The sequence below is a fragment of the Centroberyx gerrardi genome, chromosome 3, assembly GCF_048128805.1.
Source record: "Centroberyx gerrardi isolate f3 chromosome 3, fCenGer3.hap1.cur.20231027, whole genome shotgun sequence".
NCBI classification, from domain to species: Eukaryota; Metazoa; Chordata; class Actinopteri; order Beryciformes; family Berycidae; genus Centroberyx; species Centroberyx gerrardi.
The window spans coordinates 155,585-227,673 of NC_135999.1; the positions used below are offsets into that span (position 1 = coordinate 155,585).

At 40.5% G+C, this 72,089-nt stretch overlaps 3 protein-coding genes across 3 annotated transcripts in view; 2 read left to right on the top strand and 1 right to left on the bottom strand.

The window, feature by feature from the left end:
• psen2 (presenilin 2) overlaps positions 1–16,987 on the bottom strand; it is a 39,594-nt gene extending 22,607 nt beyond the window's left edge. The window contains exons 1-2 of the mRNA XM_071923757.2: positions 16,925–16,987; positions 14,750–14,906 (exon numbers count right to left, since the gene is read on the bottom strand). Of these exons, the coding sequence (XP_071779858.1) occupies positions 14,750–14,881 (132 nt within the window). The 5' untranslated portion in view covers positions 14,882–14,906; positions 16,925–16,987. The remainder of the gene's footprint in view (positions 1–14,749; positions 14,907–16,924) is intronic.
• A 12,246-nt stretch (positions 16,988–29,233) lies between these two features.
• On the top strand, positions 29,234–55,313 carry srd5a2a (steroid-5-alpha-reductase, alpha polypeptide 2a). The gene is made up of 5 exons (XM_078282602.1): positions 29,234–29,529; positions 38,509–38,672; positions 45,016–45,117; positions 53,849–53,999; positions 54,672–55,313. Exons 1-5 carry the CDS (start codon positions 29,252–29,254, stop codon positions 54,736–54,738), a joined length of 762 nt encoding a protein of 253 aa, XP_078138728.1. The 5' UTR covers positions 29,234–29,251; the 3' UTR covers positions 54,739–55,313.
• Positions 55,314–69,340: 14,027 nt separating this feature from the next.
• The window catches only part of LOC139911182 (uncharacterized), a 39,725-nt gene continuing 36,976 nt past the window's right edge, over positions 69,341–72,089 (top strand). The window contains exon 1 of the mRNA XM_078282559.1: positions 69,341–69,906. Coding sequence (XP_078138685.1) covers positions 69,553–69,906 — 354 coding nt within the window. The 5' untranslated portion in view covers positions 69,341–69,552. The remainder of the gene's footprint in view (positions 69,907–72,089) is intronic.

Here is a 72,089-nt window from a genome sequence, read left to right on the forward strand (position 1 = left end):
AGAAATAAATGGTCTTGGGTTATTGCACTTGAATGTTAGAAGTATAGTTCCGAAAATAGATTTAGTCCGTGCCTGGGTTCATACTTCAGATCCTGATGTTCTGGTTTTATCGGAAACATGGTTGAAAAAAACCTGTCTGATATTTCTATTGGTATAGATGATTATAATTTGTTTCGCGCAGATTGCCCAAGCAAGGGAGGTGGAGTCGCTATCTATTTAAAATCCAAATACAATGTCAATATGATTAAATCCTTCTCTAAACCTAAACTTTTCGAATTCCTGGCAGTACGGCTTGCCCTGTCCAGTGATTCTTATATTACAATTATAGGTTCTTACAAAGCTCCCTCCGCCTCAAAAGAATCTGTGTCTTGTATTTCAAGTGTATTGGCTGAATTTAATGATTCGGAGTTGGTATTGTTGGGAGATTTAAACTGGGATTGGCTCACCTCTGCCTCAGACAGTTTAAAAGGTGTCTGTTGTGAGCTGAACATATCCCAGCTCGTTAATTTACCAACTCGCCCGAATTCTAAATATCCAAGTAAATCCACGCTCTTGGACTTAATTCTGACAAACAACCCTCATAAATTCTCTGCCGTCTGAGTTTTTGCAAATGATCTTAGTGACCACTGCGCTGTTGCGTGTGTCAGAAAACAATCCCTCGACCTATTATAAACATAAATTATAAAAGGTTTATAGAACAGGCGTTTCTGCACGATATTCACTGTGGTGACCTGGGAAGAATTAGTCTGATCCCAAATGTGGACACTACGTGGAATTATTTTCATTCAGTTTTTGTTATCTACCACAAATAAACACACACCGCTTACAGAATCAAGGGAAGAGATAACCCCTGGTTTTCCTCGGAGCTCTCTGATTTAATTCACAAACGTAATGTTGCTTCTCTGGCTTTAGCCAGAGATTCTCTCCTTCTCTCTGGTCCAGATTTCGATATCTCTGTAATAAATGCACTACTTCCATAAGGAATTCTAAATCAGAATTTTATCTTAACTCGATCTCTGATAACTTAAATAACCCCTCCAAATTTTGGAAAACTATTAAGCCGCTTAATCCTACTGCCTCTGCTTCTCTCCCCCAACAAATCAATCATTATTCTCAGCCAATAACGGATAATCAATGCACTGTTGAGCTATTTCATGAACATTTCGTTTCTGCAGGGTTTTTGTTCTACTGTATATATCCTGGTTCAAAATCTAGTGTCTTGGTAAGCCCTCCTAATGGTGATGGCACTTGAGATTTTGGAGTTGCTTTTGAGTATATTTCTATAGCTGATGTCCTCAGGGCTCTTAAAGCTATACACCCCAAAAAGCCTTCGGGCCCAGACGGCTTTGACCCTTATTTATTGAGACTTTCAGCAGAACTGATAGCTGAGCACATTTTTAACATTTCCTTCTCTACAAATACCATCCCTAAAATCTGGAAAGAGGCCTATGTTTTGGCCCTTTTTATAGGGGGGGGGAATCCCACTGACCTTGGCAACTACCGTCCTATTTCAAAGCTTTCGGTAGTTGCTAAGATCATAGAATTTCTGTTAAGTGCCCAGTTAAAGGATTTTTTTAAGTGCCCAGTTAAAGGATTACAGAAAAGTGGTTTGCTGAGCTCTGTCCAATCAGGTTTTAGATCAGGCCATAGCACTACAACTGCTGCCTCCCAGGTGCTAAATGACATAGTACAAGCTCTTGATAACAAAAAACATTGTGCAGCAATATTTATTGACTTATCCAAAGAGGTGGACACTGTCGACCACACAATTTTAATTAACAGGCTCCACAACATTGGATTGAGCTTCAAAGCAGTCAGCTGGTTTGAAAACTATCCATCACACTAATTCTCAACCTTTTTCATATCAAGGACCCCTAATTTAGTACACATTAGGGCCATGCACCCCCATTTGATGATATATTTTCTCTCTGATCCAAATCTGAGAATATTTTTATTGTCAGATATGATTTTGTCCAGAATTCCACGACTATCTCGATTGTAGGTAGAGAGATAACAGTGAAATTATGATCGAAATAATCATTCTTCCACATTCTCTATTGTGTTCACTTCTTGTAAATTAAATAATGGTGAAGTTTAACAAGTCATCAATTTGCTGGGGACCCCCCGCAACCCCCCTCAAGGACCCGTGGTGGTCCCCGGACCCCACGTTGGGAACCACTGATCTATCAGACAGGTCGCAGAGAGTTCTTGCTGATGGTCAGAGATCATCCCCCAGGTTAATTGCCCGGGGCGTACCCCAAGGGTCTATTTTGGGTCCACTCTTGTTCAGTATTTACATAAAGAGCATTGGCTCAGCTGTGAAAAACTCAAAAATCCATCTGTATGCAGATGACACAATTGTTTACTCTTGTGCCACCTCTCTGTCTAGAGCTGTCCAGGACCTCCAAGAATTTTTTAATTCCATTCAGGCTGATTTTAACAATCTCAAATTGGATCTAAATTCTGATAAAACAAAACTTATGTATTTTTCTAGATCACACTCCCAGCTTGTTGTTCCCAACATCTCAACCCTTGATGGGAGGTATATTGACCAAGTGACATCTTATAAATACCTTGGAGTCTGGCTTGATGTAAAGCTTACATTTAAAAAAACACATCGACAATCTTGTTAAAAAACTCAAGATCAAATTGGGTTTCCATTTTAGAAGCAAGACATGTTTTAAATTTTGCCGCAAGGAAGACTTGTCATAGCTACATTTCTCCCTATGATTGATTATGGTGATATTCTTTATATGCATGCCTCTGCTATCTCACTTCAGGCTATAGACACAGAATTTGCTATTTTCTACTGTCCCTCGCCCTTCCACAGAATTTGGGAAGATGGCTTTTAGTTATTATGCTCCGTGGTCCTGGAATCGGCTCCAGAAAGATGTAAATCTAGATCACTTCATCCCTCTGGGTGCTTTTAAAAGTCTGTTGCCGTCTTTAAAAGCTGAAGTTTGTAACTGTCTGTAACTGTTTGTAACATCTGATCCATGGCCATGCGGCTGCAGTGACAACTGTCAGATTGGAATTAATGTGTTTTTTTTTTTACATCAGACTTCACTGCGCAGGCGCAGATCACTGTCATCATCACTGATGTGTTGGACATTGTCAACAACTTCGAGTGTACCACTAGGAGTATGCTGAAATTCCAGCAGCCACAGGGCATCTGAGGACAGACCAGGTGACAGCCAGGTCGGAGGGGCAGCGACCGGGGCCACCGAGGGGCGAGGGGCAGACAGCAGCAGAGGACTTCGGACCACCAGAAGGGGCAGGCCAAGCCGTGCTACTGCTGCCTGGGGACCAGGCACCCGCCACAGACCTGCTGCTACAAGGAATTCCAGTGCCAGGGATGCCAGCGAACGGGCCACTTGGAGTGGGCCTGCCGTGGGAGAGCGAGACCCATTCATTCAACGGTGGGAAGCATTCTCAAACAGCGCATCCTGCATAATGCAGTCCCAGAAATATCTAACTGTTAACACACCAAGAGGCCTTTACCAGATGAACAGATTGCCTACAGAAAGAGAAACAGATAGACAAATAAATAAAGATAAATAATGTAATGTTGTTCTTATTGATATACCGTGAGATTACATCTGTCCTACTATGGATGTCAGCAGTGACAGTCATCTCAAAGAAAATACAGAATTGGTCAGAGAGAGCAACATCAGTAACCACAACCTTAGAGATATTAAGACCTTTTGACATAATTAGGTCCAGTGGCCCTTACAGTGGGTGGGCCCTGACACATGCTGAATCAGTCCAAAATTGTCCAGAATATAATGCAGTTCTTCGGCACTACTGTCCTTAGTGTTATCAACATGAATGTTAAAATCACCCATAGCCAGACAATCAAAGTCAATACATATGATAGACAGCAGCTGCGTCATCAAAGTCATCAAAAAAAGTTGACCAAGTATTTCGGTGGCCTGTAAGCAGTTAAAAGTAAAACTCGAGGATGATTTCAATATAAGAGCAAGATATTCAAAGGTTGCAAACTTTCCAAATGATATCTGCCTGCACTGGAAAACATTATTATAAAGGGCTGCCACTCCACCTCCTTTCACGTCTACTCTAACCTCGTTCATAAAACTAAAATTAGGAGGGGTTGATTCAACAAGAACGGCACTGTAATTATTTTGGTCTAACCAAGTTTCAGTTAAAAACATAAAATCTAATTGCCATTCTGTGATAAAATTATTAATTAAAGGTGACTTGCCTGCTAAAGACCTGACATTCAATAAGGCCAAGTTTAGTGTGTTAACAACATTCTCCGGACTGAGATGTCCCTGAGCAGACTGCAGCTTATGAGAGATTGTGATAAGATTTCTGAGATAGGACCCAGGTGGTCTGTGTACATTTCTCAAAGTGCTATAGTGACTGTAGGAACTATGGTGTATTTGGCCATGCCACCGGCTATTCAAAATTACTGGTATGGTATGTGAAGCAGCATGGTTTCCTACATGTCGAATGGAGATCCACTATGCTGTCTGCGGTGGTCATTTCTGGGGGCTGCTATTAATCCCTCAAGTTCTTTTAGTTTTAGCTTGCAACTGGTGATAGCCTCTTTCAGTGGCGTATAAGGGGGAAGCTGAGGGGGCTGTAGAGGTACTGGGCTGTCTCTCAGAGGCCTGGGTTGTCTTAGTGGGCCTTCGTTCAAGGACAGCTTTTCCATGCCCTCAGTCAGACACAGAAAGGGATCAGAGGAGGGCGAGGAGGAGCGGGAGGAGGAGGAAGAGGGCGAGGCTACATGTCTGCTACTGTTACTGTTCTTGTCCTCCTTTTCTCTTCTGGCCTCGGCATTCCAGAGAAATTGGCAGTGGCCTGACGAAGGTTTGATTGGTTGGAGTGTCGCTTGGTGGCAGCCAGTAATTCGTCCATTTCTCCTAGTTTTGACCTTAGGCTGTTGGCGACCTGCTTGAAGGGGGAGGTGGGGGGAGACTGGGGAGGAGGAGCAGGCTGTGGGTTCATGTGTCTGATAGCCATGTTGAGTTTCTTCTCCATGCCTTCAGTCAGGCCCAGAAACATATCAGAGTAGAGGGAGGAGAAGGGGGAGGACGGGGCAGAGGGAGTGGAGGGGGATGACGCATGCTCCTTATCAATGTTTTTGTCCTTCACATTTGTCCTTATTTCCTTCTCTGGCTTTCTTTGCATTTTTTAAAGCAATGCAAAGGAGGGATTTTGAAGTCCATGTATCATGTTGGCCCTAACTACACGAGTCCCAATCCAGTTTGGATGAACACCATCTAGTTTAAAATGGCTTTTTCGCTCCCAGAAAATGTTAAAATTGTCAATAAAGTTCACCCTGTGCGCAACACAAGCTGATGCCAGCCATGTGTTAAGACTGAGGAGCCTGCTGAAAGTTCCAGCTCCCCTGTTGAGTGTTGGGATGGGGCCTGAGATAAATGCCTGTACAGGCAGCTTGCCTAGCAACTCCATCAAGTGGGTGAAGTCCTCTTTCAGTAGTTCAGATCCATATGGTTTCCTGGGAAGAATGTCATATGATCCTGCGTGAACAACAATCTTCTTCACGTTCTGTTGGCTGGAGAGGATCTCCGGTAGCAACTTGGTTACTCTACTAGGTACTCGGTTACTAGAAAGCAGTTGACCACTGTCGAGCTCCGGATATCTCTAGTTATTGAATCCCCGACAAGTAAAGTTTCACGAGTTGTAGCTTGGGTAGTGGCTTGATTGTGAGATTTTTCCTGAGGATAGGTATTTGCCAAGCTAGCATGGTTAGCATTTGCATTAGCAGGCCGCATTTTCTGTCTGGAAGTAGCCGGATGTATTGAGCGCCTGGGGGTAGCAGCATTAACGCTAGCACCGGAACCAGCGCTAGTCGGCAGCATCATCTCTTGGGAAGGGTTTGTGTTGGTATTAGCATTAGCTCTGCGGCTAGTACTAGCAAGCTGCATCTCTTGCCGTCATTAGCATTAGCAGTCACTAGATCCGGTTCACTGAGCATTTTGTACCTCTTTTCCAGCTGCAGTCCTGTCGGGGAGTGTATTGGGGAGAGTATTGGGATTTCCTCTTGTTTTTGTTGTTTCCTCTGCCTCTACGGCGGACAACGTCCGACCACAGCTCACCAGGAGTGGAGACTTTTGGCCTAGCACCCTTGCTGTGCCAGTAGGCCATATCTGTGGTGAGTAGCAGACGGGATGCCTCCGCGGCCGGTCCATTTGTGGTTGGGTCAAGCCAGGGGAGAGTCGGCCAGGTCTGTAGTATGGGTCGCAGTCTCTGAGTCTGCAATTTTGACTGGTGCTTCTGATTCTGATGTTTTGCAGGAATGTGGGCTGAAGATTCAAAACAGCGTGTCAATAAGCTGCTCATCTTGGTTTATTTGGTAAAGTGTGGAAATCCTTCCTTCCAGTTAAGCAATTTGCTGTGATAGCCGAAGGCAGCCAGCACAGTCAGAAGAGAAGGATGACGACTCTCTAACTTTAACCATCAGCATTTTTTCCAGTCACAAGAAAAAAAAAAAAGATAAAAAAGAACAGCAACAAAACCAAGATTCAAATTACTTCTTAGAACCAGTTGGTCAGCAGGAAAAACAGGAAAATATTGCTGAAAACAGATAAGCAGGAAGGGAGCGAGGCAGAGAATGTCTAGTCAGGCAGAAAGCACGAAGCAGAAATGGGTTAGCGGAGTAATAAATAGAACACTAAGTCCTGTAACTTACCTGGTACAGATAAGGGAAAATCTTTGTAAGAAGCATGTGAAGCAGATGATTGAAAACTGCCTGATATGTCAGAGTAGAACATCTCTGAATGGGACTTGGACTCGACACAGGTGTCACAACCAGAGCATGTGCCAAATACACACTCTGAGGACCATGGACTGACAACGGAGAACTTTGCGTAAGAGCAAGACCCGGGAGGCTCAGAAAGCCTCCAGACATATTTCTTCCATAGTGATGAAAACCAATGGGGGGGTATGCATGGACTGTAAATGGTCAATTTTGTTAAAACTGACAGAGATACACACAGAACATGTTTGCTGTTTTTGTAGCATCCATATTCTATGGTGAATGAGGTTTTGTGTTACTGGGAGGAGTGTGGTGTATTGACCCTGCCAGTCTCACTTTGACAGATCTTTCTCCCGCTGAAGGTTACATGTTCCATAATGACAAGTGAAGAGGCAGGTAGCAAGTTTACTAGTTTAACAAGTATACTAGTTTAACAAGTGTGGTGTATTGACCAGTTTAGTTATGCTTTAAAATTGTTATGCAATTGTTATGTTTTGAAAATAGTACTCCTATAATTCAAAAGGCCGTTTAAGTTCAGGTGTCTATGGTACGATGTATAGCAACTAATGGAGGATGAGTTGTGTTGGGATGGGCACCTGTGATTGGTGAGTCATGTGAGGAGGTCAAGAGTGCAGTAAGCGCTTGGTGAAGAGATGAGTTGACCAGTATAGAAAATGCCTTTACCATGTTAAATAAAACGGCTTTGCCACAGATTGATTGAAATCCACTGTCTCTGATATTTGGTCAACAAAGAATCCAGCATCTAGGATGCAACAAATTGGACGATGAGGATGGGATTTATTTTTGTGAGGTAGTCCCTCACTTGACCGATAACTAACCAGGCTACAAGTAGCTAGCATAGCAGTGGATTTTTTTTTGTGCAACTAGCCATGGCATTGTTCAGCACAGAGACCGGCTTGTGTTTAGATGAAGCTACCAAGAGCTTCAGCACATATGAGGAGCGCTTCTCACAGTTTTTGGAGTTTCTGTTTGTCGTGGGTTCAAAGACTTTTATTTTACTGAAAGACTTGGTAGTACCGTGGAAGCCAGGCGAAGCTAGCTTTATGGAGCTAATGACAGCTCTGAGAGACTGAAATTTACTGAGTGAGAGATATGCTTTTCGGAACAGAAAACAGTTAGCAGGAGAGTTGCTAGCCGAGTATAAAGCCGCCTTTAAAGGACTAGCAGCTACATGCAAATTTGGAGTCAGAATGGAGGAGCAGCTATGAGACCAACTTGTTAATGGAGTAGCTAACAAGGACTACGTTCACATTACAGGTGGAAGTGGCCCAAATAAATTTTTTTTACTCACATGTGTCAACACCAAAAAACACCTGGAATCTGATCTTTTCTAATCAGATTTGGGCCATTTTCGTATGTGGTCCTAGATCTGATACATATCTGATCCGTGGCCATGCGGCTGCAGTGACAACTGTCAGATTGGAATTAATGTGGGTTTTTTTTTACATCAGACTTCACTGCGCAGGCGCAGATCACTGTCATCATCACTGATGTGTTGGACATTGTCAACAACTTCGAGTGTACCACTAGGAGTATGCTGAAATTCCAGCAGCCACAGGGCATCTGAGGACAGACCAGGTGACAGCCAGGTCGGAGGGGCAGCGACCGGGGCCACCGAGGGGCGAGGGGCAGACAGCAGCAGAGGACTTCGGACCACCAGAAGGGGCAGGCCAAGCCGTGCTACTGCTGCCTGGGGACCAGGCACCCGCCACAGACCTGCTGCTACAAGGAATTCCAGTGCCAGGGATGCCAGCGAACGGGCCACTTGGAGTGGGCCTGCCGTGGGAGAGCGAGACCCATTCATTCAACGGTGGGAAGCATTCTCAAACAGCGCATCCTGCATAATGCAGTCCCGGAAATATCTAACTGTTAACACACCAAGAGGCCTTTACCAGATGAACAGATTGCCTACAGAAAGAGAAACTGATAGACAAAGCCTGGATAAATAATGTAATGTTGCTCTTATTGATATACCGTGAGATTACATCTGTCCTACTATGGATGTCAGCAGTGACAGTCATCTCAAAGAAAATACAGAATTGGTCAGAGAGAGCAACATCAGTAACCACAACCTTAGAGATATTAAGACCTTTTGACATAATTAGGTCCAGTGGCCCTTACAGTGGGTGGGCCCTGACACATGCTGAATCAGTCCAAAATTGTCCAGAATATAATGCAGTTCTTCGGCACTACTGTCCTTAGTGTTATCAACATGAATGTTAAAATCACCCATAGCCAGACAATCAAAGTCAATACATATGATAGACAGCAGCTGCGTCATCAAAGTCATCAAAAAAAGTTGACCAAGTATTTCGGTGGCCTGTAAGCAGTTAAAAGTAAAACTCGAGGATGATTTCAATATAAGAGCAAGATATTCAAAGGTTGCAAACTTTCCAAATGATATCTGCCTGCACTGGAAAACATTATTATAAAGGGCTGCCACTCCACCTCCTTTCACGTCTACTCTAACCTCGTTCATAAAACTAAAATTAGGAGGGGTTGATTCAACAAGAACGGTGTTAAATAAAAAGGCTTTAAAGTTTCTAGTTTAACAAGTTCACTAGTTTAACAAGTTTCTAGTTTAACAAGTTGACTATGTTAACAAGTTGACTAGTTTAACAACTTTCTAGTTTAAGAAGCTGACTAGTTTAACAACTTTCTAGTTTAACACGTTTACTAGTTTAACAAGTTTCTAGTTTAACAAGTTCACTATTTTAACAAGTTCACTAGTTTAACAACTTTCTAGTTTAACAAGTTTACTAGTTTAACAAGTTCACTAGTTAACAACTTCCTAGTTTAACAACTTTCTAGTTTAGCAAGTTCACTAGTTGACAAGTTTCTAGTTTAACAACTTTCTAGTTTAACAACTTTCTATTTTAACAAGTTCACTAGTTAACAACTTTCTAGTTTAACAAGTTCACTAGTTTAGCAAGTTCACTAGTTAACAAGTTTCTAGTTTAACAAGTTTACTAGTTTAGCAAGTTCACTAGTTAACAACTTTCTAGTTTAACAACTTTCTATTTTAACAAGTTCACTAGTTAACAACTTTCTAGTTTAACAAGTTCACTAGTTTAGCAAGTTCACTAGTTTAGCAAGTTCACTAGTTAACAAGTTTCTAGTTTAACAAGTTCACTAGTTTAGCAAGTTCACTAGTTAACAACTTTCTACTTTAATAACTTCCTAGTTTAACAACTTTCTAGTTTAACAAATTCACTAGTTTAGCAAGTTCACTAGTTAATAAGTTTCTAGTTTAACAAGTTCACTATTTTAACAAGTTCACTAGTTTAACAAGTTCACTAGTTTAACAACTTTCTAGTTTAACAAGTTTACTAGTTTAACAAGTTCACTAGTTAACAACTTCCTAGTTTAACAACTTTGTAGTTTAGCAAGTTCACTAGTTAACAAGTTTCTAGTTTAACAAGTTTCTAGTTTAACAACTTTCTAGTTTAACAACGTTCTATTTTAACAAGTTCACTACTTAACAAGTTTCTAGTTTAACAAGTTTACTAGTTTAACAAGTTCACTAGTTTAACAAGTTCACTAGTTAACAACTTTCTAGTTTAACAACTTTCTATTTTAACAAGTTCACTAGTTAACAACTTTCTAGTTTAACAAGTTCACTAGTTTAGCAAGTTCACTAGTTAACAACTTTCTAGTTTAACAAGTTCACTAGTTTAGCAAGTTCACTAGTTAACAACTTTCTAGTTTAACAAGTTCACTAGTTTAACAAGTTCACTAGTTAACAACTTTCTAGTTTAACAAGTTCACTAGTTTAACAAGTTCACTAGTTTAACAACTTTCTAGTTTAATAAGTTCACTAGTTTAACACGTTTCTAGTTTAACAAGTTCATTAGTTTAACAAGTTCACTAGTTAACAAGTTTCTAGTTCAACAACTTTCTAGTTTAACAACTTTCTAGTTTAACAAGTTCACTAGTTAACAACTTTCTAGTTCAACAAGTTCACAGGTTTAACAAGTTCACTAGTTAACAAGTATACAGTTTAACAAGTTCACTAGTTTAACAAGTTTCTAGTTTAACGAGTTTACTAATTTAACAAGTTCACTAGTTTAACAAGTTTATTCGCTGGCTTCATCGATTCCACGTTCAGGAATGGGAGGGGAAAGCGACGCTTAACAGTGAGGGAGGAGACAAGCTAGTTTTAAACAAATTGAAAGCTGCTGAATGGAGGGGGAGGAGCTTCGTTAAGGAGCGGGATTTGACAACAAGCTTTAGAAAAGAGGAGAAAACAGCAGTTGACTAGATTAACAAGTTTCTAGTTTAAGAACTTTTTAGTTCAACACGTTTACTAGTTTAACAAGTTTCTAGTTTAACAAGTTCACTAGTTTAACAAGTTCACTAGTTTAACAAGTTCACTAGTTAACAACTTCCTAGTTTAACAACTTCCTAGTTTAACAACTTTCTAGTTTAGCAAGTTCACTAGTTAACAAGTTTATAGTTTAATAAGTTCACTAGTTTAGCAAGTTCACTAGTTAACAAGTTTATAGTTTAACAAGTTCACTAGTTTAACAAGTTCACTAGTTAACTTTCTAGTTTAACAACTTCCTAGTTTAACAAGTTTATAGTTTAACAAGTTTCTAGTTTAACAAGTTCACTAGTTTAACAAGTTCACTAGTTAACAAGTTTCTAGTTTAACAAGTTCACTAGTTTAACAAGTTCACTAGTTGAACAACTTTCTAGTTTAACAAGTTCACTAGTTAACACGTTTCTAGTTCAACAAGTTCACTAGTTAACAAGTTTCTAGTTTAACAAGTTCACTAGTTTAACAAGTTTCTAGTTTAACGAGTTTACTAATTTAACAAGTTCACTAGTTTAACAAGTTTATTCACTCGCTTCATCGATTCCAAGTTCAGGAATGGGAGGGGAAAGCAACGCTTAACAGCGAGGGAGGAGACAAGCTAGTTTTAAACAAATTGAAAGCTGCTGAATGGAGGGGGAGGAGCTTCGTTAAGGAGCGGGATTTGACAACAAGCTTTAGAAAAGAGGAGAAAACAGCAACACAGCTGGATGTTGGTTTATATCATTATGTCTCAATGAAATCTCCACATAGCACACATGAGCTTCAGGATTGGTTAGAAGGGCTGATGTAGGTTATTGCAGGTTTAACTTAACTTTTTTTGTAAAAATTAAGCAACTCAGGTGAGAGAAAGGCGTGACGGCTGAATGACCCATCTGTTGGGTTGGGTATCGTTTCGATTTTTTTCTGATACCGGTGCTAAAACGATACCTTTAAATGTACCAATGCCTAAACGCTGCCTGAACCGATACCTTCTTTAATATAAAGTGCAAAAAAGGACATTAAAGAACGCCTTTTTTATTGCAAAGGCAAAGAAATTGAACAATATATTAATAAATAGTAAATAAAACATCAACTACAACAATTTAACAGTAAATAACAGATACAATACTAATAATAAATAACAGCAAAAGAAATACCAAGTGCAAACTTCTAGATTTCTGTTCTACAAATTCTTCTACTCTTCAACTTCAACAATTCTTTTGCAGAAATAAAACCATGTCTGCTTTCTCTGGCAAAATATGACTCCTCTCCTGACATTAGGGCTGACCCGAATGCTTCGAAGCTTCGAAGCTTCTACCATTGCCATGGTAATCGACGTCCAAATCAGTATTCAAATGCTGCATTTTGTTTTTGTTTTTTTTTGTTCATTGGACGAAAAGTTACGTTTCCGGGCCGCCACACGTCCGTAATTCCCCGAGAACGCACAACTTTTGTGTACCGGAGATTTCTGTCACTGTACACGCCTCGTTAAATGTCAGCTCACTCCCGTATACTGTCGCAAATTACCAGATATCACTGTACACTCACCGGGAATCTCTGTGCACCTGCACACATGGTCCAAATACATCCGGAAAAGTCCGTTTTCCACCTTAACACACGTCCAAACACGTCCGGAAAAGGCCGATTATCTCGGCCCACATCAATGTATATTTGCCAGAAAAGTCCGTGGAACACAGGGCTTTCCTATGCTGCTATCACACCTTTTTTCCTGTTTTCCTTTTTGTTTTGTTATCGCCAATAGAGGTGTGTGAGGAGTGAAATTATAGATAATCTCCGAGTGTCCCAGTTCACCCCCACCCGCCAATCAAGTGACCATCCAATAAGAACTGCGAACATTTTTGGTGATTGTGGTGCTGCTGATGCTAATGTTGATAATACTAATAATACTACTGCTAATAATAATAATACTAATAATCATAATAATAATACGACTGCTAATAATAATAATTATTGCAATGCACACAGCACACTCCAGATACCCATCTGTCACCCATACAACACTTCTGGCTTGAAATTACTTGCAAAATGTTGTTAATCTTGGGCTTCTCCATTCCACCATCCCTGTCTCTGTTCATCAGGAGACTTAATTAAACTCAATTTACCCAGCAGAACAATTCTTATTGCTTTAACTGTCGCCAAGAAAACCATAACTGGAAATCAAGAAATATGATGAACAGTGCACAGTGGAAAAATCTATTCATGGATCACATATCAATGGAAAAAATGACTAAAAACCAACCAACAGAATTTGAACAAATCTGGACCACATTCACCAACCGCCTACCAACCACAAACACCCAGGACCCCAACCATACATGCAGTTAGCTTCACAACACACACACAGACACACACGCTCACACACACACACACACACACAAACACACACGCTCACACACGCTCACACACACATCCCAAAGTCAGAATAATTTCTCTCTTTCTTTCACTCCTCTCCATACAAACAAATCCTAAATTCCTCATTAATATTGATGTTATTATTACTATTATTGTTATATATTATTGTTGTTGTTGTTGATACTATTATTGCTGTTATTGTTGTTGTCACTATTATATTATTATGATTATTAGTATTATTATTATTCACTGAAACATTTTCTGATATCAAACTTGTATCTGCTGGAAATATCTGGAGGTGACATCACCTCGTCTCTGCTGGGCGATTAATCCGATTTTATTTTCAATTACGATTTTGGCTTCCCACGATTATGAAAACAAGAAAATCGAGACAAAACGTTTTTTGTGCCGCATTCCGTTTAGCAATGTTGCTCTCATTTTGTCTTGTGTTGTAAATCCAGCGCACCCCTTTCCTTGGCAGCGGTGCGCTCCGCCCCTCATCCAAAGCCCAAACACGCTGCGGTGCGTGTAGTTTCAGCTCGAGTCGAGAACAGAGAGCCGGCCGGCGCATTTCTCCGTTTATTTTTAAACCTTCCTTGGAAGAAGATGACAAAGAGAAAACAAAGGTAAAACAAATTCAGCGTGGAAACACTTTGGTGTCGAGGAGTCAGACCTGGAACAAGATTTGTTACACGGCCGTGGCACCGAGGCAACGCGACCAATTTGTTCAGTCACTTGAAATCCAGTCAAAGTGGTTTATGACCAAACAATAAAGGAACAAAAAACAAAAAGGTAAAAGCCCCGCGACTGACTCCAATGTGTTGAATAGAGTTTACCGATATGTTGAATATGTTTAGTAGTTTGCAGTAGTTGTGGCAGTGCACTACAACATAGTTGGTGTTATTTATTTTTATTTATTATTTTTATTTATTTTATGTATTTATTTATCTCATTGTTTACTTTGATTTATTTATTTTCATTTATTTCTTTGTTTTTCAGTTTTTTAAAAAGTTCAATAAATACATGATGTTCCCAAAGTCAATGAGTAATCGTGTTAAATAATCATGATCTCAATATCAATCAAAATAATTGTGATTATGATTTTTGCCATAATCGAGCAGCACTACTCTACGATTGGCCAGTTATCCACCAAGAAAAAAACACAACAAAGTCCTGAATGGAGCCAGAGATGAAAAGAACATCAACAGCTGATTTTACAGAGTTAAAGTGTTTTGGGGGAGATTTCCTTTAATACTCAGAGTCAGTATCTGCAGTGAGGAGTGAAGTCAAGAGCAACTGATGACCTTTACCCTTTTGGATTCGGAGTCTGTGGGCGGGGCTTGGTCAGCTTCTGGTCTGTACGACGGCACGACCGGATTTTCCGACGGGACCAACGCTGTCCTCTCGTTGTAAGAGTCGTCTTCGCTGTCTGAGGTGTTCATGGTTACACAGTTCACACAAGGAAACCTGCAAGGAAGGGTCGCATTCCTTATTAATACGTTAATATTACTGCAACTAACTGGTTTGGTTCACCTACTGGTCTGTTAACTGGTTTGGTTCACCTACTGGTCTGTTAACTGGTTTGGTTCACCTACTGGTCTGTTAACTGGTTTGGTTCACCTACTAGTCTGTTAACTGGTTTTAATTCACCTACTGGTCTGTTAACTGGTTTTAATTCACCTACTGGTCTGTTAACTGGTTTTAATTCACCTACTGGTCTGTTAACTGGTTTTGGTATAATTCCCTACAGTTGCAGTAACTTTAATGTTCGGACCTTCTGTTTGTCCAACTAGACATTTTGCATTACAAGTAAAGTCTTTTATATTTCAAGTTAAGAATATAAATATATAAAGCACTGACTGCTGGACAGCACATTCACTAACACTAACCCTACATGTTAGCTTTGTTCTGCTAAAAGGCGATAATAATAATAATAATAATAATAATAATAATAATAGTCTTTATTTATAAAGACAAAACTGAAGTAATTGTTTTTGGAGCCAAGGAAGAACGATTAAAAGTCAGTGCTCAGCTTCAATCGGTAATGTTAAAAACCACAAACCAAGCCAGAAATCTTGGAGTAGTCCTGGACTCAGACCTGAATTTCAACAGCCACATTAAGACAATTACTAAGTCAGCCTACTATCACCTTAAGAATATATCGAGGATTAAAGGACTTATGTCTCAGCAGGATTTGGAAGAACTTGTCCATGCATTTATCTTCAGTAGACTCGACCACTGTAACGGCGTCTTTACAGCTCTCCCTGAACAATCGATCAGACAGCCGCAGCTGATTCAGACCGCTGCTGCTCGAATCCTCACTAAGACTGAGGAAGTGGATCACATCACTCCAGCTCTGAGGTCTTAACACTGGCTTCCTGTCTGTCAAAGACTTGATTTCAAAATACTACTGTTGGTTTATAAAGCACTCAATGGTTTAGGGCCAAAATACATTTCTGATCTTCTGCTACGTTATGAACCATCCAGACCTCTCAGGTGGTCTGGGACAGGTCTGCTTTCTGTCCCCAGAGTCGAAACTAAACATGGAGAAGCAGCGTTCAGTTTTTATGCTCCACACATCTGGAACAAACTCCCAGAAACCTGCAGGTCTGCTGCAACTCTCAGTTCTTTTAAATCAAGGCTGAAGACTTTTCTGTTTGCCGCTGCCTTTTATTAAATCAAATAATTATTCATTTCTTACACTGCACTGTAACTTTTATTCTTGTATTTTATACCCGTCTTATTCTCATTTGAACTGTTTCTGTTCAGGATCCCAACAGAGCTGACACGGGTCCGGGTAATGCTTACTGCACGAGTGAACACTATATGTGGGGACAGAGTTTACCCTGTAAGATCCTCATCCATCTGTGGATGAGGAGGTTTTTGACCAAGAGGAGAATCTATGATTCTCGTCTGCCTTGGGCAGTGAGATCTGTAAATTAAAGAAAAACATATGGGTTCACTCACAATGTGCATCTAAAAGTGGGAGTATTTGTTGTGTTTGTTGTGTTCTTTTATCTTTCTATTTTACTTGATTTGATTCTTTTAATGCAATATCTGAATTTGATCTTTTTCACTTTGTCTTGATGCTTTTAATGTTTTATGTAAAGCACTTTGAATTGCCTTGTTGCTGAAATGTGCTATATAAATAAACTTGCCTTGCCTTGCCTTTATTCATATAGGCCTAGCATTTTTCAAAAAAAAGTTAGAAAGTGCTTCACAATCAAGACAAAAGACTGACAGAGGACAGATCAATAAAACAGAACGATAGCCTAGATGAAGTAAAACAGTAAAAAAATAACAATAACAATAAAATAAAACTAGACCCAGCCATAGTGATAAAAACAAATGACATAAATAAATAGTAGATAACGCAACAGGGACAAAAATGAATAAAAGCCAAAGGTTATGAAACGACCCGAGGACAAAAGTGAGTTTTCTAAAGTCTAACAAAGTGTTTTAAAGTGAGAAAATGAAGTTGTTACCTTTATTTATCCCGTCTGAACATGAAGCAGCAGAGCTGAGCTGCTGAAGCAAACATAAACCCGGAAGTCCGCAGTCAGCTGACCCGCGCACCACGTGATCACTATGGCAACGTCATCCGCGAGCTCGTGCCCTCCTTGTTGTTCCCCTCGTGATCGCCGTGGTTTGCAATGTGAGACTATGGAAAGGAAGCGAGAGAGAGAGAGAGAGTGTGTGTGTGTGTGTGTGTGTGTGTGTGTGTGTGTGTGTGTGTGTGTGTGTGTGTGCGCGTGTGCGCGTGTGTGCGTGTGTGTGCGTGTGTGTGTGTGTGTGTGTGTGTGAAATTAACAGTGAAGTAGTGAGGCTTCCTGTTCAGTCTCTACTTTCTGTTGGAGCCTGAAAATGCAAAAACGCACTTTAAAAAACAATTTTTTATTTTTTTTATTATTTTTTTTTAATTGAAGTTAGTAAAATTAATTGTAAAGTTAAGTACAATTAATTGTCTTTAAAGTGAAAATGGACATATCGAGTGGCTATTAAAAGTATTTATTAGTATTATTATTAGTAGTATTTGTAGTATTTTACCCGTTTTGCACATTTTGTTGTATCAGGTTATTTCAAAATGTTAAATTTATTCAGGATTTTTTGTCTGAGTTCTGTGTAAAGTATAAAAGAAAACAAAACTGAAGAAATGTATGTAAAGGTCTAAAATTCAAATAACTATTTTGGATATTTTACATTAGTATTCAACCCTTTTGCTTCTTGGGCTAAACTGCCACAGTAGCAAAAATCAACATTTCTTATGTTGCCTCCCTAACTTGGAGGGTCAGGGTGGGCAATGTAATGTCCTGTGGTTTGAAATAAAGAGGCAGAGAAGATCAGCTTCTTTTCACTGTCACCTCAGGCTTTATTGTTCTGCCTTTACTTTAAAACATATCAGGCTATACAGCTTCAATTCAAATTATTATTATTATTATTATTATTAACAAATTACCAATAACCAAGAGACCCATGTACTGTGAAATTGTTTCTCCTCTGCAATGTATAAACCACTGAAATACATCTTCACTGACAGTAAACTCAAAATATTCATAACATGCAATGGCAGAATTTACCGTTAAGAAATGTAGGCTTGGTGCTTAACTCTATACCAGTTATTTTAAAAAAAAAAACACATTTAGAAAACATTAACTCAATGGCCTTTCCAATGGCTGGGTCCCCTCTCTGTGCCTTGGCCAAATCATCATGGCTAATTTTCTTCAAAGGTCCACTGTGGTGTTGATCATGTTCCTGGGAAACTATATTCAATGCAGCAACCCACGCCACATCCTCCTTTTGAGCCACTTGACTTCCTTCCCACGTTGTACGCATCGCCTCCTCAGATAACCTCTCTGAGCACTCAGGTAGTTTGTGACGACAGCGGGAGAGGGTGTCCGCGTCAATGTTAGCTTTCCCCGGCCTGTATCTTATATCGAACTGGAAGTCAGAGAGCTGCCCCACCCAGCGATGGGCCACAGCATTGAGTTTGGCAGTGCTCATGATGTAAATTAAGGGATTTTTGTCTGTGTAGATCATGAAATGTGGGGCATAAAAAACAGATAATCCCGAAACTTGTCACATACTGCCCACTTTAATGCCAAAAACTCAAGCTTTCGGCTATGAAGATGGCAGCTTTGTTCAGCTGGTGTTAGCGTGCGTGAGCCGTAGCCGATCACTCTCATCTTCCCATCCTGGTTCTGATAGAGGACCGCCCCCAGGCCCTGCTGTGAAGCATCTGTATGCAGTACAAAAGGGTGGCTGAAGTTGGGGTAGGCCAAGACTGGGGGGTTCATGAGTATTGCAATGACCCGGTCAAGGATCTGCTGATGGTCATTTGTCCACAACACTGGAGTTCGTGAGGACAGTTGTGGGCCCTTAATTTCTTCCCCGGAGTGACTTGGGTTGGGGTGGGCCAGATTTTGTTTGAAGGAGTTTGTATAGAGGCTTGGCTAAACGTGAGAAATCTTGGACGTAAGTTCGGAAATAACTCAGGAATCCCAGCAACCTTCTCTGTCTGTGTCTGTGGAGCCTTATCTTTCAGCCTCCAGGTCCTTAGGGTCCACCTTTACTCCCTCTGCAGACACCAGATGACCCACATATCTGACCTCTCCCCAGAACAACTCACACTTTTCTGACCTGAGCTTTACCCCCTGTCGTTGTAAGGCCTGGAGGACCTTACGTAGTACTTCCACATGCGCCTTGAAGGATTTTGAGAAGCAAAGCATGTGATCCAAGTAAGGGATACAACATTCATCCCTCAGAGTGTCAACACTGCAAAAACTCAAAATCTTACCAAGTATATTTGTCTAATTTCTAGTCAAAATATCTCATTACATTTAATATAAGACACAATCACCTAACAAGTAACATTTCAGTGAGATATAGGGACTTTTTTTTAGACAATGCATCTTGAATATCTTGTTAAGTGAGAGTCTTGAAAACATCTTGTTTTGAGTCATATCTCAGATGAAACAAGCTTTTTTGACATGTCATAAGGTTTTTAAGCTGCTGTGTTATTTGTAAAAGATGGATCATCTTGTTTCAAGAAATAGACTTACTTGATTTAAGAAAATAAATCTGCTTTATTGAAAACCTCAAGGTCAACAGCATGCCCAACTCATACATTGCATTAGTGACTTTCTGGAGTCTCTGCTGGTTGCCTGGCAACCTCACAGTGATGACGAGACTCTAGGGATTCCCAAAATGTTGAACTATTCCTTTAACCAAAATAGAATTCCACTAAGATGGAATAAAATCAAAAATACAATAATGGTGCCTATGTTACCAGAGGCTAAAAGCCAAAACAGCCAAAAGCTCAACAAGGTATTCAATGTTCAGTTAAATAAAAACCAATCCCCACATTTGAAAGGCTAAATAAGCAACTGTTATATATGTTATATATGACTTAAACAGTAAAAAGTGAATGTCATTGATTGAATGTCATTTAACGGACACTCTATTTGAACATTATTCAAAATGCAATAGCTTGGATGCAATAGCAGCTGCTCCAAACTTTTCACCAACGGTATATAATGACAACAATGGTCCTTAATGGTAAGGACTCTGGAGTCTCCACGTTTCACATAACATACCGTATGTTTTGAGGTAACAATCTCTGGTTCAACTGGTTGTAACAGTTCTTTGATTGTCTTATCCTACAAATGGGTTGTAGCAATTTGACTGAAAGGGTCAATAAACTGGTCAAATATCCCCATTGCATCACTCTTCAGTTGATCCAGGTCCCCAGAATGTCTCTCAATCATGTTATTCATTTGATGTTTTAGGTGCTCCAATAATGCCGCCTGATATTGGACTCCATTCACCATCTGGTTAACAGCTCTCTGGGGAGGGGGAAAAACAACAAAAAAACAAATAAACAAACAAAAAAAATACTACATTATGAACCTCATACAAAAATGCTGTGGACATGCACACTCACAGACACACATTTTTTTAAAGGAACCCTTCAATTAAATATTGTTAATGACATGCAATGGTCAAAATTTGTTATTTCAGCCAAAATTATAATGAAATAATATTGCCTACTGAGTCATTCTTTACATTATTCTAACCCTACATTTTAAGCTTGCTACTAACAATGAAATACCATTCATTGGAAAACAATGATAATGGCATATAACAAAAAGGTCTATCTCTGTAGGGATCCTTTCCATAATGTTGTCAGACGCTTAAAATAACAACCTGAACCTGCCAGTGGCAAAAACAAGCACTTTCAGTGGACGTACTTTGATCAGGCGCAGTTGCCCTCAAGGATTAACGTTACGTTGCAGCCATTGCAGCCCGTTTCGCGGGCTTGTCTAAAAATAATGACTTACCGTTCGAGTGACGATGCTTGAACCCTCTTCAATCTCTGAAGAATGTTCCTGCATTGCACCGACCTCAGCCGCAGGGCTATTCACATTAGTTTGGCTGTTTGTGGCTGTCCTTTCACATGTTCCTGGTGAGCCATGGCGAGTCGATCCTTCCTCCTTGGCCCCTTCGACTTGGAGAAGATGATGCACGTGCGCTCGCTTTATGTGATAGTAATAGGAATTATACACCCTGTACTTATTTGGACAGCCATCAATGCCACACACCATGCACAAGTCAGGGCTGCGACTGTGCATAGAGTTAATGTGACTCAATAGTTTTTTCAGAGTCAATGTCACAAAAATGTAGCATATGAAACAACGCCAAATCATCTTGGAAGAGCAAGGTTCCTACCAGGTAAGGTTTTGACCGACTGCAGCAAGCAACACGTTACACCCAGCTAAGCTACTGTAAATGAGTTCATAACTTTTAAATGTGGGGGTAAACGGTGTAAGTTCTCTTTTAGTTATCTTGTATTTACAGAATAATTCAACTGCAATGCACATAATGTAGTGAACAAAACACGATTGTTGCATACATATATATTATAAATCCCTCATAAATTAAGAAACTACCCATACGAAAATCTGATATATGGCCATATATGAACATATATATTAAATACTGGGACATATAACTTTACATATATGGACATATTTGAGATTCAGATATTTGTTTCACACATATATTTAAAGTTATATGTTCAAACATGCAGCAAAATATTTGAAGTCTCTCATATAAGGTGACATATACTAGATTCCATTATTTATTTTCCACATATATGGAGAACTTTAAGTGTGAATATGTGACATATTTGTTTTGCACATATATAATGTAATGTATGTAAACATACATGCATTTTAGATCTATGTTTAAAATAAGCTGTGCAATATATAACCAATTATTTAATTCAAAAATATGTAGTTAACATATTAATATGTTGATGCATTATATTTTTTATGCAAAAACTGTTTTTTTTGTTTTTTTTACATAAGCACACTATAAACAGTTTCCACAGGTTGTGTAATAATTTTGAGAATGAAATTAAAATTTTTGGTCTAACATACAGATTTATTTATGTCTTTATTGTATATTTTAATAATGGTAAGGCACTTCTTTGTTAGGATATTGTGGCATTTAAACGAAAAAGTGTGCAAAAGAAATCACCTCGTTTTATCTGCAAACTTTTTTAATTTCATCCAAATCAAGGGTTGGGTTAGCCTAACCCTAACCCAATGTAAATACAGTTATAATTTCATGCATACAGGAGAATCATATATACACACATACACCTCAAAAACATTGACATTCTGTTATAGTGGTACTGTAATGTCTCATTTTGCAGTCTCACTTTAAGTCAATGGACCGTTCACAATGTATTTCATTTTGCAAAACAATTATTTCAATAATGACTTGTATGTTTACATTTCACATTTTTACATTTCACTTTCTCAATATATTTTTGACATTAAAACTCAAGCTGGGAGTGCTTATTATTCCATTGTGGGTATACGGACATTTCCAGGTCAGTTTACTCCCGTGCCCCAGCTCTCAGTTTAGATACCTGGGAATTTCAGGAACCAGAAATGTCCACACACTGACCGGATTTGGAATGGAATGTAGCCGATCCGAGGCAAAGCCCCCGAAAAATGTGTTTGAATCAGGCCCCGTGACATTTCAAACAGGCCACGCCCACAACGTGCAGTACAACGTCGACATTTTCTGTGGCTACTTTTTCTGTATTCTGCTAATTTATGTGAAATGTATACAGTGTAAATAATGTGTCGTTACCTTTTTATGGTTATCAAAGACCTGCATCATCATTAAAATGTTTATTTTCTGGAAGTCACAAAATGCTAACAAGCTAGCAAACTTCCGTGCAAAACGTTCAAGAGTGGGTTCATGCTAGCATTTTGAGACTTCAAGAAAAACATTTTAATGATCTTGCTGTTGTTTGACAGTCATGAAAAGGTAACGTCAACTTATTTACACCATATACGCTACATTTCACAAAAATTATTACAACACAGAAAAATCAACCACTGAAAATGTTGATTTATTGGCCTTCTTACCGCGTCGTCGCCATTCTGATAAGCAGTGCAACGCAGACGGTGGGACTGTTTTGAAGGGAGCACCTGCTGGGGGGGCAGAACATCCGAGAAGGCCGCTGAAGCTGCCCGATCGGTTGCCGAAAGTTGCGGCAAGTCACCGGTAAGTCAGTAGGCCAAGGTTACCTTGTTTGTACAGCTACCTTATCAACTTTATTCATTTAAAAATCTGTTAATTTAGTTCCTCGGTGCGCTAGCCAAACTCCTACTACTAAAAGGCTAGCTTAACGGTAGCACCAGCCAAGCTTATGCAGAACTAACCCCAACTTGCTTGTCCATATACAGTATATTTTTTTTAATGATTTAATGATTTGTTTAAATGATTTAAGTCGACCAGGGAGCTTTTTATGTGTAATAATGCATTGATAGCGGCGTCTGTCAATTTATCGATAATATCAATCTGTTTACAAGCAACTAAAGCAGATTAATTAATTAGTTGATAGAATGTTATTTACTACAAATCTTTCGGGTCGAGTTGTGAATAATCAGATTTATGTATGGGTAACAACGACAAAGGAAGCCGTTTCAATGGAGTTCAGCGTAACGTTACAGTTTTCCGCTATACAACGTGTGTGCTATTTGGCTTGCAGGAAGCCGTTTGCTCTGGCGAGCCGCAACCGTTTTTGATGGCATTATTTAAACAGATAAAGCTTATTTAAAAAGGGAAAGCTAAGGTATGTTTTGCATCGGCCATCTACAGCTACTCTGGCATGTAAAACATGACACTAACAATTGTAAAACACGGACGGTGTTTATGGAATATGATTTGGCCGTATTATAGTGATTTGACCGTGGGCCGTTAGAGAAGGTAGAGACTGCTATTGGAACCTCATGGCTATGATTTCACCACTGGACACATGGCCTCAAGTGTAAATTTGTTTTTGTACAACAGTGTATAGAATAGCTATGACTTATGATTTTATAATTTAATCATATCTTGAATGTTACAGGACATGGTGAGGCACCTCCATAATTCAGAGTTAAATCAAAGACATTTTAATCCATCCCAGAGGTATGAAATATTATAGGAAGTCAAGAAGCTGGTTCCTGTACATTTTTATTGTACATGAGGGGCATCCCCAGATAATTTATTTCCATGTCAATGTCCTTTTCAGCTTCAGATCCCCACACAATGTGGCAGTTACAGCATCATTGGAGAAGTCAAAAAGAGCCTGGATGTTCCTGAGGTGTTCATAAAATGTAAGCTGGGTTCATAATTTGGGAATAGAAGTACATTTTGATGTTATTGTAATTGTCCACTCTGGATGATAATGCACTACTTAAATTTAATGAAAGCAGATGGAGTTGTAAGGTTTGGAGTGGTGAATCAATAGGTGTTATGCCCAACTTACTTCTGCATTCTGTTAAAACAGATCTACTAGTTTCCAGTTCAGTTTTACCGAAAGCTTGTTGTTGTAGCAGCTACATGTGGATATGGCGTTGTTTTATTCACGCCGTCTTCGGGAGCTGCCAAAGATGAGCGTTTCTGATGTACATCATAAATGCAGTTTGACCTCCAAGATTCCAAAACTGGATAAAGAGTTTAAGCTTGTGAATTGGCCATACATTTTCTACAGTAATCCATTCCAGCAGGGCTGGGTGGGCTTTAGTTCCCCTTGTAGGGTAATGATATTGTAGTGAACCTGGTCAGACCAACTGTAGTGAAAATATCCAAATTTGTAGGCTGTGCCTCTGGCTCACAAATCATATTCTCCAGACAGAAGAATGACAGAATGTTTGTTGGTACAGACCTGAGCACATCAGCATGATTTTTTTTCAGTGAAATGAAAAGTATGATCCAAAAATTATTCCCACTAAAATCTTCTGTCAAAATAATTGCATTATGATTCTTTTTTTTACCATATTGTTCAGCCTTACACATCATGGACCTTTAAGTCTTTTCTCAATTTTGTAATGTGATTAAAGTGCATTAAAATGTCTTTCACTAAATGGTAGTAAATGTAAAAATGTAATAATACATGGATTACTTTCGTTTGATTGAATATCAAATATTGTGTTTGTGTGTTCCAGTAACAGAAATCACAAGGAAATACATGTGTAATTCTTTTTTCCCCTCTTTGCAGAGCTCCCAAAAATAAAACAAATGCTGCAGAGCTTGGAAGGAGGAAATGCCAGTGCTGCGGTTCTACCGAACAGCCTCTCATCTGTGCAATCTGTGAACTCTATTTTATTTATTAGACCACTGACTAGGGTAGAACACTTGACAATAAATTACTGTTTTACTGTGGCTCCTTTTCACCTGAAGGTGGTGCTGTTTTTTTTTTTTGCAAAAAAGAAACCTACGGAGCCTCTCTGGGGTCACATGGTAGAAAAAAAAACTCGATGTGTAAATCCGTGCGAACGGATTTGTAAACTGTGTGCACAGATTTCTAAACCGTGCCCTCGGATTCACAATCCGTGCGAACGGATTTGTAAACTGCGAACAGATTTAGTTTACAAATCCGTTCGCACAGTTTACCTATATAAATTACTAGCTACCTATATAACTTAGCAGCAGCACATTGAGCTAGCAGCACAGTGATTTTGGAACAGGCATGGTAGCCTACAGGAGCCGAGTGCACCAGTTTTTAATTTTTATGGCAGTTTTTTGACACAGACATTTTTGTCCTTTAAGGAACTTTTTTAAAGTGAGGCACAAGGGTTTAATTATGTATGTTTGTGTCTTACAGCTAACAAGCCTGCAGACACCGACAGTCCAGCAACCAGCACTACAGGACCCTACAGGCTTTGTATATAATTAAAAAAATCCAAACCACGAGTCTGTCTCTCAGTTCCTGGATTTGGAATTTGCAGCCAGAAGAACAGTCATTGATTCTGATTCTGTTCGCGAGGACAGACACGAGAAAATTCTAGAGGCATATCCTTGTTTCAAGGACATTGGACATGTAAGTCATTATTGACTGGGCATAATTCAAAACATGGTACCACACAGAACAACGTTTTATATACCAATTTCCTCCTCCTAAGTGATGCATTCAAATGTCTGTATTGGTATATTGGATATTTCATAGGTAATGGGGGAGCTTCGACGCATTTTGGACAAGGATAACAGCCACTACATTGATGAACTGAAGGGAAGATGGCACGACTTCAAGCGGAGATGATCATGACAAATGACAAATGCGTAATGTCATTTCAAGAGACTGCAAATCGACAGCAACACGACATCAATTGTATCCCTCTCGTTCCCCCTCCTCACTCCGGCTGGCTGGTTCCTCAAGTGAGGACAGTTCTTTTAACTCCTTTGCAAAGGTAAACGGACTGGGGGGATGTGGAAAGTTGAAATTGTGAATTGAGTGAACTTAAGTTAATGCAGACCTGCCAACCTTAGGAAAATATTTAACGTTAATAACGTTAGCCTAACGTTACGTAATTTGCAAGCTAGCTTGCTTGTTCACCAGGCATTTAAGTTGGCAAAGTAACGTTAAGTTATATTGTCCGTGTGTCGCAGATTGTTAAACGTGACTTTTCATAATATTAATTATTATTGCAGCCAAACCCGTAACCGTAATGAGAGGAGCAGATCATGGCAGGATGAAAAAAAAGCGAGTGCACGCGCCGCAGAAATAACATTACCTAGAAAGTTACCGGGAGAGGTGTGTGTGTGTGTGTGTGTGTGTGTGTGTGTGTGTGTGTGTGTTTTGACACTGTGTAGTCTATAACCAGTGGTGGAAGAAGTACTGAGATCTTTTACTTAAGTAAAAGTAGCAATACAACAATGTAAAGATACTCCATTACAAGTAAAAGTCCTGCATTCAAAATCTTACGCAAGTAAAAGTAGATAAGTATTGGCAGCAAAATGTACTTACAGTGTCAAACTAAACGTACTCATTATGCAAACTGTCCTCATTTAGAGAGTTATATTTTTCATAAATTATTGGAATATTAATACTGATTTATTGACATACATGTACATGTAGGCAGCATTTTAAAGTTGTCACTGTGAAGCTAATCTTAATTTAGCTATAGGCCCTACTTTTGGGTACTTAATCTATAACAATGCTATTTTATAGTTATTTTATAAAGATTATCAAATGTTTTAAATATAAAATATTGATCTGAAAAGTAGTGAATATAGCTGTGAAATAAAATGTAGTGGAGTATAAGTACAAAGTAGCATAAAATGGAAATACTCAAGTAAAGTACAAGTACGTAGACTAGACTAGTCTCACACTGCCCCATAAGAACGAACACAGACAGCATGCATCGTAAACTCTTATGGTTACCAGTAGAGGAAAGGCTTGCCTTAAGCACAGTCACATTCTTCAGCAATAGCATTTATTCCACTAAACCCGAGTTCATACATAGTCAAATTATCAAATGTAGTAACTTTCACAGTCATTTCACTAGAACAGCAGGTGATGGCCAAATCATGTTACCTTGCCCAAAATCTAATGCCTTATAAATAGACAGTCATTTATCGTGCCATCAATCATTGGAATAGCTGCCCCCTTTATATATACTCCCCGGCCACTTCATTAGGTACACCTTACTAATACTGGGTAGGTATCAGCTTTCAGCTCAGTGTCAACCGGCTACCAAAGTGACATCCGCCTCCAGGTCTGACGTGTTGCATTCTGGGATGCTTTTCTGCTCACCACAGTTGTAAAGAGGTTATCTGAGTTACTGTCGCCTTTCTATCAGCTCGAACCAGTCTGGCCGTTCTCCTCTGACCTCTGACCTCTGCCATCAACAAGGCATTTTTGCCCAGAGAACTGGCGCTCACTGGATATTTTCTCTTTTTCGGACCATTCTCTGTAAACCCTGGAGATGGTTGTGTGTGAAAATCCCAGTAGATCAGCAATTTATGAATTACTCAAACCAGCCCGTCTGGCACCAACAACCATGCCACGTTCAAAGTCATTTAAATCACCTTTCTTCCCCATTCTGATGCTTGGTTTGAACGTCAGCAGATCGTCTTGACCATGTCTACATGCCTAAATGCATTGAGTTGCTGCCACGTGATTGGCTGATTAGATATTTGTGTTAACAAGCAGTTGAACAACTGGTGATGGCCCCTGAGACTAATTCTGAGACTAATTCATCCTTACCCCACCTTCTACTCATTGGGTAAGCAGAGTCAGAAATGAATGTACATCGGAATGAATGTTTGAGAAAATTCGAATGACCACTTTCTTAATGTAACACAATTAGAGGTGCACATGTGATGAACACAATGTAACATAAATGTGATGTTGTATATGTATATGATGAATATGAGGTACTGGATTCGGACCCCAGGAAGACTAGCTGGTGCCATGGGCATCAGCTAATCGGGATCCTTTTAAATAAATAAATAAATTGTACTAGTAAATGTACTTAGTTACTTTCCACCACTGTCTATAACTTAGCCTGACTTGCTCCCTGTAAGTCATTCCAAAATGTAAATATCTGTTTTTCATTAAAGGAATTCTTCTCAAGAATATATGATTGTATTGTTTTCTTCATAGCCAATTTATATGTTGAATAACTTGATAATATGGTGGTGAGTGGGGAAATGACCGTGTGCAAAGTGAAGTGGTGCGAAAGCATGTGAACTAAGCTTTACACTATTGTGGTACTCAAAATATTTTCCCAAGGTTGGCAGCTGAGACACAAGCCTGAACACAACCTTTCTGTGTTCGGACGGAGGAGCTGGAATGTAAGCATGACTCTGACTCTCTCTCTCTCAATTCAGTTCAATTCAATTCAATTCAATTCAATTCAATGGTGCTTTATTGGCATGACAAAATTAACACATTTGTATTGCCAAAGTGTATTACATGTGTAACAATATGAACAATGTGAACAATGTGAAACAAGTAAAATTAAAAATATATTAATAATATATATTACACTATTACTACTGTTGTTAATTCTAACATCAATCATATACAAACGTGTTTGTATATAATTATACAAAAAAACTCATACTGGGTTGGGTTGAGTGCATTCTCTCTCTCTCTCTCTCTCTCTCTCTGTCTCTCTCTCTCTCTCTCTCTGTCTCTCTCTCTGTCTCTGTCTCTCTCTCTCTCTCTCTGTCTCTCTCTCTGTCTCTCTCTGTCTCTCTCAATTCAATTCAATTCAATTCAAGGTGCTTTATTGGCATGACAGTTCACAAACAAACAATATTGCCAAAGCATGTAACAAGAGATTAATCATCAATTAAATTGATGATTAATCTCTGTCTCTCTCTGTCTCTCTCTCTCTCTCTCTCTCTCTGACTCATACACAGACACACCCACCCACTGGGAAACACCGCGTCACCACTGTCTTAACAGCTTGGGAAGACAGATCACTGTGGAAGTTAGAAGAGAAGTGGAGAGGGAAGAGATGGACTGCAGGGAGAATATCGTCCAGTATCTGACCTGGAGCTTCATAGTTGGCGGTCTGGCTTTTTTCCTGCGGCAGACCAGACTCTGCGGCCCATATGGGCGTTATGTGAACATAGGAGAGCGACTGACACCCACCTGTCCGGCAAAAGTGGCCTGGTTCCTGCAGGAGCTGCCGGCTTTTCTGCTGCCTGTGATCCTTGTTCTGACCACCGAGTCCCGGACGAGTCTGGGCAAGAAACTGCTGCTCTGGACCTTCTGCCTGCACTACTTCCAAAGGTCAGAGGTCATCTGTGGGGTTCAGTTCCCTATGTAGGCAACTGAACCCCATAATGGGTAGAGCAAGGAAAGTTTCAGAACATTTTAGAATTTAAATACTTATTAATCCCAAGACTGGTCAGCACCTGGGACATGGTACAAAAGCATCTGCATCCAATGAAAGAAAATAAAGTATAATATTCAGGTTGCAGCTAATGTCATTATATTAATAGGTTCATAATAGTTATCCATTTGTAAATAGACTTTAGAAATTGATTATGTTACCTACTATTACAGTAAGTGACCTACTAATGACCTACTACCGCTACCACAGTTTTAATGTGTAGAATTTTTGCTTAATACTTCCAATGAATTCTGGACACTGACACACTGACTGTACTGTAATGCATACTACTAATGTATGTTTCAAAAGTAAATCTATGTCTGCAACACTGCATCACTTTTGTATATAATAATAATAATAATAATAATAATTATAACTGTTAATAAATGTTTATAGCACCATTCATACATAGAATGCAACTCAAAGGGCTTTACATAAAATAAATGGATTAAAACAGAATTTGTCTAGTAAAATGACACAAACAAATACAAAAATATAGATAATAATAGGTAAGTAAGGATAATACTCCAGTATAAGAATGAACCACTGTGATTTACTGTATTCCAGCATAGCATCTCTGCCTGTACGATTTATCAATCTTGGAACATGGGATTCTGAACCGATTGTTCTTCACCCCGCTACTAATGGGGTTCCAAAAACAGCTTACAGTCAGTTAACAAAAAAAGGTTTAGTGTCTTTTTCAGACTATTTGACACATGGCTGTCGATACACATGTTGGCCGTGGGGCTCGATCCTGTAGATACGGCTCAGTGTCTCTAACCGGACATGGAGAGAGATTTGTGCCTCCAGACACCTGAATTTGAATTATGGGTCCTGAATTGTTATGTGATCAGTGAAATTGAATGTTAGCATTTAAATCTGATTTTTAGGGCCCGAGCACCGACCGGTGTGAAGCCCTATTGTAATGCAAGGAATTATTATTAGGGCCCATAGCGCCACCTACTGGAAACAGAAAATGACATGTTTTATACTTTGCTGTACTCCTCCTAGCGGGTTGACCAGATCCACCTCGAATGTGGTCAGAAAAGCCTAAAGACCTTGATGATGCTTCATTGTGAAGAATGTGAGATTTCATCAAACGGCCTTGCCCTGGCGGGGTGGGGAATTACGATGTTTCGCCATGAAACAGGAAGTTGTGTTAACTTCAGTGTACATTGTCCAGTCTGCACCAAACTTCACATGTTTGATGAGAGTCCCGGGCTGAAGACATCGACATGCCAATATTCAGTTATGGTCATAGCGCCACCTACTGGCAAAACAGGAAGTGCTTTGTAACTCGACTCTACATGGACAAATCTGCCCCAAACTTCACGTTTGATGAGAGCCCCAGCCTGAACACATCTATATGCCAATATTCAGTTATAGTTATGGGCGAGGCGTCGACTTTCCATGTTTCGCCACGAAACAGGAAGTGGTATGTAACTCGGCTGGACGTGGTCAAATCTGCCCCAAACTTCACATGTTTGATGCCAGTCCCGGCCTGAACACATCTACAGGCCAATATTCAGTTAGAGTCATGGGCGAGGCGTCGAATTGCCATGTTTTGCCATGAAACAGGAAGTGCTTTGTAGCTCCACTGTACATGGTCACATCTGCCCCAAACGTCACATGTTTGATAAGTGTCCCGGCCTGAGCACATCCACAGGCCAATATTCAGTTATGGTCATAGCGCCACCTACTGGCAAAACAGGAAGTGGTTTGTAACTCGACTGTACGTGGTCAAATCTGCCCCAAACTTCACATGTTTGATACCAGTCCCGGCCTGAACACATCTACAGGCCAATATTTACTTATGGTCATAGCGCCACCTACTGGCAACACAGGAAGTGGTTTGTAACTCAGCTGCACATAGTCAAATCTGCCCCAAAATTCACAAGTTTGATGAGAGTCCCGACCTGGACACATCTACAAGCCAATTTTCAATCATAGTCATAGCGCCACCTACTGCCAACACAGGAAGTGTTGTGTAACTCCACTGTACGTGGTCACATCTGCCCCAAACTTCACACGTTTGATGACAGTCCCGGCCTGAAGACATCTACATACCAATATTCAGTTATAGTCATAGCGCCACCTACTGACAACACAGGAAATGACACGTTTTATACTGAAAATTCTGAGCCGTGTCGATCGGTCAGTGTCCAGTAACGATGCGGCGACTGCGGCACACCCCGACGTGCCCAAAGTGCGAGGGCCCGATCATCGCTGCTTGCAGCTTTAATTATTATTATTATTATTATTATTAGGGCCCGAGCACCGACCGGTGTGAAGCCCCATTGAAATGCAAGGAATTCTTATTATTATTTTTCTTGGGCCGAATGAATCGCATTTTTGAGGGGCTAAAGGTGCTCGGATAGTTGCGAAACTTTGCACAGGCCTCAGAAGTGGTGAAAATTAGATATTTTATGGCTCTTGCGCATGGGTGTGGCAAAATGGCTCAATAGCGCCCCCTACAAAATGTCAACGAAATACGCCTCGCAGTACGTTTCACCTACATGTACCAAATTTTGTAGGCACATGTATCATGCCCAGACTTAAAAAAAAAGGTCAATAGGTCCCGTGACCTAAACCCAACAGGAAGTCAGCCATTTTTAATTTATTGTGGCATTTTTGTGCATTTTTGGCCATTAACAGGCGTCATATTTTAACGAACTCCTCCTAGGAGGTTAATTGGATCCACCTCAAACTTGGTCAGCGTATATAACAGACCTTGACGATTAAAAGTTAGTATAAGCTTGAGTTTTTGTCCAACGGCGTGGGCGTGGTGAGGCGTCGAATTTCCATGTTTCGCCACGAAACAGGAAGTGCTATATAACTCGACTGTACATGGTCAAATCTGCCCCAAACTTCACGTTTGATAAGTGTCATGGCCTCAAGACATCAACATGCCAATATTCCGTTACAGTCATAGCGCCACCTACTGGCAACACAGGAAGTGGTTTGGAACTCGGCTGTACATGGTCAAATCTTCCCCAAACTTCACACGTTTGATCAGAGTCCTGGCCTGAAGACATCTACAGGCCAATTTTGAATCATAGACGTAGCGCCACCTACTGCCAAAAGCAAATGACATGTTTTATCCTGAAAATACATAGCCGCATCGACCGGTCAGTGTCCAGTAACGCTGCCGCGGCTGCGGCACACCCCGACGTGCACAAAGTGCGAGGGCCCGATCATCGCTGCTTGCAGCTTTAATTATTATTATTTTTCCCTCCAATGAATCACATTTTTGAGGGGCTAAAGCTGCTTGGATAGTTGCGAAACTTTGCACATGCCTCACAAGTGCTGAAAAATGTTATATTTTATGGGTCTTGCGCATGGGTGTGGCAAAATGGCTCAATAGTGCCCCCTACAAAATACCCCCTACGTTTCACCTACATGTACCAAATTTGCCAGGCACATGTATCATGTCCAGACTTACAAAAAACGTGGGTCCCATGACCTAAACCCAACAGGAAGTCAGCCATTTTGCATTTATTGTGGCATTTTTGTGCATTTTTGGCCATTTACATGGGTCATTAACGAACTCCTCCTAGGAGGTAAATCGGATCCACCTCAAACTTGGTCAGCGTATATAACAGACCTTGACGATGAAAAGTTGGTATAAGCTTGAGTTTTCGTCCAACGGCGTGGCCGTGGGCGTGGCGAGGCGTCGAATTTCCATGTTTTGCCACAAAATAGGAAGTGCTATGTAACTCCACTGTACATGGTCAAATCTGCCCCAAACTTCACATGTTTGATAAGTGTCATGGCCTCAAGACATTGTCACAACCTGGCTCGTAAGGCCATGACAAAAGCGGGAGACACACCGGTTTCAAAGGTTAACCAAAGTAATTTATTTTAACAAACTGAAACCAATTAAACTCATACAAAAACATATGGAGTGTGGAGGTCAGTGGAGTCAGTAGTGTAGGGTGTGCATGAGTGCAGGTAGTGTGTGAGTGTTGAAAGGTGCATATAAACAAAGTAAAAGAAAGAACTAAAGAGGAAACTAAAGCAACCACAGCCAACCGGGAACCGAGAGAGACGCCAACAAATATATATACACTGGAGACACTGGGCCCAGGTGTTCCCAGTTGATGCTGACGATCCCCTGCCCCTCCCACCAGGTATCTGAAACACAAATTGTCAAGACAGATGGCAGGAAAGGGCAGGGGTCGTCACATCCCCCCCCCCATAAAAAAGGGGTCCCAACGGGATCCCCACAGTATAGGGATTCACATTACAAATGCAGCATAATGAATGGTGAATGGTCAACAACAATTACCCATACCCAACCTAAGGAAAACTCCACATTGCCCACACGTCCCAACACCCTCCTGACACCTCAGCAACTGGATCCTAGAAGCAAATTAAGAGGGGAAAAGAGAGTGCAAAACACAGGTACTGATGGAGACTCCAAAAAAAAAAGCATAGGCAATTAACCCACTGGGGCACGGGACAAGGCATCTGCCACAATATTCTCTTTACCCCTAATATATCTAATATCCAACCTATAAGCCTGGAGCAACAGAGCCCAGCGCATCAGCCTCTGGTTAGGACAGCGCAACGAGTTCAAGAAGGTCAAGGGATTGTGGTCAGTATAGACCACCACGGGCCTACCTCCTGTGCCAATGTAAACTTCAAAATACTGTAAAGCCCAAATCAGAGCCAAAGCCTCCTTCTCAATCACTGAGTAGTTAAGCTGATAGGAATTGAATTTCCTTGAGAAGTAGCAAACAGATCTATCAATGCCATCCTCGCCTTCCTGCAACAAAACTGCCCCGGCACCCACATTACTGGCATCCACCTGGAGGTTGAAAGGATCATCCAGGCGCGGTACAGCCAGTACAGGGGCCGAACACAACAAGATTTTCACGTTCGCAAATGCACTTTGACACTTGGGGGACCACACAAATTTCGCAGTGCCTTTAAGCAGATCAGTTAACGGCGCAACCACGGTTGAAAAATTCTTACAAAAGCTACGGTAATAGCCAACAAGCCCAAGAAACCGCATCAATTCTTTCTTAGTCGTGGGGGGAGCATACTCCTCCACTGCCTGCACCTTTTCGTGCACAGGACGCACCTGACCCTGTCCGACCACCCTGCCAAGATAAGTCACTGTGGCCTTGGCAAACTCACATTTTGCCAGATTAACAGTGAGACGCGCCTCGGCCAGGCGATCGAACAGGGCCTTAATCCGCCGAACCTGAGCATCCCACGAGTCGCTGTAAATCACCACGTCATCCAAATATACCGTGCACTCCGCACCGCACTCCCGGCCTGAAGACATCTACAAGCCAATATTCAGTTATAGTCATAGCGCCACCTAGTGGCAACACAGGAAGTGGTTTGTAACTCGACTCTACATGGTCAAATCTGCCCCAAACTTCACATGTTTGCTAAGTGTCCCGGCCTGAAGACATCTACAGGCCAGTTTTGAATCATAGTCATAGCGCCACCTACTGGCAACACAGGACGAGGTTTGTAACTCGACTGTACGTGGTCAAATCTGCACCAAACCTTCGGTGCTTGGACCCCTAATAAGAATAATAATAACTTTATTTATATAGCATCTTTAAAAACAGAGTTTACAAAGTGCTTTGACAGTCAAAATAAAAGCAGAATACTCAAAATGAATTTAAAAAGGAATGTCACAGTGGTAAACAGGAATTAGATTCAGATAGGAGGAAAAGAACAACATTCATGTAAATAGTGGGATAACCGTGAGATGAAAACCAAAATAAACAGTAAGGATAAAATGAAATAAAATTAAGATAAAAACTAAGATAAAAAGATTAAAAGATAAAAAGACGATACAAAAGACGATATCACATAAAAGCAAGTCTATAAAAATGTGTTTTACAGTAAGAAGTGATTTAAAAGAAGTGACTGATTCTGCCAGCCTTCTCTCCTCAGGCAGGTTCAGAACCAAGGGGTCGGCTCTGAGGGTTAGGGTCAGACCCAAACGTGCTTTAAAAGTGATCAATAAAATCTTAAAATCAATTCTAAACTGAACAGGGAGCCAATGGAGAGAAGCCACTCTCTGGTGGGAATGCATACATGGCCAAAATTAACCTTTGATACTAAAAAATAATATATATAAAGAGAAAGAATCGTGACTGGTGTGTAGGTGCACCCTCCCCCCGCCGCCCCCCCATCACATTTTAATTTATCTAGTTCAAGCATTTTGTGTGGGAAGAGAAAAAACAGTCACCGGAGGAGCTGCTGCGAAAGGGTAGGCTGAAAGTCAGGCTTCTCTTAACCTGCCTGTTACTAACTGTAAGGGTGAGAGATCTTTCTCACAACTTCAAAGAGTGAGGTTTTCTCTTTGAACTGGATGCGCAGTTTGTGATGCTTATAACAGCCATAATTTCTAATAGCCTACACATTGCAATACATTCAGAGATGGACTGGCCACCGGGACTACCGGGAGAATGCCCGGTGTGCCGCTCTATCTACTGCTTTACTTGATCACCCAGATTAAGTACCCACTCTAATCTTATTCACCCAATGCCTGGCAGTGAACTAATCAAGGCCTATCAACCTAGCTTGTGCTCTCGAGACGATGTAAGGGAGTCACCCCTGATTCCAACTTGGTTCTTGTCCTATAGTTAGGCTAGGCCCTTAAGAACCTCTAGAAACTCATCCTGCCACAGCCCCTACACTCTTCTCATCCCCAAGCCCCCTTGAACCCTGTTGATAGTTTTATGCACAAGTAAGTTCGGTCTGGGGGTTTGACACCCAGACTTTAACCAGACTCAGGGGTTGTAAATGAAACACTCTGTCCACCGTTTTATTGTATGGAACAAAACCACCTCACCTCATGCAGAGCCGAGAAGGGCTCACTAACCACAAAACTGCACTTCCTTAAGTTATTTTTTGACACACACTCAAGAGAAACAGATAAATAGATTTTAGAAAATTGTTTTTTATTACTCACCCAAACAAAACCAGCAAAAGGTTGTCTTCAAATGTAGTTCAAGTTGACAGGTTCACAAAAATCTAAATATGTTCTTTGTATTTACCTATCAACCATACACATTCAAAGTTCTGCTATACTAACTTCAACAAGAATCAAAAGAAATATTAACTGTCTACAGAGTTACAAAGAGCTCCGCTGCAGTCGGCCCCGGACAGTAATTGCTCAGACTCTTTATACTGTCCAAGTTACACACAAAGCAAGTTTCAAATGTCATGTATCAAACACCCACCCATCACATGCCATGTATAGGACACACACACCTTTTCTACTGAACCTTGTACAGGATTTAGTTCATGTGTATCACCAGTTCAGTTCAACCCTGTGGTTTTATGTTCTTGCTTTCCGTCTGTGGTGATGAGGGGGAGGTAGAGGTAGAAGCAGCTTGTACAGGTAACACTTTAGGTCACATGGAGGGCTTTGCACAGGGCCTTGCAGCAGTCCCATAAGATGAAAAGGAGAGAAGGGGAAAGATGGGGAGAGGGGAATCTGTTGATTGCGGCTGGAGGCCTACACCTGGTCAGCTGCAGAGGTGTCAGGCGATGCAGGAGAGGAGAAGTCAGAGGGGTAGTAGAGAATGACGGGAGGCGATGACGCCCCAGAAGGTGGTGAGAGAGGGGGAGTAGTTGGCGAGAGAGGGGGAGATTCATACTGCCGTGCTCTCTCTTGTCGTTCCACCAACTCTATTATCTCACCCTCGATCTCCTCCCTTTCCCTCTCCACACGTGCAATCCTCTCTCTCATTGCTCTGATGGCCAGCTTCTTCTTCTGCCTCCTCACGTTGTTTCTTTCCCAGTTTGGTCCCCTCGGAAGTCCCTCGCCGGCTCTTCTCCTTATGGAGGCAGTACGTGGTCCCGACCGGACCCCTGCTCCATCTGTCCCATGTTCTTCAACACTACTCTATAAACAGTGAGAGGGTGTCATGGGGCCAGAAGGCACTGGAACGGCATCTGGGAGTGAATCTGACCACGGAACACACGTTTCGGTTCTGAAAAAATAAATACAGAGCAGTACTGGTGGTTATACAAGTTTTAGTGGCTTAGTGGTTTGGTTAGTTTTTACACCAACTTTGCCGACTGGGCGGTGTTCGGACCTTCGGGCCAATCACAGTGCTTAAAAAATGCAAACTCCATCCAACCGGGAAGCTGGGCCACGTTAAACAAACTCACATCAAATGACAGGCATAGTTTAATCTGAGCCGTGGAGCTGGCAGGTTGTGTTGTGAAATCACCAGCAAGGATGGTTGGTGTCCGGCCTGTCCTGGTCCTGGTCTGGACAGACGTCCCAGTCCATCCCTGAATACTTTGTCTGAATGTGCTTCTCCTCTCACCTTCTGCAGTTCCCACTGTCACCTCACCTCACCTGAAGTGCCTGCTTGCTACAGTCACTAAGTTTGCCTTATTGGTGGTATGTGGGGCCTTGTCTGCGGTGCTGAAGTTGCATTAGATGTCTGTGTAATTCATTTTTTTTCTTTTTTGTATTATGATTTTTTTAGTCATGCTCTGTAATGGTTTGGCATTTAGTCTTCATTCAGGCCTTTGAAAATTTATGGCGGAAACAAAGATTTTTAGCATGATGTCTTTGATGTGAGTTGCATTCAAATTTGATACAGTATAGCTCTGTGTGTAAAGCCTAAAATGGCATTTGTAGGCTCAAGTCAATCTATGGTGTAAAGTAATTTGTTGGTTAGTACATTGTCTTACATTTGTCTGTAGTATGTGCGTTGAGCCTGTATAGTTTAAGTTAATGTTAATTTATGATCTTTATTGCCATAGTAAATGTAACTTTTTTACAGTAAAGTGGAAGGAGGGGGGCACTTCATCAAGTGAGGTCGCCCTGCACCACCTGTGTACAGGCGGTGCAGAACTCACTTGCTTCACACTTGCTCTCTCAGGACTTTCATCTACGCCTTGCTGACCCGAGGACGGCCCTACCCTCTGTGGATCACAGTGTTCGCAGCCGTCTTCTGCTCGCTCAGCGGTTTCCTCCAGGGTCACTACCTGCTCCACTGTGCCCAGTTTGAAGACACGTGGCTGGCTGACGTTCGTCTGGCTGCTGGTGGGTGAGGCGCTCCAAGTTTTCAGCCTGGTCTCATGAAATTTGGTGAAATGTGCATGTGCAAATAACGTGCTACATGTTACGCTCTGCTTCCTGCCAATCACCTGACACAGAAACAAAGAATCCCTCAAAAACACGTCACCTAACAAACTTTGTCACATCCTCGTCTTTGTTAGTTTAACACTGCAGAGTTTATATTTAACAAATACGAGTAAATGTTAAAAAAAAACAATATGTGGCATGCATTGCATAGTGATTGGGGAAATGTAAACAAGTTCAAGTTTGTTTCTTTCTACAGCCCTTCATCACAGCATGTCTCAAAGGACTGTACAGAGAAGGAGCCTAACTAGATCTAACTGATCAACAACCAGCTGTGGAACAGAATGATTCTGGACAAACGTCAGGAAAAGCACAAGACACACAAACCCTAACCCACCTGTCTAGGGAAGTGCAGGGGCATGCAATCAAAAAAGCATCTTGCAAAATGCTTTTTTAAAGGCATTTTTAGAGAGAATTTTAACTTGATTTTAATTCAAACAATCCCATCTAATGGCCTAAAATATCCTCAGCATGCAGCAACATTACACAGATAGCTAAAACACTATCCTGATGGTAACTGTTGCTGACAAGGGAGTCAATTTTGTGCATTTTTACATTATTTGGCATGACAAGTAATGTTACTGCCATTTTGTCATTATTTATCCTAAAAAAAAATGAGGCCACACAAGTACTCCGACAACAGATATTGTGATATTTTGACCGTTGATCTTATTACCTCCGTAGTTTCTTGCTTCCCCTTAGCGTGTCCTGAAAGGCTAATTCACTGGTGGAGGCCTGCTATACCTCAGCTTCACTTAAAATGACTCTGTGTTAGTCTCACTCTAAGGCCCTTGGTTCTTAGCTCCCGTAGGTCCAGAAGCTGGGAAGGGATATTCCCTGAGTTCCCCCAAGAGAGAAGGTTAGTAGTTTTTATCTTTGCTAGATTTATGACCTAACTCTGTATCTAGCCTTTGTTTTAGCCAACCAGGTTTAAACAGAGAGCTGTGAGTCTCCCATTAGCTGTCAGCAGGCTTAGTCCTGAAGAGAAGTCTTGGGTTGTCTTTCAGAGCTTTTATTTAAGCAAATACACTACAAAATCTCACACTCTCCCGTTATTGAGAAACAAAAGAATTTCCCATTTTCGGGTTGAGTTTTAGAGTGACATTGTCCCTTAAAAGAGAGCAGGTACATTTCACTTGTCTCTCTGTCAGCCGTCCCTTCCAGAAGGTTTAGCTGTCTACAAGGGCGGATATTTCATTTCACTGTTGGGGGGGACAATAAACAGAAAAATTTCTCAAGAGCAATTCCTGAAGGGGACACCAAAGGTGCCGCCAAAAGTACTGTTGTATTAAATGTATATAGAGGTCCATTATGAAACATTTCCATAAGCACTTCATTCCTTTCTTATGAAGATTTTATCAAATTGCCTTTGATATTACTGGGGTCTTTCTACTTGGCGTTTCGGTGCACTGAAAAATGATCGGATGTCTGTTTTTCTTTTCTCTGCCATTTTAACTGACTGGCTGACAAATACACACACACACACACACAGCATGCAGGTTATTTACAGTAGTAGGTGAGATGCAACACCCATTAACTGAACTAAAGCTAATATATGCCTAATTAGATTTAGTTTTCCCGAAAAAGCAGATCTCTAATGTTTTGCTGTCAATGTGTAAAAGTCCAGAACGCTATGAAGCCTGCCAGAAACTTACTTATATTTTAACATAATGTTTGTTGTAATTATGTCTTTTTTATTAATTAAGTCTTCATTTATTTCCAAAATTATGAACAAAATAACATAGTAGCAGCCATTTTACATGCAGTAAGAAAAAAATAATATACTTAGAACCTAATTACATAGGGTAAGTTAATCTTAAATATTATATTATAGAAATATTACTGTTACCATCTACAAAAGATAAAGTATTTTGGTATGAAAACCCGCATTTTAATTTAACCAAGTATCCTGTATCATAAATACATGTCTGGCATTTGTAACAAACCAAACCGCTTGAAAATCGGTCGAAAATTCAGCGAGTTATGATGATTTTAATTGTGGACAGACCTCCTGCCTCCATACACACACATGCATTAGGAGACGCGGCTCCGTACCAACACGCTGACGCACGAGATTCAACCGCGAGGTAACGGAACAAAATGTAGTCTGATTACAACTGTGAATGTGTTTTATTCTATTGAGTGGTAGAAGTAAAGAAAAATGTCTGACACATCCTTTGTTTTAAGTTAACCTTTGCAAAGTAGCTTCTTACTGGAGGTCAGCCACCACTGACACACTTCCAGAGATCCTCCACAGACACTCGTACCGAGGGCTAATGTGTGTGTGTGTGGGGGTTCGGGGAGGCAGGTAGGCAGTGGACCAAACCACTGTGAGGCGTATGAGGGGGGGACGCAATCTTTCGAAACTTAAAAACGCATTGTTTTGCGTCTATAATTAGCACAAGTGCTTTCAATGCATATTATTATATTATTTAAAATTATATAGTTATGTTTACAATGATATATTGAGGGGGACAACTCTCTGTTAGTCCCAGGAAGGGGGGGTCCGGACCCCCCTGTCCCCCCCGTGATTTCCGCCCCTGGCTGTCTAACAAAAGAAGAAGTATCTGTCTTCAGTGAGCAAGCTGGATATAGCGAGCTTCAGCGGGTGTTCTTTGTTACCACCCCTCTCTTCATATTGTAACATATTCCTGATGATTAAAACAGTTACAGGCATGTCCTGTTTCCTTATAGGTGGACACTGCTGTCTTTAGTTAAAACAAGCATTACTTTTCAGTTAGCAAGCAAGTGGACGCACAGCTAATATGGTCACATACATTTAACAATCTTTCAGCGATGTTGCTGACATGTGACCCCTGGTCTCAGCGAGCTGCTTCTTGCTGCCTCATCTCCCTTCTCCTTTCCTTCCAAACTATCTTTCTCATCTGCTTTTTGTCAACTCCCTGTCCTGCTATTGGACGGCTCGTTGTTTTCTGGGTCCACAAACCCTCGTGCCGACCAGGTGACGGGCTTAACGCCTCCAAGTAGAGCTTTTCACAGACACATTGCATATATCACTATACTCTTATTAACTTCAAAGTTAAATGGATGAAATTAAAGATCTTATAACATACCTCTGTTTCATATTTGAATGGATTTTAAGAAAAGGTGTTTTTAGGCAATATCAGCTGTTTAAAAGTTATCCTAATGAAATATCCAAATGTTTTTCAGATATATGTCAAGCTAAATTGTAAAGATTAGCCTATTGATGAACCAAGCAATTTCGCATTCCTGTGTCTCATGCACATGTTTTTACTGCACACTGCATTGAACCACTAGATAGCAGTATTGCATATAGTGTTACTGCAGTATTATGACTTATTCTCAATTTTACACCATCCAGTATTAGGTTACATCACCATTTCTGTAAACAATCCCATATTTGCTCCGAGACTGATTGGATCATTGCATTAATTATTAGATGGAAGATGTCCATAACACTTAGCATTAACAGCTGTATAGATAAAATAAACATGAAAAATATTAATACATTAAAATAAGTTAAAACAAGACTACAGCACCCCCCACACATACCACAAAAAAAATGTCTTTATCTGCCTCTATGCATTCTATGCTCTGCCTCTATGCCTCTTTCACTTTTCTAATCGTCTTGCACTGTCTTTTTATCTATGTCTTTATTTTTATTTTATTTATGTAAAGCACTTTGCATGAGTGAACACTATATGTGGGGTGGGGGGGGGGGTGGGGGTGGGGGGGGGGGGGGGGGGGGGGGGCAGAGTATCTAGGAACTCAAGATCTAGATGGCAGAGATTTATCTTTAGCCTGTATGATTCTCATCCATCTGTGGACCGAGAGGAGCCTGAGGCAGTGAGATCTGACGTAAATATCAGATCAAGAGTAGAATCAGGAAGGACAGGGGATAAGAAAATTTATGAAAAACATATGGGTTCACTCACAATGTGCATCTAAAAGTGGGAGTATTTGTTGTGTTCTTTTATCTTTCTATTTTATTTGATTTGAACTGCACTAGTTTACTTTTTAAGTATTTTATCTTTTGGATCTCTTGCCTGTACTTTTGCACTTTTTAATTGTAAAACTTTTACCTTTACTGTATTTTTTTATTACTCTGTAAAGCACTACCTCTATGCTCTGCCTCTATGCTCTGCCTCTATGCTCTGCCTCTATACTCTACCTCTATACTCTGCCTCTATACTCTGCCTCTGTACTCTGCCTCTATACTCTGCCTCTATACTCTGCCTCTATACTCTGCCTCAATGCTCTGCCTCAATGCTCTGCCTCTATACTCTGCCTCTATACTCTGCCTCAATGCTCTGCCTCTATACTCTGCCTCTATACTCTGCCTCTATACTCTGCCTCAATGCTCTGCCTCAATGCTCTGCCTCTATACTCTGCCTCTATACTCTGCCTCTATACTCTGCCTCTATACTCTGCCTCAATGCTCTGCCTCAACGCTCTGCCTCAACGCTCTGCCTCTATACTCTACCTCTATGCTCTGCCTCTATACTCTGCCTCTATACTCTGCCTCAATGCTCTGCCTCTATACTCTGCCTCTATACTCTGCCTCAATGCTCTGCCTCTATACTCTGCCTCTATACTCTGCCTCTATACTCTGCCTCTATACTCTGCCTCAATGCTCTGCCTCTATACTCTGCCTCTATACTCTGCCTCTATACTCTGCCTCTATACTCTGCCTCGTGGCTCCTCTGTCCTGTCGGACCAGATCTTAGCTTTATGGCTCTTACTCTCATTGTTCTCTGCTGACTAGATCCTTGCTTGCGTTGTATTAATATCTCATGTGTACGTCGCTTTAGATAAAAGCGCCTGCCAAATGGGAAATTGTAATTGTAAGAATTGTAGGTCTCGCACAGGTCAAAATGCTACATGATGTGCGTGTCGCAGTATGAAAGAGTTGAATGAAGGTAATTGATGCAGCATCCAAAAAAAATGTCTCCATACCATCAGAGACGGAACAGTCTTCCTCTTTTTTTTAAGTGGCAACTGAAGGCCCCCTTTTTACAGACAGGCCTTTACTAACGCATGTTGTTGACTGTATCTTTTTGTTTTTAATTTGTGATGCACTTATGTGTGTTGCTTATATTTTCACTGTGTATATCTTTTATGTTTTAACTTGTGAAGTACTTTGTGACACTTGTCTTGAAAGGTGCTATACAAATAAAGTTTTTCTTACTTACTTTTACTTAGTGATTCAAGGAATTCCTGAATATGGGAAAGATGTTTTCAGACAATTGAGTGACAGCAAATAAAGAACCCCACCTTAGATTTCAAATACCAAGTGCATGAGACTTAAGGGGTTTAAGGACCTAGGAGAAATAACTAAAAATGAACATGACTTTATGAGAGTCGATTACCCAAGAATACAGTGTTTTATACGCAACCAAAAATATAAAAGTCTCTAACTAATCCTAAACAACGTCTGATAGTTTTTTGTATTGGATCTTTAACAAAGGACATATCCTCGTTCATAGATTTACAGTTCTACACAAGGGACTCCAGTGACTTCATCAACAAACTCAGACATACTGGACCTGTGACACAGCCTGGCTTGTAACACTAGATGTGTAAAGCTTACATACTAGTTTCCCCCACCAAGGAGCTTTGGGAGCCGTTGAACATTTTTTGGAACAAAGACCAACTGGAAATAGAACAAGCACATAATGCATTGAGGATTTAACATCTCTGGTCTTGGAGAATAATTACTTTCTATTCAAGGACCAATTTCAACTACAGAAAAGTGCTATGAGCAGCAAAATGGCCCACAGCTTGCCAACACCTTTATGGGCAAACTATAGAATAAATCCATATTGAGTCAGAAAAAAACATATTTTTCCCCAAATACAACGATACACAAGGTTCATAGGTGATTTGTTTATTTTGTTTTCAGCAACTACAAGACTTGAACAAATTCTATGAGTATCTGAAGAACCTCCATGAGAATCTTTGAGAATCTCCGTGATACACCAACAGATAAAAACACTTTTCTCTAGTGTGTGAGTTTCACATAAAACCTTTAATGACAACACAGTTCTCTAAACTTTCAGGTTTTGGGACTAAAGCCAAACTATTTATTTACAAGGTAAATTATTTTTGTCATACAGGCAATATAATGAATTACTGCATTTTACACCAATTTATCAGTTTCTGTACTTTACCTGTGTAGGACAGAGCAGGCCCTCACCAGTTTATAAGTCAGAACTGTTTGTTTTAAGGAAAACTGTCTAATTATCCCTGTTTATTTGTTCAGGTTTACTTCTGTTCGTCGTTGGTATGGCCATCAACATCCACAGCGACCACATCCTTCGCAGCTTGAGAAGACCTGGAGAGATTGTCTACAGGATTCCCCACGGTAATATAATAATAATAAACTTTATTTGTATAGCACCTTTCATACAAGAAATGCAGCTCAAAGTGCTTTACAACAGAGAAATTACATGCACCAAGTGCTTCACATAAAACTTGATAATGATAGTGAGAATAAGATAAAGAGGAGAATAGAATACATAAAACGCATCTTCACATGAAAATAGACATAGAATGAACATAACATAAGATGGAAAATAAAACCCACTGAATAACAATAGTAAAAATATGAGGAATGCATAACATAAGATGGAAAATAAAATCCACTGTAAAATAATAATAAAAATAAAGTTAAAAAAATAGAGTACATAGGATGCATAAAATCAAGTAAAATACAAATTTTAAAAGAAGTGCAGCAGTGTGAAGCAAAGTGAGAAGAAAAAAAGTTCAAGGCCTGTATCGGGAAAGTCATAGCTAGTTAAAGGCTAAAGTGAAGAGATAAGTTTTTAGCTTTCTTTTAAAAATATTTAGCGAGCTGCTTCCCTGATATCTATAGGTAGTGTGATATCTATAGGTAGTGTGATAGGTAGTGTGATATCTATAGGTAGTGTGATAGGTAGTGTGATATCTATAGGTAGTGTGTTCCATAGCTTTGGGGCGTAATTGACAAAGGCTGCATCCCTGATTTCCTTTCGGCTGTTGCTGGGAACCTCCAATAAACCAGCAGCAGATGATCGCAGTGTTCTTGAAGGCAGGTAGTGAACAAGGGAGTTAGTAATGTAGCTTGGTCCTAGCCCATTAAGGGCTTTGTATATAAGGAGGAGGGCCTTAAAATCAATTCTAAATGTTACAGGAAGCCAGTGTAGAGCAGCTGAAACTGGACTAATGTGCTCTCTCCTCTTGGTTCTGGTTAATAGCCGAGCTGCAGAGTTTTGAATGAGCTGAAGTCTCTCAGTGGTTTTTTTCGGGAGACCGGTAAAAAGTGCGTTACAGTAATGGAGTCGGCTTGAAATAAAGGCATGAATCAGTTTTTCAGCATCTTTTTGATTTATAAATGGTCGTACTTTAGCTATGTTTCTAAGGTGGAAAAATGATGTTTCCGTCACCTTGTTAATGTGGGACTTGAAGCTTAGATCTGAATCTAGGATAACACCAAGATTTGTAACCTCAGATTTAATCCAGGGAGTCAATGCTCCCAGATTATTAAACAGCATTTCTCTTTTTGTTTTAGGGCCGACTAGTAGGATTTCAGTTTTGTCCTCGTTTAACTTTAAAAAAATTTTGCTCATTCATTTATTTATTGCCAAAAGACAGGTAGTAATGGAGTTTATAGCTGCAGCATCATTTGGTTCAGCAGAGATGTACAGTTGCGTGTCATCCGCATAACTATGGAAACATACATTGTGCTCTCTAATGATGTCACCAAGTGGCAGCATGTATAGTGAGAATAATAATGGACCAAGGCAGCTCCCTTGTGCAACCCCAAAACAGATGTCATGTTTCTCAGACACATGATCTCCAAGACTGACGTGAAACTTTCTCCCTTTGATGTATGTTTTGAACCAGTTTAACACACAGTCAGAAAGACCAACCTACTAACAAACCAACTTTTCAAGACGATTGATTAAGATATCATGGTCAATCGTATCAAACGCTGCACTTAGGTCCAAGAGGACAAGAATTGAGACCTTATTTTCATCAGAGTTTAGTCTGAGGTCGCTGATTATTTTAGTAAGAGCAGTTTCAGTGCTGTGGTATGTTCTAAAGCCTGATTGAAATTCCTCCAGGATATTATTTTCTTTAAGAAAGGAGTTTATTTGCACTGAAACTACCTTTTCAAGTATCTTACTAATGAATGGAAGGTTGGATATCGGCCTATAGCTGGTCAGTGCATTACCATCTAGGTTGGGTTTCTTTAGTAAGGGTTTTACAATAGCTGTTTTGAATGCATCTGGGAAGATGCCTGTTTGAAGGGATGTATTTATAATCTTCAGGACATGACTTGAAACACTATCGAACACCCGCTTAAAAAATGCTGTAGGTACAGGGTCAATACATGAGGTGGAGGAGTTACACTCGGTGACAGTCTTGCAAAGCTCAGTTAATGTAATACAAGTGAATTTTCCCATGGTTACATCTTTTTTACAGGGTTTGCTGAGGTCATCTGTGTTTACATCAGCAGCAATGCTGGCTCTAATTGAAGTTATTTTGTTATTGAAGAACAATGCAAGTTCTTCACAATTTGATGCAGAGGACTGTGGACGGGTGGGGGCAGTGTTGAGTAGCTGGTCAATAGTGGAGAATAATATTCTAGAGTTTCCAGCATTCTCTGTAATAATCTTGGAAAAGTAATCCTTTCTTGCTAGACGTATTGCTTTGTTATAGACAGTCATGGCTTCTTTGTATATATTACAGTGAACTGTGAGCCTGGTTTTCCTCCATTTTCTTTCAGCTGCTCGACAGATTCTCTTAATCTCATTAACACTGTTATTGTTTAATTGTTTGGGGAGATTCTGTCAGTCGACCTCTTCTTAACCTTTAGTGGAGCAACAGTATTTAAAGCAGATGACAAGGTATTGTTGAAATTTTCAACCATGTCATTTAAAGAGCAGTATGACTCAAATGATTTCATAACATTCGAGAACTTTGCTTCAGCCTTGCTATCTAGGAATCTCTTTTGAACCAAAAAATCCCTTTTAGTCTTTGTTAAGATTAGGCTGGCATCAAAAAACACACAGTGATGGTCAGAAATAGGTAATTCTAATACTGTAACATTGTCAATGTTTAACCCTGCTGTTATTACCAAGTCTAGAATGTTACCATGCTGATGAGTGGCTTCATTTGCATGTTGGGTAAGTTCAAAGCTGTCCAGTAAATTCACAAGCTCCATAGCTTTGGAGTCATTCTTTTTGTTGATATGAATATTCAGGTCTCCATTCAGGATTAATCTATCATATCTAGTGATACCAAGTGAGATCAGCTCTGAGAATTCCTGCAGAAACAGTGATGAATATCTTGGTGGCCGATACAATGTAATGATGAGCACTGATAATTCTGCTTCGAGCTCAAGAGCAAGATATTCAAATGATGTAAATTCACCCAGGTCAATGTCATTACACACAAACTGTGTAGAAAAAATGGCTGCAATCCCTCCTTTCCTGTTCTGTCTGACTGACTGATCCAAATTATAGTTTGGAGGACAAGCCTCTATCAGTGTTGCTACACCAGCAGTGCTGTTTAGCCGGGTCTCAACTAAAAACATTAAATGCAAATTCTTTTCAATTATCAGATCATTAACCAAAAAGGATTTGTTAGCCAATGATCTGACATTAAAAAGAGCTAATTTCAGCTGTAGGGATTCTGTGACAGGAAAGGTAACTGGTGGCTGAACATTGACAAATTTAAGATTACCGAGACAGGAACCAGATGGTTTGTGATTGCTACGATGTGTTTGACCATGCCACCGGCTGTTTAAGATCACCGGTATGTTTAAGGAAGCGGCATGGGGTCTGTCTCATCTCTGATAGACACCTGATTGATGATGTCTGTGGTTATTGCTGTTTAATAGTTCATCAATTTGACTGAGCTTCAGCGTGGCAGCTTTAACTAACTCCTTGATTGGTGAGTGTGGTGGAGGGGGGGGGGGGAGGGGGGAGGGGGGGGCGTTGGATCCTGATTGGGACAGAGACATCCTCTGAATGCCTTGGGTGATGTGGAGCAGAGGGTCAGGTGAGGGGGAGAGATACAGGCTGTCCACCTGTGTGTGCTGTCCTTGTCCTTCGCGCTTATCCGTGCATTCTTGTTTTGGCACGGCGTCCCAAGAGCGTGATGTAGGTTGGCACCGAGTAGTCTGGAACCAGTGATGCTTGGATGAATCCCATCAGGCTTAAAGCGATCTTTACAGTTCCAAAAGATATTGAAATTGTCAATAAACTTTGTCCCATGGGTGAGGCACGCCGATGTCAGCCATGTATTCAGGGCAAGGAGTCTGCTAAAAGATTAAATTCCTTTCCCCAAGGTTGGAACGAGGCCTGAAATGAATACATGTTGCGACTGACGGTCGCTCAGCTTCTCCAGTAACAGGCAAAAGTCTTTTTTCAGGATCTCAGAGCCAGTTTTCCCTTGCAGAATGTCAAAAGACCCAGCGTGAATAATAATCCTCATGTTACCTGGATGTGTAGAGAGGATAACTGGCAACAGCCCTGCTAGCTCCCTGACAGATGTGTCATCCATAGTTAGATTTTCAGTCTTTGCCATTCTTACATGCTTGGTTATAGAGTCCCCAGTCAGAATAGTGTCTGGCTTATCAGGTGTGGAATTAGCAATATTTATTCTGGCCCTCGGCTAATCAAGTGTGGAATTAACAATATTTATTCTGGCCCTCAGCCTAGTATGTTGATTAGCAGGCCGCATTTTCCGCCTGGAGGTAGTCGGCGGTGAGTGCCTGGAGGTAGCATTAATGTTAGCACCGGGACCAGTGCTGGCATTAGCATTAGCATTAGCATTAGCTCTGCGGCTAGTACTGGGCTGCATCATGGAAGTGCTGTCATTAGCATTAGCGGTCACTGGATCCGGCTCACTGAGTATTTTGTACCTGTTCTCCAGTTGTAGTACAACAAGACTAATAGATGTTGATGTGTGAGCAAGAAGGATAAAATGATCCACACTAACCGTAACACACACACTGAGTTTAGGTTTAGTTGTTCAAGCCCCGAAGAGGCGGAACCCTTATTGTTGTTTATTGGTACTTTATCACTATTAGCCCTATAAAGCCTGAACCATCAAATAATTGCCAGAAAATTCTAATTCTTTGAAACTGGAGTCTTTATTGGACCTTCTGACAAAAATAAATTAAATAACACTTTGCATATATGAGTTTTGTTTTGTATCGTATTTGATACATCCGGAATTTTTTGCAATTTATTGCACACAGCATGTTTTTTTTTTTAAACAAACAAAAACATACAGAACACAACATTTTTTAACTCCTTAAACTCTGAGTTTCCTTCAAATTTTTCCTCAAGTAATTTCAAACTTAGAAAATACCTTTTTTTCCATAATGTACAACAATGTCATATATCTTCTGTATCTGCTACACTGAAGCTACATCACGCAGCAATGACAAACCCACCAATGGGACCGGCAGGGTGGAAGAGGAACCTTTCAGTTAGTTTGGTTAATTTTTTGGTTCATTTTTTTGTTCACAACTTCTTTATTTTGCATTGTGGTAGGCGAGAAAACAGTTTCTGTCCTTGTTCAAGACGGACTTCACATTTCCCACAGTAGACATGGGAGAAGTGATTGCCAGTGCAGTGCTTACATCTGTGTCGGGTTTCCCATGTTGGGAAATGATCAACGCCATCCTTTCTCACATCAGGGGGCACACTAGAGGTTGGCCTTTTGCGGGTGGAGAGGATTCTGGAGAGGATAGTGGTCTGCCACACTTGATTTTGCCCTTTTCTGCGCTTGTGAGAGGAGTGCCAACAGCAGCCTGAAACCTTCGCAGGGCCATGGGTTTCTGCTTGGGCTTCAGTTTTTTCTGGTCTCTTCTGTAGAGGTTCCATGCATTGATTACTGCCACTGTGACAGTGTGCCACCAAATGTACATATACCATCTTCGGGATCTGAAGTTGAACTTGTAAAGTGCGGATAGCATATCAAGAAGGTTAACCCATGAACTTGTTGTATGTTTCAACGATGGCTGGTCTGGGAACCATTATGTGGGTTTTGGATTTTCGATCCCAACATTTCACATTGCCCAGTGGTTCGATGCTGACAAAAGAAGAAAGTAGGTTCACAGCTTTGTTGTCATACCATCTTACAATGATGGTGTTGTCCTGGTTTACTCTGAAATCCAGAGACCCTCTTCCCTTTGTCTTCGTATCTTTCTCATCCATCATGGCAGTCTTTTACCCTGTTCATTCGGACTGTGCCTATGTAGATTCCTCTTTCTTTCAAGTGTTGCACCAGTGGAACTGATGTAAAATAGTTGTCTGCAAAAACCTTGTGATTTTTTCCCGCTGGAAGGATTGAGGTCATTTTCAGGACGACGTCTCCAGTGCTCTCCAGTGCTTCTACTGCTCCATGTCACTTGCATCGCCATCCATAATCATCTTCAGGACATCTTCAACACTGAACTTTTTTGCCATCTAAAAAATACACACCAAAAACAAATTATTGTGTATTTCTATTCTGAATTGGTCAGTTTTTAGTGAAAATCAATGAGCAAAAGACAATTATTAGCAAGTGAGCAATGGCAATATCCAACTAGTCATCGATCATCGTGATACAGCAGGTTGCATATATAAAAAATACAATATAGGCTATAAATATCTCAATTTCTACTCTAAATATATCTAATTATGTCATTTAAACCTTTAATTAGTTTGCTGTATCTATCTTTGATACACACATTCTCAACGCGATTTTACTATAAAATAAGTTACAAAATATTAAGTAATTATACGTTGCATCAATCCAGTAGATATTCATATTGAAGTATCAGTAACAATTTGAATATTTTTCTTACCTTAACATTTTCAAAATTGGCAAAAATATCCCTGCAAAATCACATTTGGGTCACTGACTGTCAGCGTCCATTTTGGATGTCACAATTGAAGGTCCTCTGGTGCATGCCTTCTGCCCCCTGGTGGATTATCCATGCACTGCATGTATCTGATTGTATACATCAGGTTTTTCAGGAAAAAAATTATCACACTGATGATGTAGAGGTCTCAAAAACTCATGTATCAAATATGATTCACTTGGCGTCACTTTATTTGTATAGCGCTTTTCTAAAAACAAAGTGCTTTACATACAATAAAACCCAAAGATGACAATGATGCAGAAGTACCACAATCAAATAAATAAAACAGTTGAATAATAAAAATAAATAAAAAATAAAAAATAGAAATAAAAGGTAATACAGGAGATAAATGGATACAACTAGACAACGAACAGAAATACAACTAAAAACAGATGCAAACAGATAAAAGTGTGTGCCGAGCCACATGAAAGCCTAGACAAAACAAATTGTCCTTACAATTACAACTAATAAGTGAAAGTGAGAGTGAATAAAGTAATGAATAAGAAACACAATTACAAAATAAATGATAAGAAGGAGATAGGCTACAAGTACACTGCCATTCAACAGTTCAAAGGTTTGGAGCCCCCGAGAAATCTCCATGCCCCCAAAAGAAACCGATGCCTCCACCCGCCAGGGCAGCACCAAACCGATCAAAAAAGGCACAGCCAAGACACAGACAATGCCACAAACCACTGCCTCCAATCCAAACAACTGCTCCACTCCTCAAACCCCCCGCCCATCAAAGAATCCCCCACGTACAGCAACGACAGCCCCGCAGACCCCTGGCACTCCAGCCGTCAATTGTGAGGAAACAATCTTTTAAATAATTTTTGATAGAAAGGGTAACTTAGAAATTGGTCTAAATTTTTTTAAAACTACTTCAGGCTGGAGGGGAAAGAGCCAGTGGATAGTGAGCTGTTGACAATCGAAAGAATATTAGGGCCGACATTCTGGAATACTTCTTTCAAGAACCTAGTAGGGATAAAGTCAAGTGATGTCATGTGTATCTGCTCATCGTTAACCACTTTGCCAATAGGACCCATAAGCTCTATTATAAACTATACATTTTTTACACCATTTTGGATTTTTGGAAAACCATTTAAAAATCTTCTCATGAACTGCAGGTCAGAATGACACAAAATGTGGGTAAACCTTTACTTAGTACTTAGTTACTAACTGATTGCAAAACCATGACAAAGTAATCAATCCACTTGAAATTCTACAGGTTGGTCAGAAACATAATTTTAAAGAGATCCAGCAAGCTAAATGTGATATTTGAGATTTGACCTAAATACAGTAATTTTGTTAACACACGCATGCACGCACGCACACACACACACACCCTGCACAGGTCACTTTACACCATTACACAGCACTTTGCTTTTATGAAGGTATTTTTATTCTATTTTTTATTATAAGGTATTTTTATTCTATTATTTTGTCTCCTATTCTGTTGTCTTGCATTTTTTTTGCCCTTTGGTCCTGAGAGGAAGAGTTTCGTTCTGCTGTATTCTGCATATATGGTGGAGTGACAATAAACTTGAAAATGACTTGACAGTATATGTTCTTTAAATAAAGTTAATTCCAGGTTGGGTAGGGTTAGTTGAGTCTACGAATCTTATTTGTCACATCTAGTTGTCATCAATAGCTAATTGCAATTGGTGAGAAGGCAACCGAAGTGTTCGGTTGATAAATGAGTAAATAAAAGTTTATTTAATCTAATGCTCTTGCTCGCAACAATTATCAAAAGTTGTGAGATAATTGTAGTGTGCCGTAGAGTTAAACACATTGTTTATTCAAGCTACTTCTACTGCTAAGCTAACACAGCACATGTGAACTAATGTGCATGTATCAGTTTGTGTGGAAATGGTGAAACAGTGGAACACTTCAGCCCCATAAACAGGACCGAAGTGTTTAGAAGAAGTGGACACAGATAGACAGCTGAAAAGGACTTGTGATATTCATGACATATTGTACCACCATAGGATGAGGCCAGATTGGAGATGATGGACAAGTAGGAGTCTGATTCTACACATGCCTCTGGAAACACTTAGCACACAAACTGTCTCTAAACACCAAAAGCTACATTAAACTCAGCTAAACTCAGTTTCATTTTCCTCAGTTGAAGCAGCTTTGCAGCTTTAACTTTTTGAATTTTTTTCATTTCATTTGACAATTGTATTTCTCTTAGGAGGAATGTTTGAGTTTGTGTCGGGTGCAAACTTCTTCGGGGAGATCCTGGAGTGGTGTGGTTATGCTGTAGCGACGTGGTCTTTACCCACGTTCTCCTTTGCCTTCTTCACCATCTGCTCCATTGGGCCACGGGCGTACCACCACCACAGGTAGCCGAGTCCACCTCGATTAATTACCTAGTCTGAGTGATCAATTAGACAATATCAATGATTTTGGAGTGAAATTTATTTTCTGCATCAGAGGTATTTAATCTTATTTCCTTTACTTGTTATCTTTGCTCTAAATCCACATTTCTCTTAATGTTCTCATAATATTTTTAAAATGTATCTCAGTATGCTCTACTTTTATTATTTTGCATATCCTGCATACATGCTGAGATTCATTTAGTTCATACTTTACATTAATACATTTTTCATTAGTTGTTAAAGTGTTTTAATTGTTGGTTGTGTTATTTATTATTATTTACCATTTATCTATTTTTATTAATATTCTATTTTTCTTTGCTGTATGCTATTTCAATTTGTGCATGCAACGACCCAATTTCCCTACTGGAATCATTAGAGTTTCATTTTATCTTTTCTTATGCATTTTGTTGATATACCGTTTAGATTTTACCATCCCATAATATGATACCATATCATCATCTTCATGTTTTGTTTGTGTCTTTGTTTTGAGGTTTGATTTTTTATAAGGTGCCTTTTTTTATCATTTCACCTGCACCATTTCTATTACTTTTTCTGTTTTATCATATACTCAAATAATTAAACTTGAAACTTCAGTTGTACATGTTTATGTGGACTCTCCTTTTTCTCTTTTTTCAGGGACTACCAACTCAAGTTTGAGGATTATCCCCAGTCCAGGAAAGCTGTTATTCCTTTTATACTGTGAGGATGGAGGGCTGTTCACTGGTATCGTCAACCAAGCACCAGCAGTAAACTGGAAGTGATTGTTGTAGTTTATGTAAATTTACAATCACACCAAACATTATGAAACATTAAGGCCCTATTTTCATGAATCAAGGCACAGACGGAGGCGGAGGCACAAGCTCATGGCACAAGCTCTCTTGGGCATGACCAACAGATTTTTGGTAATTTTGTGACCAGAGGTGCTGGTGCACCTATGGTGCAGTCAGAGATTGCATTAGGAGGAATAAATTATCAGTATGTGCGATTGGGGCTGGCATCAATCATGGCCAAACAAAGTGGCTCCTCTCATTCCGTATGAAAGTGACTGACAGTTTGGTAACGCAGAGGCTGGACTGACTTCTCCCAGGAGGAAACTGATGTACTTGTCCAGGTGTAGACTTGCAAGGTGTGAATATATGGCACCCAAAATATGTCACAAGGGTAAATTGTGTCCCTTTTTAAGTTGAATTTGTGTCTCTGGAGATATATTGTCACCATCTTTTCTGTGCATAATGATGCACTGACAGTTTAATGTTGGAAGACAACTATTCACACAATAATGTGCAGTTACAACTAAGCTTGTTGTACAATAAAACATGCTTCCATTATTTTGCCTGTTGCCTATAGTTTGATTTACTTAAGTGGTTAAAAGGTTGCATTCAATAATACCAACTATTTTACTATATAAAAAACTTGATTTCACCCACTGAAATGGCATAGTAGCCCTATAAATTTTAACATAAAACCAACATAATACAAATTGAACATCTTGTACATTGCTGATAATATTTTCAAACTTATTACAAACAACATGACACTGACTAGCATTTGATGATGAACATCCAGACAGAACTTAATGCTTGTTCACTTCTTTTTACCCAGTGTGGAAACTTTATTTGCTGGGATGCGGAACAGACCAACATCTCCCTCAGTAAGCTACAGGCCTGTGTCTCCCTCTTGTGCCCATTTAAATATCATAGTTCCCCTCAAAAAGGCCTGCTAGAGACAAGATCATTACCACAACACACACTGAGTTTGTATCCTTACCATGAAAATCACACATTAATGTAGAGTAGCTCCACTCTGGTCCTTGTCCTCCTCCCAGCCACACAACACATGATGGAGAAAACACCAAACACATCAAAGACAAGAAAGACTCAAGTCATGAATAAAAGAATTGAAAATGCACAGAATTCTTTCCTTTGACAGTGTTGCTAATTTGAATGATTAGCTAACCTGAATCAACTCTGAGTCTAAGCTAGCAAATGTTAGCATACGGTGACTAGCAAGTTGTCAGCTTGTGAGATGTCATAGTCATTTTGAGAAAGCCTCATCTAACAATAGATTAACTCACATTAAAGTTGATTATCACTTAATATTACATCTCCAGAGTTGGATGCCTATGATGGCAGACCCTGTCACTGTTCATAACGGCAAACATTATTCACACCTACTTCAAGTTCAAGTTCATTTGTTTCTACTTCCCTTCATCACAAGCATGTCTCAAAGGATTTTACAGAGAATGAGCCTAATTAGATCCAACTGATCAACAATCAATCGTAGAACAGAATGATGTAACACAAACACAAGGAAGCAAAACATTGCACTAATAATACTGAAAACAACAACAGGGGTGTCAGGGATAAAACAGTAGAGGGGACATTACATCATTAAGCGTGGGATAATCATCCCCCATCTTACCTGGGTCCAGTTTACCTGTAACTACAGCAGCTGTTTATGGGAAGCAACCACTGTTGTCCTGATCTGGACCAAACGGCTGCACTAAAAGGACCAGAGAGACCAGAGAGGCTGCAGCACCTTCCACACGTCAGTATAGAGTAGAAAATAGAGGCTGTTTTATATGCTAAATTTAAATTTAACTGACACAACTTAAAACACAACATTTCTGCCTAGCAGCCAACAGACTGGAGTTCTATTTGAAATAGTTTGTAACAGTATGTGTTAGCTAGTTAGCTGTTCAATCCTTAGATTTCAGCTGTATGTTAGTTGGCTAGGTCTCTGCTGCCATACAAACACGTTGTTTCTGATAATAATCACCACACATCATTGATCATTATTTACAACCAGTGTTTATATTCTACTGTGGCAGGCCGCTGTAAAGTCGCGACCTGCCATGCTAAAAATATGTTCTATAGTGTTTTCTATAGTATTTGTATATTACTCAGTAGCGCTGCCGCAGCTGAAAATGCGCCATTTTTTGTATTTTTATTAAATGTATTTCTGCCAAGACATACCTTAATGATGGAAGTGACACCTTGCCGTGTGGTCGGAGATAGTGCAGACATCCATTTCCATATCTCAATAAATCAATCAATCAATCAATCAATAACTTTATTGTCCCTGATGGGAAATTTGTGGGTTAGCCTTAACCCTTTGTCGTGCAGCCAAGTATCAAAAAACAAACACATAAATCACATACACATCTATACAAAAAACATAGCATAGACTACAAGGACCATAAAAACAAAATAGATGAAAATAGCACGACTAATAGTCACTGTCTTTATGAATTTAGAAAATTAATAACAGTTGCAATAAAAGAAGACTTAGTCCTGTTTAGTTTTAGGCTTGGAGTTCTAAATCATCTGCCTGAAGGCAACAGTTCAAACTCTGAATACAGAAGATGATCACAGCAGGGAGTCACGTGGGACCGTTGACCATGATGGCCACCTAGAACAAGCCTCCCGTCAAATCGATTACTTTCCCTCTTAGTCGTTTGAGTAAGACCTTTATTTCTACTACGTAGTAGTTGTCTAACAAGACCTGTACGTTTTCGTCACTGAATTCAACAACAAGACTGGAGAATGGCAACCTCAAACTCCAAAACGAGAATGGCGAAACAGGCTGCTAGTAATGCTAGCATGGCTAGCGGCAACAAGCTAGCTAACATCACAGAGACTCCAGAAGCGGGCACGCCTAACCCTGTAGAAATGAACGTCCTGACAGAGTTACGAGCCACCTTAGAGAAGGCTATGCATGAAATGGCTCAGGTTAGCAGTATTCTGCAGGATCTACAAGCGGATGTCTCAGTGGTGAAAACCTCACAGGCCAAAATGGAGACAGACGTTACTGATATCAACGATAGGCTCGAACAAGCGGATGCGCAAATTATGGATTTGGAAGTGGAGAATGCACGGCTTGATAAAGAAGCTAAGAAGAGAGCAAGACAATATGAGGAGCTTCAGAGAGCGGTGCAGGACATGGAAAACAGAGACAGACGTCTCAACCTTCGTCTTGTGGGTGTGAAAGAGCGCTCCGAAAATGGCAACCCAAGGGAATTTGTGAGAACCATCATATCCGAAGCACTGGGCGTAGACCTGTCGGAAATCGAGTTGCAGAGGTCACACCGCTCCCTGGCTCCGGTACCCGACGTGGGTCGACCGCCGAGGCCGATCATTATGCGTTTTCATAGTTATTTGGAGAGGGAGAGGGTGCTCGTGGCCGCAAGACAAAAATATCGAGACAAGGGGGGAATTGTTTGGAACGACTGTAAGATCTCCTTCTTTCCTGACATGACCAAAGAAGTGGTTGAGAAGAGGAGGAGGTTCGACGACATCAGGAAGAAACTCCATGACCTCAACATCAGATTCACATTGGCTTACCCTGCGACTCTTCGTTTCACGTGGAGGGGAGAGAGGAAAAGCTTTGAGGACCCCCGTAAAGCGATGGAGCTTATTACACAGAAGCCACAAGAATGAGTATATACATCTGGATAACACCAGCATGTTATGTCATGAACAGGTATGTCTGATATGTCCATCACTAGCGGCTACAGCTGGGATATGACCACCTACAACTGGATTTGTTCTTTAGGGGGATTATAACTCCCTGTGCTGCTTGGTGTAAACAACTGGAGCTCTGACTTCTATGACGAACACTGGGAATTATGCAGTCACTGGAACTGAGTTAGCAGGCTCAAAAACAGACAAACTGTGATAAACGGGATTACGGCCCTCTGTAAGGAGGTTGGTCTATCCTATTTCTTTCTTGCCCTTTTTTGGACTTAAAGATGGTACAAAAGCGATAATATATAAAGGTAGTAGAAGGTAATTTTTTTTTGTGGGGATTTGGGAGGTTTGTGGGGATGACCACTGGTAGCACCTCACGGACCAGTAGTGACAGGGAGTGCCTAAGATGGGCACTGTTTGGTTTTGGGTTGGAGACGGGAAGGTGACGTCTCAAAGTTTTCATATTGTTCGGGGTTTTTTTTTTGTTTTTTTTGTAATTATCTGTGTTTCTTCTGGAAAGTTTGGTTATGTTCTGTTTTGGTGTTTTGCACAGACTTGAGTTCCATAACAGCATACAGGTATTGTGTTTTAGGTTTGACAGCACAGGATTTTATGTATTTCTTGGATTAGCCCACTCATACAATATCCTCATGTGGAAGCAAAACTTCTGTTAGTAGATAAGTAAAGGAATAAGAATGGCTAACAGTATGAAGATAATTACTTGGAATGTGAATGGTCTGTTAAACCCTGTTAAAAGAAAGAAATGTCTATGTTACCTTAAATCTCAAAATGCAGATGTGGCATTTCTCCAGGAAGTACATTTGATAGATAAGGAAGCTGTTAAACTTAAAAGCAATTGGGTGGGTCAGGCGTTTCACAGCTGTTTTACTAGTCAGAAACGTGGAGTTGCAATTTGAATCCATAAGAAGCTGAACTTTGTATTGTTGAACCAACATAAGGATGAGGAAGGGAGATTCATATGTGTGGAAGCTAAAATCAATGGAAGCAAGGTAAATTTGTGCAATATATATGCCCCAAATATAGAAGATCCTAATTTCTTCTACAAAATTAATAAACTTTTAGGTGATATTGGTGATGGACAAATAGTACTAGGGGGGGATTTTAATCAGGTTCAAGATGGCATACTAGATACATCAACTTACAGCAAAAGAATTCCGAAGGATCAACAGGCAATACACCAGCTAGTGGAAGATCTTGGCCTGGTGGATATATGGAGGCTGATTAACCCCAGGCAAAGAGAGTTTACTTTTTTCTCTCATAAACATAAATCTGCTTCAAGAATTGATTATTTTCTAGTCTCTAAAACTAAGATTGACTCCTGCATCGACTGTAAAATTGGGACTATTGCACTTACTGACCATGCGACGGTGATGCTTGATATGTTAATTGGGGAGGAGTCAGGTAAGAGTAGCAGATGGAGGTGTAATACCTCTTTATTCCAAGATCCAGTGTTTAAAGAAATGTTGGATGAAAACATTAAGTTCTTCTTCCAGATGAACACTGGGTCCACTGAGAAATTCAGCACTGTCTGGGATGCATCTAAAGCTTTTATTAGAGGTAAAATCATTGCATATTCGAGCAAAAAGAAAAAAGATAATTGCGCAAAAGTGATAATGTTAGAATCCCAACTCAAAAGAAAAGAAAAAGAGCTGTCACTTAACTATAGTGACATGTTGTTAAAGGAAGTTTGTAAATTGAAATTAGATATAAATGAGATTTATAATAAAAAGGTGGAATATGCCCTTTTTTAGGGCAAAGGCAAATTTCTTTGAGAATGGGGATAAAGCTAGTAAGTTATTGGCCAGGCAACTAAAACAATGAGATGCTAATCATATCATCCCGGGAACTAGAAATGAACAGGGAGAAGTACTCATTATGGCACGTGAGATTAATCAGACATTTTATTCAAATCTCTACTCTTCAGATACAGAGATAGACACAGGCAAAATGAAAGCATTTGTCTCTAAGATTGAACTTCCTCAGCTTTCTTCAGACCAGGCACAGGAGATTGATGCGCCAATCACTGAATCAGAGGTTAGGACTGCCATTCAGTCTATGAAAACAGGGAAATCTCCAGGAATAGACGGCTTGCCTATAGAATATTATAGAACTAACATAGATGTATTAGCGCCTATCTTAACAGAGGTTTACAGTGAAGCAAGCACTTTGGGTTGCCTCCCTGACACTTTCAATGAAGCTCTTATTTCACTGATCCTTAAAAAAGACAAGGATCCACTGGACCCTGGTAGCTTCAGACCGATTAGTTTAGTGAATGTCGACTGTAAGGTCCTTACTAAAGTTCTGTCTATGAGGCTAGAGAATAACTTAGCGACAATTATCCATTCAGATCAAGTGGGTTTTATTAAGGGGAGGTCTTCCTCTGACAATCTTAGACAGCTACTTCACTTGATGTGGTTAAATCATAATAATGATATACCGGTTGCTGCCTTCTCACTTGATGCCGAGAAGGCATTTGATCGGGTTGAGTGGAGTTTTTTATTCAGTGTCTTGGAAAAGTTTGGGTTTGGGAGGGAGTTACTTAATTGGGTTAAGGTAATTTATGCGAAACCTAGTGCAGCCGTTGTCACAAATGGTCTGATTTCCCCTTTTTTCGGGCTGCAGGGGGATCCTCTTTCCCCTCTTCTGTTTATATTATTTATTGAACCGTTAGCGATATCTATAAGAAAAGAGGCAAGAATTAAGGGAGTACAGGCGGGTGGAAGAGAACATAAACTTTTTCTGTATGCTGATGACATTCTTTGCCTGGTTTCAGATCCAGCATCCTCTACCCAGGCTCTTCTTGATATAATTGAAACATTTTCTCAGATTTCTGGCTACAAAGTAAATTGGTACAAATAAGAGGCTATGACTGTATCCAAGGTATGTCATCCAGCTATGGTTAGAGCTGGCCGATTTAAGTGGATCTCATCTGGTATGAAGTATTTAGGGGTCAAATTGTGCGCCGATATTGCAGATATAATACATATTAATGTGACTCCCCTCCTTACAAAGATAAAGCACAGTCTAGAGAAGTGGAAGGCACTCAATCTAACCCTTTGGAGTAAGATTAACACCATTAAAATGGTGATTGCCCCACAGTTTAACTACCTGTCAAACCTGTCAATGATGCTACCGATAACAATACCTGGATAATTTTTCAAACAATACAACCAAATTATAAAGGATTATCTATGGAATGGGAAGAAGCCAAGGATAAACTTACAAAAACTTTATACAACAAGAAGTAATGGTGGGCTTTCCCTGCCCAATGTAGAGCTGTACAGTATTGCCTTTAAGCTGGCTAAATTGGCAAGACACTGGATTAATGAGAGTAATCACCTAGGTTGGATGGGAATAGAACAAGAACTTACTGCCCCCTTCAGTCCAATTGAGGCTCTATCACAAAATACCCCATCTCTGAATAAGACTGGGAGCAAAGAGACTAATCCAATTTTACAACACTCGAAGAACGTCTGGACTAAACTTTAAACACAAATTGTTAAAGATTTCACATTATAAGCAGGTATATTCTTCACTGTGGAATAACCCAGCGATAAGAGTAGGGAAAAAGGTAATTTTTTGGTGTTCCTGGTTGTCTAGTGGTATAAGAAATATAGCTGACCTGGTTACTGATAACACATTCAAATCTTATCAAGAACTCTGTGCACAGTTCAACCTAAAAGATAAATCTGACTTCTGGAGATATTTGCAAATAAGAAGTAGTTTGGGAAGTGTAGTTAAGTTAATGACAGAGAATGCAAATTTGAGTTAATGATAACCAATCTGCATAACTGTAAAGAATCGTATTTGCTTGTCTGGAATCAGTTCTTGTCTTTCATAAAAGAAGAAAACATGTCATAGGACACTATACTTTTGAGGAATTTATTTGCTTTTTGAATGTATGTCTTAAGTTTCATTACTATTACGAATATTTCTTTTTCACTGAATTAGCGTATAGGTGGAAGGAGTGGGCTCTTGTTTTTGTTTTGGTTGTTTTCCAGGTTTGATCTGTGGATTGGGTCACTTGGCGACTTCTTCAAGGACTGATGCTGTGCTGACGGACTTTTGAATCTTACTTATGAACGCTGCAGAGATGATGCTGTGCTTTTGTTTAGTCTGTGCTGATTTGGTTCTTGTTTATGTGTTTATTTTTTGTCTTTTGTACTTGTTTATTTGTATTAATGTTCTTTTAAAAAAAGATAATTCAATAAAAACTTAAATAACAAAAAAAAACAATATAACTGAAGGATATGAAAATCTTTAGCATGCTTTATAAAAGTAGTTATGCATGGTTTATAATTATGTGGATATAAATGTTCTGTTCTGAGTGACGTAAAATTGGGAATTAATTATTAAACATCAATGGTCGATAATATGAACATATTGTATCATTACCGTTTTGTCTATGACCAATGCTTACCCTTTTTTTTGTTACAATGTGGTTTACCCCAAACAGATGAAAGAGTGGGTAGCCAAAAAGATCTATGTACCAACAACCCAAACATTCTGGCAAAATCTGGTGGTACAAGTTCTGCAGCGACGCCTGGACCACACCATCAAGTTCAAGGACCAGCTGTCACGTGTCTGTTCCCCCACTACCACCCCACATAGCCCAGAAACCAAAGCCTCACAAAGAAGAGGCCATAGCAAAGCATGCATCTCGTTTTAGCATGTAGTGTGTGTACAACTTGGTTTCCTGACAAAAATATATACAGTACCCCAGCAAGTAGGGTAACGGTTGTGGCACCTCTGTATGTCACTTTGCACCCTGGTCCTGGAACAATCTCCAGTCAAAGCTCCAGCTTGACCATTCCATTGCCCTAAATCAATTCAAACAAATTATCCACAGTCTTATGCACGATGTGTGCTCCTGTTTCTGAGCCAAGTTGTGACTTTTTTAGTGTACATATTTTAGTGTTTTACATTTTTTAAAGGTTTGATTGTGTAACCCAATTAATATAATGCAATATTTCTTGGCCAGGTCTCCCTTGGAGTGAGGATCGAATGCAACTTAGTTTTGATGTTGGTTGCACTTGTTTTTTATTGCACAAACCACACAATGCTACAAACAAAATGTTGATTTACATTTGTAGCCTATATAAAGTGTGATTATACATGTATAAACGTTTTCCGTTTTACAAAGTGTTTCTTTATTCTATTGCAATATTTTTTCAAATAAAGTGATTCATATGCAGCAGCTTTCCATGCTTGTCATTATCATTTGTCATAATGAGGCAGTTCTATGTAGTTTACTAGTATTGAACCAGTCCCAGATGTAATACTTTATAACAATGTAAAAACGTATGGTGCAATGTAGCAAAATACGTAGTCCATGAGAATTTCTTTAAACAAGACCAAAAGCTTCTTCTGGCTCTTTCCCACATACTGTCCAGTGGAAGAAGGGTATTTGTCACGGATGGCTGCGACGACACAGGATGGCAAAAGTTTCCTGTTGCCTTTGCCGAGTCTTTCACCTTTCAAGACCCACTCCAACACAACCCGGTATGCCACTAACCTGCACTGACTGTAAAAGAAAAAAAAAATACATTGTGATTTCGCACTGGGCACAGCACATAACATGTAATACAACAGCATTATAATTCAAGTAGCCACCAAACAAATGAGGTTATATAGCCATGCTAGAAAAGGAAACTTACTCTACTGAGAGCGTACCGTTTGGTCCTGTGGGTCTTGGTCGTTTCTTCAAGTTGATTTTAGGTAAATGGAACACCATCTCCAGAACACTACGGGTTATATTAATGGCGGAAACTTGGGATTATCAATAATGCACGGTTTTTGAACGGTAGCGCTCTTGTCAATGGAGATATCAAGATCCTCCAGCGGTGGCATGAACAAATCCCATTCAATGCAGCAAAGGCTCTCTTCTTCTGTTGGCATTGGTTTACATTTCCTACAACTACACCACCAGGTTCCCAATGCGCTCTCACTGTCCGCTGCTGGCTGTGGGTCTGGTTGAGCTGCTGTTCCGGCTGCTTCGTCCATCTGTCTGAGTTCCTCGTCTGTATATTCTGGCTCAAACAAATAAGGCTCAGCAAAGAAATGATGTTCCTCTTCTATATCAAAGTCGTCTGGCATTTTCTTCTTTGTTTGAAAGTTTGAAAAGTAAACGGTAAGCGTTACAAGTCACTGTGTGTGAGCAGAGCTCTCTGTTGTGTGTGACGCTAGCTTCTGGGTAGCAGTGTAAACACGGAGGTATGCAGAAATCGCGAGTTCTCGTTGATCTCGTCTAGCAGCGCATGTACGCACCTTCGAGCTCGTGCACCCACTTCAGACGAGGTGTGCGCTAACGTGAACGTGGCTTTGAGCTCAGCGGCTACAGTGAAGATTTCGGCTAAAAAAAGGGTGTAAATGACGTCTTTTCAAGTCAACTTGGGATCTCGGGGCTTCCAGAGACTTGGATTACACCGGACGAGCTGTATGGAGCCATTTTTTTTTCGGTTGCTTTTTTACGTTTTAAAACAAGTCCCCAGCAACTTCGGTTGTTTAGGAGAATGCTGCAACGCTGTTTTGCTGTGAAGCTCCAGGACTCTGTGGACTAAGAAACTTCACCCGAGTTTCCATCGGCATGGGGGTGAGTATAGATAATGACTGAATTTGAATTTTTGGGTGAACTATTCCTTTAATATGGACAGACTGTTAGACTGTAATATGGACGGACTCTGCTTGCTGCTTTTCTACATTTAGGCAGAAGTAATCTCATTGGCTGAGTTAAACCTCAGTGGGCGGAGCCAATGTACCAGCTTTTCAGATCACGCTAGCTAACTGGCAAACCTAACATTTTGGTAAAGAAGGAACTGTGGTCAAAATATAAATAAAAAATATAAACGGAAATAACTTCTTTTTTGTTCATTCCTGACGTTGCAGCTCAGCAGCTAGCTAACTAGCTAACCTAGCTAGCTATAGGCTAGTATGGCTAGTTTGAAGTAGAAGGTCAGCTAGCTAACTAGCTAACCTAGCTAGGTATAGGCTAGTATGGCTAGTTTGAAGTAGAAGGTCAGCAGCTAGCTAACTAGCTAACCTAGCTAGCTATAGGCTAGTATGGCTAGTTTGAACTTGAAGGTCAGCTAGCTAACTAGCTAACCTAGATAACTTAGTATGGTAGATTGTATTGTTTCAGTTAGCAGCAGAGTGCTCGGCTTCATAATATTAGCTTCCTCCTCTCTTACCTCTTTTTCACTGAGCTTCAGTCTGATGTTACTGAGACAGAAGAACTGAGGCTGTTTGGCTCCGCCCACTGAGGTTTAACTCAACCAATCAACACGTCAGGTGTTTGTTAGCTTAGCGGCAGTGAGGTTTCTAAAAGCTTTGTCTCTTCTCCTCAGACGATGATCTGCCGCTTCGTTGTGCTCGCCGTCCCAAACTCTCAGATCCCGAGCTCCTTGTTGGAGGATCGATGTTCTTGATGCTGAAGAAAGATCTGGATCAGAGGGATTCAGCTGCAGCATGGTGGACGCCTCCTGCTGCAGGACTGCTGCAACTACAAGAAAGACTCAATTAAACCATCAATCATCTGCTGTAGAACATTCCACATAAAATACTTTCAGATTTAATTTACAGAATATTACTTAAATGCTACAATGAAAACTTATATAAATTAGAATCATAATTGAATGATCCACACAGCAAGCAGCAAGGCAGCAAACTTTCTTCAGTTAAACTATAATAAAATAGTGGTTTCTGATTTATCAACACCAAAGCGTCTGTTTCTAAAAACCTGGGTGTCATTTTTGATCTTCACTTGAAATTCGATCAACATGTCAAATCAATCATTCAGTCTTGTTATTTTCAATTAAGAAATATTACAGAAATACGCTCTAATACACTCTATATTCTCTCTTTTATTAGTCCAAAACTCTGCAGCAAGATGAGTAAGACGATGATGATTTTAAAATCCTTCACATACTGATAATGTGTTACACAACATGGCTGACTAAGGTTTGTTGTTTGCTTGTGTGTTAGTCTGTTGTCTGTATGTTGCTATTTTCTCTTGATATATTGTGAAGCACTTTGCAACTCATGTTTTGAAAAGTGCTATAAATAAAGTTTTTGTTACTTATTTACTTAGCTGGAGCCTCATTTCTAGAAAAGTCTTTCAGTCATGTGATCTTACCCAGAAATTCAAAACACAGCAGTTTTTATGAAACCTCAGCTTGGTGGAAACCACAGAATTTGAATGGGAACGGTATTACCCATTGAAATCAACGCTCCTGGATGGTCGGAGCGGCGGCCATTTTTATGTGAACCGTTCCATAATGTAAAACCTCCTTGGTACCGTTGGCCTAGCTTCCCTGTAAACCGACTTACGGCGAGTCGCAGCGAGGACCAAGCAGTGGAAAACTGGCGTTGCTCTGTCTCCGTCTCTTTGCTGTCAGCAGCGACTCAAGGGTTTTTGGACCGACTGGGTTTAATCTCTCTATATTACTGCTGGTAAGTCATCACATTTTATTCACTTATCGTTAGTCTTGTAGCATTACAAAGCTAACCCGCTCACGCTGTGTGGCAGCCGGTGTGACACACTTTACGGCCTTAATGGCCAAACTTCCGTTGCCATAGAAACTAACCATAGGCGCCATTTTTTGGTGTACTAGCCAAAATACCATAGAACAGTGGAAAGACCATTCAAACTCTGAGGTGGAAACAGTTGCAGCTCGCAGCTACTCGTCAGGTTTCCCCCTGCTGGTCACTGCGAGGTACTGCAGGCCCAAACTGACCTGACAATATTAGTGGTGTTGATATTCTTCAAAATGAGTTTACTGAAAGAAAATTGATAAGCTCATGATGTATTATTTATTATTATTTATATTTAGAGACCTGTTATTGGTAGGGTGCAGAAACTGCTCTGCTCTTCCCACAGATCACCTGTCAATCAAACAGTGTGGGCGGAGCTTGGATTTTCTGTTGATGCAGTTTGAGTTTCTCTTTTCTCTGTCTGTTCAGCCATGGTGGCTATCGCTGCTCATGCTAACTGGCATAATGGCTAACTGTCTAAAATGGCTTGTAGACATGGCCAAGTGGCCACCGATCCAGTGGCCAGACACACTGTATAAATGTATCTGACTGAAAAGCCTAGCGTATACAGAAGAGCCTCCGAGCAACAGACCTGTCCATGCTGTAATGGCGTGTCATGTGGGCATGTGCAGCAGATCAGACGTTACAGCTCTGCTGGGTTTTGTGTTCAGAGCAGATCTGACCCAGAGTCAGTGTGAAGCAAAGCCCTGAGATGCCCGGCTGTACGACTGACATCCTGACAACAAACTGTACATGTACGGCCGGTAAGTGTCAACCAGGAGGTTTATATGAAGCTAGCTAACTGAGTTAGCTGGATCGCCGCTCCATCAGCACCCAGCTGCAGACCGGAGAAGCCCCTGGCTGGGCCGGGCCAGGTTAGGGATCGGGGTTAGGGGCTTCTCCGGTCTGCAGCTGGACTCTACTGTAACTGCTGATTTCGGGGGTTGCTTTTATTCTTTCCAGTCCAGGTGCAACAGCGATGCATGATGTTAAAATATATAGCCACTTACTAAACTAAAATCTTTGCTATCGCTTCTGGGAACTCAGATTACTAACTAACTAATATGAACTGAGTGGCTGCCGGTGGCCTTTCTGCCCCTGAGACTTTATTATCAAACTCATCTATAGGTTGGATCACTGCTGAGTTAGAGAGAGAGAGGAGCAGGACAGGTAGACAGTGGAAAATGTTAGTTTAAAGATTAAATCCAAGAACATCTTTCTAAACGAGGCTCCTTGTCCTGCAAAGTGATTCAAACTCATTCAGTAATTAAAACAAACTGATGTGTTTTAAAGCTGCAGCTCCTGTAGACCAACAGCTGGTCTGAATCAACAGACAACAAAATGTGTTTCACACATGCTGCTCAGAGAGAGAGAGAGAGAGGGAGAGAGAGAGAGAGAGAGACAGAGAGAGAGAGAGAGACAGAGAGAGAGAGGGAGAGAGAGACAGAGAGAGAGAGAGAGGGAGAGAGAGAGAGAGAGACAGAGGGAGAGAGAGAGAGAGACAGAGAGAGAGAGGGAGAGAGAGACAGAGAGAGAGAGAGAGAGAGAAACAGAGAGAGAGAGAGAGTGTGAGTGTGTGTGTGTGTGTGTGTGTGTGTGCGTGTGTGTGTGTGTGTGTGCAGAGAGGGACAGAGTCAGATCTCCAACTGACTGACAGACAGAAACAAGTCTAACTGGCTTTTGAACATTTGCATAATAACAGTCTCTTCAGTTTGTCATTATTCTGCATTATCATAGTTACTGGTGATGATATACTGTTGTAAATGTAAACCAAATATTTAATCGTTATTATAGATATTGGTGATCATGTACTATTGCATTGTGCATGTTTTCAAACAAACATCATCAGAAACTGGTAGAAACTGGTTGGCAGGTTTGGAAACTGACAGTTGTCATTTTGTTTCTGATAAACAGTCATGATAATAAAGTCAACTGGAAAGAAAGAAAGAGAAAGAAAGAAAAAGACATAAAGAAAGAAATAAAGCCAGAAAGAAAGATAAAGGAAGAAAAAAGACAAAGACAGAAAGACAGACAGACAGAAAGGTGGAGAGCGACTGCACCCTCTGCAGCTGCAGCTCGTTTTGAGCAGGAGGTTGTTTTGTGGCTCCGCCCCCTGACAGCAGAGGATGACCTCACCTCTCTTTAATGAAACTTGTGGCTCCGCCCCCTGACAGCAGAGGATGACCTCACCTCTCTTTAATGAAACTTTCCCTCTGCTTTCTGTTTTTTTTTGTCTTTCTCCCTCCGGCCGAGCGGCAGCAGACTCTATTCTCTCTGTTCTCTCTCTACTCTCGCTCTACTCTGCTGTTTCTACTTGCTGCTCAGCGTCAGAGTGACAGATGTTTCTGTCTGACTGAATTCTTCTCAAAGTCTTTTCTCTCTCAAACTCTGGAATTTAATTAGAGCAGTTTTCTTTTGAGCTTTCTGGCATTAAGCATCACACAGATCTATCATCCAGCCTGTTTTATTTCCACCATGTCCGCCTGACGGACTCCATCATGTCAGGAGGAGCGAGGAAAGTCCAGCCGTTCACCATCGGCACCAAGCTGTCCGTCCCGGAGCTCAAACCCGTCGACTGGCCGCCGGACGTCCGAATGCCGAAACCTTCTGCGAGCCGCGACGAAGAGCCGGAAGCTCCTCGGGTCCTTCGGGACGACGAGGACGAGGAAGACTTGTCGTCCCACATCGTGTCCTCCAGGTCCGTCAAGAAGATCGCCATCTGTCGGAGCGCTGAGGAAGTTCCCGCGGCACCCGGGGGAGAGCGGCATGCTGGGACACCGGTCAGCAGTGTCCGACCTTCATCAGCGACACAGGAGGAAGAAGAAGAGAAGAGACGCTCCTCTCACACTCAGGTACTGTGTGTTAATGGGATGAAGCTTCTGGCTTGTGTTTGTCAACAGAGCACGATGCAGGGAACCAAAGTCCAAGAGTTTCCAGGTAAACTATAACAGAAAGGTACGGTCAGGGTCGGGGTCAGGGTCGGGGTCGGGGTCAGGGTCGGGGTCGGGGTCAGGGTCAGGGTCAGGGTTAGTTCAGAAGTCGTTGCTTCTTTTCATTGGCTTTTGTGGACAAACATTTTGTTTAACATTACTTGTTTGAGACCTAGTTTGTATTTCATGTCATGTTCCTTTCATTGTTCCCAAATATAATCCATAATCATGTCTGGAAAACGAAATCTTGAAATTATGCTTCACTCTAGTGAGAAGCGAACTAAGTGGCTACAGCTGTGTGGATGTGATGGGACAGTTGGTCTAACAAGCTACAGTTTAGACCAGCAGTTTAGACCGGCAGTTTAGACCAAGAGTTTAGACCAAGAGTTTAGACCGGCAGTTTAGACCAAGAGTTTAGACCAAGAGTTTAGACCAGCAGTTTAGACCGGCAGTTTAGACCGGCAGTTTAGACCAAGAGTTTAGACCAAGAGTTTAGACCGGCAGTTTAGACCAAGAGTTTAGACCAAGAGTTTAGACCAACAGTTTAGACCGGCAGTTTAGACCGGCAGTTTAGACCGGCAGTTTAGACCAAGAGTTTATACCAAGAGTTTAGACCGGCAGTTTAGACCAAGAGTTTAGACCAAGAGTTTAGACCGGCAGTTTAGACCAGTAGTTTAGACCAAGAGTTTAGACCAAGAGTTTAGACTGGCAGTTTAGACCAGTAGTTTAGACCAAGAGTTTAGACTGGCAGTTTAGACCAAGAGTTTAGACCAAGAGTTTAGACCAGCAGTTTAGACCAGCAGTTTAGACCAGTAGTTTAGACCAAGAGTTTAGACCAAGAGTTTAGACCGGCAGTTTAGACCAAGAGTTTAGACCGGCAGTTTAGACCAGTAGTTTAGACCAGTAGTTTAGACCAAGAGTTTAGACCAAGAGTTTAGACCGGCAGTTTAGACCAACAGTTTAGAACAAGAGTTTAGAACAAGAGTTTAGACCAGCAGTTTAGACCAAGAGTTTAGACCAAGAGTTTAGACCAAGAGTTTAGACCGGCAGTTTAGACCAACAGTTTAGAACAAGAGTTTAGAACAAGAGTTTAGACCAGCAGTTTAGACCAAGAGTTTAGACCAAGAGTTTAGACTGGCAGTTTAGACCAACAGTTTAGACCAACAGTTTAGACCAGCAGTTTAGACCAACAGTTTATACCAGTAGATTAGACCAAGAGTTTAGACTGCAGTTTAGACCAAGAGTTTAGACCAGCAGTTTAGACCAAGAGTTTAGACCAAGAGTTTAGACCAGCAGTTTAGACCAAGAGTTTAGACCAAGAGTTTAGACCAGCAGTTTAGACCGGCAGTTTAGACCGGCAGTTTAGACCAAGAGTTTAGACCAAGAGTTTAGACCGGCAGTTTAGACCAAGAGTTTAGACCAAGAGTTTAGACCAACAGTTTAGACCGGCAGTTTAGACCGGCAGTTTAGACCGGCAGTTTAGACCGGCAGTTTAGACCAAGAGTTTATACCAAGAGTTTAGACCGGCAGTTTAGACCAAGAGTTTAGACCAAGAGTTTAGACCGGCAGTTTAGACCAGTAGTTTAGACCAAGAGTTTAGACCAAGAGTTTAGACTGGCAGTTTAGACCAGTAGTTTAGACCAAGAGTTTAGACTGGCAGTTTAGACCAAGAGTTTAGACCAAGAGTTTAGACCAACAGTTTAGACCGGCAGTTTAGACCGGCAGTTTAGACCGGCAGTTTAGACCAAGAGTTTATACCAAGAGTTTAGACCGGCAGTTTAGACCAAGAGTTTAGACCAAGAGTTTAGACCGGCAGTTTAGACCAGTAGTTTAGACCAAGAGTTTAGACCAAGAGTTTAGACTGGCAGTTTAGACCAGTAGTTTAGACCAAGAGTTTAGACTGGCAGTTTAGACCAAGAGTTTAGACCAAGAGTTTAGACCAGCAGTTTAGACCAGCAGTTTAGACCAGTAGTTTAGACCAAGAGTTTAGACCAAGAGTTTAGACCGGCAGTTTAGACCAAGAGTTTAGACCGGCAGTTTAGACCAGTAGTTTAGACCAGTAGTTTAGACCAAGAGTTTAGACCAAGAGTTTAGACCGGCAGTTT

Bases quoted from the DNA above. Each gene is read 5' to 3' on its own strand.
- srd5a2a (XM_078282602.1), top strand. From the start codon at position 29,252: ATGGACTGCAGGGAGAATATCGTCCAGTATCTGACCTGGAGCTTCATA. The intron at 29,530-38,508 runs GTCAGAGGTCAT...TTGCTCTCTCAG, and splicing joins TGCCTGCACTACTTCCAAAG to GACTTTCATCTACGCCTTGC. The intron at 54,000-54,671 runs GTAGCCGAGTCC...CTCTTTTTTCAG, and splicing joins CGGGCGTACCACCACCACAG to GGACTACCAACTCAAGTTTG.